Raw genomic sequence first — 72,089 nt, 5'->3', positions numbered from 1 at the left:
AATTCAAGGAAGACGTCAATTATTTCGACGGAGGAGAAGTCCAAAGCCAAGATCCGGCAAAAACAAGCTCAACCGCAACGTCACCCCTTATGGAAGGCGGAGAAGAGGCCCAGGGAGGAGGAATCAGTCACTCCACTCAGAGTCACTTTAGCAAGGCTATACCAGGAGAACAAAGATAAGTTTCGTCCTCCTCTGTCAATCAGGCAACCTCTTGAACAGAGGGATCAGACTAAACATTGTGCTTTCCATAGTGATTTTGGGCATCAGACTAACGAATGCAGGAACCTAAGAAGGCAGGTAGAGATGCTGATCACAAAGGGGGAGTTTGCAAGCTATGTTCAGGGTCCGGCGCAAGAGCATAACCGTCCGACTGAACAAATCAAGCGGAACCAGAGGCCGAACCAACACAACTCCCAACCCGTCCGGATTATAAACGCAATTCATGGCCGGCCTGAACAAATGACGGAGTCAGAGGAGTTACTCAGGACGAGGTTACGCCAGGCCCAGCTGAAAAGAAGAATTGGCAGTGTGCATGCTTTGCACCAGCAGAACGCGTCCACATCGATAAAGTTTGATAAAACGGACCTGCTACGCGTTCAGATTCCTCATGAAGATCCACTAGTCGTCAGTCTGACGATTGCAGAATGCCTGGTTCGGAGAGTCCTGATTGATCCAAGAAGTAGTGCGAATGTCATGCCCAGGGTGACGTTCGACCGACTGGAGATCGAACCCGAAAAACTCAAACCCATAGGGAATCCGTTGCTCGGATTTTACGGGAAGCGAGTGGAACCCATTGGAATAGTGGAATTGACAGTACAAGCCGCTGAGCGGGTTTTGAATAAAAGTTTCGTGGTAGTGGAAATTTATCTATCATACAACCTCCTGATGGGCAGAGGATGGATTCACAGAATTCAGGGCGTTCCGTCAACCTTACATCAAGTGATGCGATGTTTGGGTCCGGATGGGACCAAGGTGATAGATATACACGGGGACCAGGTTGCGGCTAAAGAATGTTATTTAGTAACTTTGAAATCTGCTGGAAAAGGAAAAAATCCCATCCGTTCAGCCAGTCCAAAATAGCAATTACAGAACCCTCCTCCCAGCAAGGATGGGGGGGAGGAGCTACCAGTTCTGACCACAGAACCCCTTCATGAAGTGAAGATTAATGATAAGAAACCAGACCGAACAATAAGGGTGGGAACCAGACTCACTGAAGAAGAGAGACTAGAGTTGACTAATTTCTTGATTCGGAATGCGGATGTATTCGCATGGAGCCATTCAGATATGCCAGGGATAAATCTTGCTGTATCCTGCCATTCCCTCAATGTGGATCCGAATGCAAAGCCAGTGAAGTAGAAGCAAAGAAGATTTGCTCCAGAACGAAATCAGATTATAGCTGAGGAGGTTGATCGGCTGCTTGAAGTCGGATTCATCAAAGAAGTTCAGTACCCGGCCTGGCTCTCTAACGTCGTTGTAGTGCAGAAGAAGAATGGGAAATGGAGAGTGTGCATCGACTTCACTAACCTAAATAAAGCCTGCCCAAAGGATAGTTTCCCATTACCCAGGATTGATCAAATGGTAGATGCCACCACAGGATATGAGCGGTTAACTTTCCTGGATGCTTATTCTGGTTATAATCAAATTCCTATGGACCCAGTTGATGAAGAGAAAACTTCATTTGTTACTGAACGAGGGACTTATTACTATAAAGTCATGCCATTCGGATTAAAAAACGCTGGAGCTACTTATTAGAGGCTGATCAGCAAGATTTTTAAGTGCCAAATGGGCAGCACTGTCAAGGCTTATATTGATGATATGGTGGTCAAGAGTAAGAAGAAGAGCGATCATTTAGCGCACCTGCAAGATGTGTTCGATGTGTTACGCCAGTATGGAATGAAGCTTAATCCGGCCAAATGCTCATTCGGTGTAAGCTCCGGTCAGTTCCTGGGACATGTGGTCAATCATAGAGGAATTGAAGTCAGCCCAGCACAGGCAGAAGCCTTGGTCAGGAATGCAGAGCCAAAGACAATTAAAGAGGTGCAGGCACTCACAGGACGGATAGCCGCACTGAGCCGATTTATTTCCAAGCTTTCAGACCGCTGTAAACCTTTCTTTGATACAATACGAGGGCATGGAAGACAAACCTGGGGGGATGAGCAACGGCAGGCGCTAACCAGCCTGAAGGAGTACATGCGTAATCCTCCGGTTCTGTCTGCTCCAGAACCGAATAAGAAACTCTTTCTATATCTCGGGATATCCAGTATAGTAACCAGTGCCGTTCTGATCCGTTGCAAAGAGGGCAAGCAGTTCCCGGTGTTTTATGTTAGCAAGACGATGTCTGAACCGGAGAGAAGGTACTCTAGGGCCGAACGAATGATCTTGTCGCTGGTCAACGCAAAAAGGAAGCTTAGACACTATTTTGAATCTCATCCAATCGTCGTTTTAACAACTTTCCCTTTGAGAATGATCCTGCACAAACCGGACCTGTCGGGGAGAATGACTAAGTGGGCCATTGAATTGAGTTCATTCAATATCACGTACGAGCCCAAGACGGCAATCAAAGGTCAAGCGGTGGCGGATTTCCTACTTGATTGTGATGCTGAAGGTGCGGTGGAGGATTGTAATTGTTCCTGGTGGAAGCTTTTCGTGGACGGCTCCTCGAATCAAATGGGGGCCGGAATTGGAATTCAATTACAAACACCAGAAGGAACTACGCTGAGCCAAGTGATAAGACTAGAGTTCAGCGCGACCAACAATGAGGCAGAATACGAGGCGTTGATAGCTGGACTGAAGTTGGCTAAAGAATTGAAGATCAAGAATCTGATGGCTTATAGTGATTCACAACTAGTCATTCGACAAGTCAATAGGGACTACGGGGCCAAGGATGAGACTATGGAAGCATACCGAACTGCGGTTCTGAGTGAGGCGAAAGCCTTTGATCAGATCAGGTTTATCCAATTGCCGAGAGAGTATAACGAAGATGCCGACCACTTGGCTTGTAGTGCATCCAGTTCTGGAGATACTTTAGCTAGGGTCATCCCGGTCGACATACTGATCCAGCCTTCCATTTTTGAAGAACTGCCTAATCCGAGCACTCAACATGTTAATGTTATACCATATGAGCCGAGCTGGATTGATCCAATCATGGCTTACATACGTAGTGGTACACTCCCCGAGCGTAAGGACGAAGCAAGAAGAATTAGGTCCAGCGCAGCAAAGTATGCCATTGTGCATGATCAGTTATATAGACGCTCCTTCTCGGGTCCATATTTGAAGTGTGCTACCCCTACAGAAGCAAGACAGATTATGCGAACCATTCATGAAGGAGTATGCGGAAATCACTCCGGAGGAAGATCTTTAGCACACAAAGCAATGACACAGGGGTACTTCTGGCCAAACATAGCACGAGATGCAGAAGAATTCTCTAGAAGATGCGATAAATGCCAGAGGTTCGGGTCATTGATACATCAACCACTTGAAGACCTGCACGTAATGGCCACCCCATGGCCTTTCGCGCAGTGGGGGATGGACGTGGTTGGCCCTTTGCCGACTGCAAGATCGCAGAATAAGTACGTTCTGCTAGCTACTGATTACTTCACCAAATGGGTAGAAACAGAGCCGTACCCTAGTGTCACCCAAACTTAAGTAAGATGCTTCATCTGGAATAATATTATCTGTCGATTTGGCATACCAAGGTCAATCGTGATGGACAATGGAACCAACCTCGATAGCAAGCAAGTGAGAGAGCTGCTGGAGGAATATGGAATCAATCAGAAGTTAGCAGCAGTCAGTCATCCTCAGGCTAATGGTCAAGCCGAAATCACAAACAGGACAATATTTGCTTGTATCAAGAAAAAGCTGGAGAATGAAAAAGGCAAATGGTTGGATGAGTTACCAAACGTCTTGTAGGCTTACAGAACAACCCCAAGACGGCCAACTGGAGAAAGCCCATTCGCTATGGCCTATGGCACCGAGGCGGTGATACCAGTCGAGCATTTTGTTCCAACTGTAAGGAGCTTAGCGTGGGATCAAGAGCAGAATGATAGAATGCTAAGGTTCAATCTTGATTTATTGGAAGAAAAAAGGGATGCGGCTGTAGTGAGGCTCGCCTCTTATCAACAGACGCTCGTGAATAGCCATAACAAGAAGGTGAGGCACAGGGGTTTCGCTCCTGGCGATCTGGTTCTGAAAAGGAAGGTGGGAATAGTCAAAAAGATGTTCTCCCCATGGGAAGGTCCGTACAGAATAGCAGAAGTCATAGGGAAGGGGGCATACATCCTAGAAACTATGACAGGAAGGGTAGTCAATAAGCCATGGAATGCTATGTCACTGAAAAGGTACTACCAGTAAAAAGTAGAGTTTAATTTCAAGCATATTGTACGTTTTAAATTGCATGCTTGCAAGTGTATGAAATTTCCATGCTTTATAAAAAGCCTCTTCTTTGTTAAAAATCTACGCTCTTCCCATTCAGCAAATTAATGGCAGCTGGCACTTCAAGCCGAACGCCAAACACTTGCTAAAAAATAAAAAAGCCAAGTGGCAAGAGGCGGTCAAGCCGAGCGCCAGGCATTCAGTAAATTAGTGGCAGCTGGCACTTCAAGCCGAACGCCAAACACTTGCTAAAAAATAAAAAATAAAAAGCCAAGTGGCAAGAGGCGTTCAAGCTGAGCGCCAGGCATTCAGCAAATTAGTGGCAGCTGGCACTTCAAGCCGAACGCCAAACACTTGCTAAAAAATAAAAAAGCCAAGTGGCAAGAGGCGTTCAAGCCGAGCGCCAGGCATTCAGCAAATTAGTGGCAGCTGGCACTTCAAGCCGAATGCCAAACACTTGCTAAAAAATAAAAAAGCTAAGTGGCAAGAGGCGTTCAAACCGAGCGCCAGGCATTCAGCAAATTAGTGGCAGCTGGCACTTCAAGCCGAATGCCAAACACTTGCTCACAAATGAGTAAGAAAAGGACAGAATGGTGACACGGCCGAACGATAAGCACTTGTGAAAATGCACTACAAAGCTGAAAATAGAAAACTCAAAGGAAGAAAGGGATGCTGAGTAAAAACATTATCATTCATAACCAAAAAGGTCTCAAGGTACGTAGTACCATACATAAAATAAAAAAAAATTTGCTGCTATTGGATATCAGTTCTAATCTTCTCCAGGCTGTGACTTGTCATTCTCGCCACCATCTTCCTCTGGACCATCGAGATCTCCATCTGCCCTATCATCCTTAGAAGGGGAGTCGAGATGAATCACCCCCTCAGCAGGCATAGGTCTTTCGGCAGCGACAGAGGAAGAGGGCACGATGGTAGAAAGGGGAAGAATGTTCAGAGGATGAAAGGGTGGGACAATTCCTGAAGATGTGACCTCTATGCATTCAATAAAAATGTTCTCGGCTGGGTCGCATAGTGGATTTTGATAGTTGTTTAGGGGGTGGATGTCCAGAGAAGCGTCTAGTTCATCAGGACCAGCACAAGAGCTTGATTCACCTTCAGGGGGAGAACGGTCAACAAAACCATCTCTGTACCCTTCAGCATACCGGATGGCATTGGTCCTGGTAAGGCAAGCAAGGAGAGCCCTCATCCCCCCTTCGACTCTGCTGATCATGTTCATCAGGGAAGACTGTTCGTTTAGAAGTTTTTCTTGGGAATTCGCATACGATAACCGTTCAGCAATGAATGAGCGCTGAAGGTCTCCCTTTTCGGCTTTGAGAGAGTCCCTTTTTGTCAGAGCTACACTCTTCTCAGTTTTTAAGACGTCAACCTTATCATGAAGAGAATCCCGTTCGGTCTTCAGGGAATCCCGTTCAGCTCTGAGGGAATCCCTCTCGTTTGCCAGACCGTTTTTCTCTGCCCTTAGGTCAGCAACTTCCTTTTTTGAGTCCCTAAGCTTTGACTCCAGCTCAGCAACTCTGGCCTCAAGAAGTGTCTCTGCTTTAACAGACCTTTTAAGGCCCACAGAGAGAGACTTAAGTTTTTTATTCAGAGTTTCAACTGTTTTCTGAAAGGTGAACATCCCGAACAGAGTCTGCATAAAGAAAAAGAAATTCAGGTCAGACTAAGTACAAAGGAATCATAACTGAAAAGGAACACAGTTCAGTGGAAGAAGGGTCACCTCCATAGCAGCGGCTGGGAACCGTTGGAACATCTCACCAAAGGATAGTTTGTTCTGGATTTCAAGGTCTTTGGGGGTCCAGAAGCCCTTATAGAAAGCAAACGAGGTGAGGGGGTCTTTATATATTGAGTCAGTGGGGCCAATGGTTGATCCATCTTCGCGGCTGAGCAAAGGTCGCCATGGAAGAACGGATGGAATTGGACCAGAGGTCCTGGCCGACTCGCCTTCAGGAATGAAGAACCGGGCAGGGGGCGATGGTTCAGTAACCCTGAAGGAAGCCATCCTTATCCTTCGGGTCGGTGGGATATCACTCTGATCGTGACCGCCCTCAGGCATTGGCCTTTTTCCCAAACTCTTTTCCAACAGAGCAGCATTAGCTGGCCCCCCATTGTCCTCAGAATTTCCAGCATCCTGAGTGCTTTCTGAAGAAGTGTCGGATGAAATTTTTGATGGCATAACTACGGGGACAGCAGGACGGACTTCAGCAGTATGGCCCACAACAGAGTTCTTAGCATGGGTGAGCCCTAAGGGCGCATCAGCAGAACGGGTTGAGACTTGAGTCGCAGCTGGGGCAACCGTAACTTGCTCTGGGGCAGAGATGGCAGGAAGAGATGATGTGGAAGCAGGTGTAGGTGATGGAGTAACGGCAGGAGCGTTAGAAGGGGTGGGAGCAAGATGCCTCCTCCTGCTGAATGATGGGATCTGGATGTTCTCCATTGTGGACCCTAAAAGAGAGATGTCAGAAAGATTATCAGATGTAAGCAAATCAGTAGCTAAAGGGACATCGTTCAGCACGTTTTCTTGTAAGGTATCTAGCCTAGCCCTGCAGACGCTATAAACTAGTTCATCATGGGGAATTTAAAGGCATCTATAAAGAAAAGTGCAAAAACGGGGAAGACAACTTTCACAGTGGGATTCAGAGGGATATGTTTTTAGCTTTTTGTAGCCAGAGACAGAACAGGCTCCAAAGGAAGAAGGGATAGGGAAGGAGTGGCCGAGCGGAGTTTGCCAATTCCCACCAACCACAATTAAATTCCATCTCCAACCCTTTTCAAATGAGCTTTTATCAGTGCAGATCGACCGTTTGTCAATAGGAAAGAAGTGATAGTACAAGTCGTTTTGTGAAATCTTGTTAATCCGATAGCAGAAGAGAAGGTCAATAATGTCAAGATTGAGACCCCTGTCACGATTCAAGAGCAGGAGGACTGAAATTACCCTAAGAAAGTTTGGGTTAACTTGCAGGGGGCAGAGCCCCAATTTGTTGAAAGCATAACAAAAGAATGGGTGTACGAGGAACCTAATGACGTTTAAGTGAACGGCAGAGAACAAAACTTCCCCAGGAAGAAGACCCTCACCAGATTTGGGTAGACTCTGAGAGAAACATCGCGAGGGATACAATTCTTGGACCGAATAGTGTTCAGGTTGGGGGAAGCCATGAAAAAGGGGAAGAGTTCTAGGCAGTAAAGGCGTCTTTTAAGGAGAGGTTTTTTTTTTTTAAAAAAGAAACTAACCTTGAAATTTTGTGATGAACTCAGCAACGGCACAGTAGCTAAAAGTCGAAAAGGAAGGACTTGTCGGAAGAACTTGCCGGAGAAACTAAAAAGGATCGCCGGAATGTGCATGAAAGCAACAGGGAGTAGAAGCAAGAGGTAAGAGAGAGGGTGAAGGAGAGAAAGATCAGAATTTATAACGAGGAGAAGTAAAAGTGACATGGAACTCCAAAGGTCAAGGCAAAAAGTGGCGCTGCAGATCTCGAAACCTGGGTTCTTGTGCCAGCCGTTCGATTCTTCGAGTTATTGCTCCAAGCCGTCAGACCAAGATCGTGTCCTTTCAATAATCTCACCCTCATTAATGAGGAAAGAGATTATTGGGGGCAGATGAGGATACCAAAACGACCCGGGTTTAGAGTGATCCACATTGCATAGGATGGGTAGGATGTGGACGAACAGGATGAAGCCAGTTCGCGCCGTATGGGCCCAGGTCCATAAAGCCATTTTAGAAGCCCATGATAAAATGAGAGAAATCGAGTCCAGTCAAAGGAGAACAAGATAAGATCAGCTCAGTGGAGGTTGTAACCGTCTATAAATAGAAGGGATTAAGAGGGAAAAGTGGTTGGAAAAATCATTGAGAGTGTAAAGTTTCTCTCTCTACAATTGGGGAAAAATTCTTTGTACTTTCAGTATCAGATTCCTGTTTGGATCATAGTAGAATAGGACTTGCATGTGGGCCTGACCCACTCTCTTATTTTTCAGGTACTCATCAGTTCCAGGGTTAGAGCTTGATCGTGCAGAGCAGATACGGACTTCTATTCCTCCGACTACGTAGGACTACTATTTTATTTAGCTTTGGATTTGGATTATAGTTATTTCCTTTCCAGTTTGAGTTTTATTTTAGGGGTCCATTTGAGGGATTCCCGAGTTGTTAACTTAATGAAGTTATTTTGGAGCTTGGATTTTAATAATTATATTTTGAGGATTTTTAATTAGAATTCGTTTCTGCCATTTATTATTTATTTCTTATTATTTTAATTTGTATTATGTGTTTTTTAAATATTAATTGTTTGATATTTCCCTCAGGTTTGGGCCTGGGCCTGATCAACCTGTGTCTCGGATCCGAGGGGTATCACAGTGAGCAAATGTATTATGATAAGTGTAAGCTATGTGAGCTATTTTCAAGAGAGTCCAGCCACGAATTTCTAGAATTTCCCCTCAAACCAAGAACTTCACAGTTACTGAAAATAGGCCTATTGTAATAGGTTATTTTGCTGGTTTAAGGGCTGCAGGGTTGATTCCAAGTTGATTTATCTTATCCCAGCTTTAAACCAAGTGTGATTCATCATTTTAAAGCTATGAGAACCTTTAGCTGCTCAGAATATGAACAACACTAATGTTATGTGTAGTATTTGCTGAGAATTAGTTTTATAACCTTAATATTGGTGCTGTTCACTTAAACTAAGCTATACCTTGCTATGTTGAATGAGTTCATTGTGTGAGCAAGTGTATATGGCATATTAAAGACTAGGGGAACAGTGTTTGGGTGGTTCTAAAGGCTGAATTACAAAGCTGCCCTTGAAAGCTTGAAGACTAAGGTTTGGTAAGACTAAGGTTGCTTGTGAAGTGAAAGTGCTATATCGTGCTATCTGAATTGAGCTCATCAATTAAGAAAGTATATTTTGTTGATACAAGACTATGGGAGGAATTTACAGGGCTGAACTAAAGCTACATTGTGAAGAGACCATTCTACCCTTGAATTTGTGAAATAAGCCTTTTGTGAAGTGACATTGTGATACCTTGCTCTACTTACTGTGAATCTTGTTGAGCAAAGTTATATAAAGATATCAAGGCTGTGGGTGTCAAGTTCAGGTCAGTTCTGAAGCTGCAAAGTGAAGTTACTTCATTACCCTTGACTTTAGGGTTTTTACATTGTGGGAGCTGTTCTTCTTATACCTTGCTTATCTACTTGTGTAATCCATACAAGCAAGTGTATTTGACTGATTCAAGGCTATGGGAACCTAGTTTGATCATCAAGTGAAGCTGCATTGTGTTTTGACATTCTATCCACCTTGTTACAGAGAAGTGAAGCTAGGGTTTCTTACATTTGATACTTAAAGCTGTGTATTTATTCTTATCTTGTGTTGTAGCTTAAGTATTCTGTATTTGGTGTGCTAAAACCTTTATTCATTGTTGATTAAGCTATTGAGAGCTTTGTGTGTCCAACCACAGGGGCTGTGGACTGGGGGAGTGCCTGTGTGCATTGTTTGATCTTGTGTGTGTGTAGAGGCTGTGAAGGTTAGTGTCCTAATGAGTACAAGGTGATTGGAAAGTGGGGCAGCTGAGTGAGTAACTACTTGCATGCAGCCAGTGAAGATGGTGAGCTAGTGTGTGTGGATTGGTTATGAAAGCTAGTATCTATTCTTGTACAAGGGTATGTGCAATAAGTGAGATAGCTAAGTGTGTAACAAGGTTCATATTACCAATGGAGGCATTTATTGGCTGAGGCCAAGAACCAAGGTTTTTCCCTATTGATAGGGTTTCCTTGTATATCTTGTGTCTATGTGATTTGATTGTTTGCATTAGTTTTATCTTCTTGGTTATGCATGTTTGTATTCAAGTGAAAAAAAGAAGAAACTACCTTGGAACAATTTAACCCCCCCTTCTTGGTCCAATAATTGGTATCAAAGCCTTGGTCTGCTCAACCAAGGAATTAACAAGCCTGCAGTAAAGATTCTTGGAACATAATGGAAGGTCTATGCATTGACCAAGCACCATGTCTTGATAGTACAAACTTTGAAGATTGGAAAGTTAGAATAGAGGTTTATCTAATGTCACAATCATATGATGTATGGTATGCTGCAACTAAAGGATTATCTGTGTTTAATGAAGATGGTATGTCAAGTGATTCGAGGGGAAAACAAATTATACTCAGTGGTCTAATTCATCAGGATCTTGTGAAGGTCAAGGGCTGTCAATCATCCAAAGAAGTGTGGGACTTACTTGGGAGGGAATACACTTCTCAAGAAGGCTATGAAGCATCAGAGACATTCAATGATATTATCACTCAGGATACTAACTCTCTTGTTCAAAAAGAAGAAGCTGAAAATGACATTTGTGTTAAAGACCTCAAGTGTAAACTCTCACTTTTAGTTTCTTTTTCACTTATTTTTTATAACTTAGTGAAGCTTAGATCAAAGGACATCATTCTTAAAGAAAGTTTCACAGCACTATTGACAGATGAAAACATGGTTGAACATGGTTCTAGTGTTAAGGTTAATTGTATTGCTAAGGATTTCTACAAGAGGTCAATGCAGCAGAGTTTTAAGAAGATGATCCCCTTTGTAAAAATTCAAGGAAACTCTAGTGTGAGTTATCCAAAGAAAGCTTTAATATGTGGATGTAGTTTTAAAACTGGTGGATCATTGAAGCAGCAAACTAAAATACAAAGTGAGGATGTTCCCAAAAGGGAAAATGTTACACTTGAAGATATTGGTGACAAATTGTACTTCAATTGGCAGCTTTCAAGAAGTGTACCTCTTGGTTCACCTAAAGCTAAATCATTTGTTATAAGCCCCCTCTCATTTGCAGCCCACTATCTAATTGGTTTCAGATCTAGAGATTCTTTGAGAAGACTTGGAAAATGCAGGAAATTGCATCTGTGGTGTCCTATCTCTTATACATCTGAAGTAGGGCTAATGATTTCTCAAGATAGTTTGAAGAAAGTTCCTAATCTGACACAAGAAACTGGTTGTGTGCACATGAGTGGGGTTGCAAGATGTTCAAAACAGGCTCAGTTATTAGCTTTTAAAGATAATATTTTTGTTCACAAAGAGGTTCACTTTGGAAAAAGGAGAAGATCGCCAGATATTAAATTCATAAGGGATCACTATCTCTCTCCCACTAATCCTTCTAGCAAACCAAAGAAGGTATACTCAGTAAGAAAGTTTAAGCACTCAAGTTTCAGGATCAACACATTTCTCTCAATGTCAAAAGCTGGTTATTACATCAAAGCAAGTGGATTTCAAGCCTCAGAGATGATTGCTATCACAACTACAAGAATTTCAAGGAAAGGAAGTCTTGCAGAATTCTCAAAAGCTCATGATCTCAAAGCCTCCTTAAGTCTATCAAAGATGAAATCTAGAAACAAGGTGAATCCAAGGTCCCTTGAAGAAGAAATGGATGAAGAAGACAATCACTCTACAATACAATTCTCAAATGAATCCAAAATTTAGTGGGAAACTAAGGGTGCTGCAAACTATTTTGAATTAAATCACTCCTTAGTTCCTTTTACAATCAAGATTTCTGGTTCTTTACAAGCTTGTTCTCAGCATTATTGGATGAAGTTGAAAATTTCAAAAATAGAGTCTCAATCTCAAAGCTTATCAAGTTCACTTCTCCCTTCAAGACCTTCTCTACTAAGAGAGAAGAACCTAAAAACTAATTCTGAAGGCGTGTTGATCAACTTGGCAACTTATTCAATCCTTTGTGCTCCTTCAAAAGCTATTTTACAGCATGGTTTGATCAAGAAGACAATGTCAGACATAAGATCTCCAATTCATAGATCACCAAGTTTAATTAACACTTCAAAGCCTCCTCCTCTCAGAGACAAAGACCTGCAAATTCATATTGCAGGTGTGATAATCAATGCAGCAGTTAAATCAATTCATTGTATACCTTTAAAGAGCTTATTTAGCTGGGGTTGTAGAAATTCAGCACCTGTGTCATTTAAAGCTCTTAGATATTACACTATGTATTCACCAATCTTAAGGGTGGACAATCTCAGGCCTCCTCCACTCAGAGACAAAGATCTAAAAATTAATACAGCAGGTATGGTGTTCAATTTGGCAGCTCCTTGTTCAGAAATCTTCTTTATCTTACTTCAAAGTTTGTACCCCATCTCCTTTGATACTCTCATATTAAAAGTTGTCAGCCTTCAATCCTTTATTGTTATTCTTATTCACCTTTTGACTTCCAATGTCAAAAAGGGGGAGAATTAGACTAATTGGTTTTTAACATTTGAAAGTGCAAAAGGGGGAGATTGTTGATTCATGGTTGATCAAGCGTTTTACACTTTCAATGTGAAATGCTAAGTGTTACAGTTGAAGTTAAAAGTTGAACTTGTGACAAAAATATAGTATGCTTTTATTTTAAGTATTCAAACCCTAAGGCTGAAGCTATTTTGTGCTAAAGTTGTTTTGTGCTGAAGCTGTTTTGTGCAAAAGCTATTTTATGCTGAAGCTGTTTTATGCTGAAGCTATTTTGTGCTGAAGCTGTTTTGTGATGAAGCTGTTTTATGCTGAAGCTGTTTGTGCTGAAGCAAGGACCATGACTGAACTTTGTGATATACTCATGCTATTTTTTATTATGCAAAGCTGTTATTTAACAAGCTGCAGCAAATGATTACTATTATACTCATTGAAGGGCATTTATGTAATTTTGTCAAGGGTCTCGAGGGTACTCTAGTCAATCCACAGTGTTGAGACAATGAGAGATCCTCTACAGATGGTGCATTGTATGAAAAGGTCTGCAATTGTTTAATAATGCTCAGCATTTTCTGGTTTACAACAAGTGTCAGCTGAAAGGGTATTTGAGTGAGAGTTTGTGTATAAATGAGGTAAGCACATCTTGCTGCCACGTGGCATTATGGTCCTACAAAGAGAAATGTGTGTGTATGTTCATTGGCTGTAATGAGAAGGCCTTATCTACAATAGGGTTTCAATAAGGTCTCTATATAAAGGCTGTTATAGCCTTCTTGAAAGACAACCTCTTCATAAAAAGTTAAAAAGCTAAAAATGAGCTGAAAATGAAGAACACTCGAGAACCAAAATGAAACCATTCCACTGAGTGTTTAATCTGTCAAGAGAGCTGTGTTTAATAAGAATATAGCACTAACTGGTGTATACAATTTGGAGATGAAAAAGAGGGTTGTTAGCTACTGTTTTTCTAGTGTAAAGAGAGGCTAAGTTGGTTCAAAATTGCTGTGGTCTTTTTTTATACTTGAACAAGGTCTGAGCATACTTAACTTGATGATTTACAACTGCTGAAGGTGCTGAGGACTTCATATAGCAACTGGTACAATTTTCCATACCTCAGACCTCAAGTTTTATTTGAATTTCTGGCTTAAGCTTCATAAACTGAGCTTTATATGTCATTATCATGCTATACCTTGAATGTCCATCATTTGAGCATAACTGAATAGATGATTTGACGCTAAAAAAATTCAGATTTGGTCAAGAAAATGACCATCTTAGATTTTGGTTTGGTTGACCTCATAAATCAGGTTTTACTAGTGTTTAAAGCCTGCCGTGTGAACTGAAATTGAAATACATTGCTATGATTAATGTTTTATTCATTTGAGCATATTTATATAGTTGAAATACACTTGAGAGAGCCAAAATCCAGAAGTTGGTAGTGTTGAAATACCATATTTGCCCTCATAACATTGCTGCAGCAAAAACTGTTTTTTGAAGCCTTATTTGGACTAAAATTTGCTATTTACTTACTATAACTTGAGAAGCAGTGATGTGAGCAAATGTATTATGATAAGTGTAAGCTGTGATAGCTATTTTCAAGAGAGTCCAACCACGAATTTCCAGAATTGCCCCTCAAACCAAGAACTTCACAGTTACTGAAAATAGGCCTGCTGCAATAGGTTATTTTGCTGGTTTAAGAGCTGCAGGGTTGAGTCCTAGTTGATTTATCTTGTCCCAGCTTCCAACCAAGTATGATTTATAATTTTAAAGCTATGAGAACCTTTGGCTGCTGAGAATATGAACAAATACTAATGTTGTGTGTAGCATTTGTTGAGAATCAGTTTTATAACCTTAATATTGCTATTGTTCACTTAAACTGAGCTATACCTTGTTGTGTTGAATGAGTTTATTGTGTGAGGAAGTGTATATGACATATTGAAGACTGGGGGAGTAATGTTTGGGTGGTTCTAAAGGCTGAATTACAAAGCTGCCCTTGAAAGCTTGAATACTAAGGTTTGGTGAGACTAAGGCTGCTTATGAAGTAAAAGTGCTATATCATGCTATCTGAATTGAGCTCATCAATTAAGCAAGTATATTTTGTTGATACAAGACTGTGGGAGGCATTTACATGGCTGATCTGAAGCTACATTGTGAAGAGACCATTCTACCCTTGAATTTGTGAATTAAGCCTTTTGTGAAGTGACATTGTGATACCTTGCTCCAATCACTGTGAATCTTGTTGAGCAAAGTTATATGAAGATATAAAGGCTGTGGGTGTCAAGTGTAGGTCAGTTCTGAAGCTACAAAGTGAAGTTACTTCATTACTCTTGACTTTAGGGTTTTTGCCTTGTGGGAGCTGTTCTTGTTATACCTTGCTTATCTTCTTGCGGAATCCATACAAGCAAGTGTATTTGACTGATTCAAGCCTGTGGGAACCTAATTTGATCATCAAGTGAAGCTGCATTGTGTTTTGACAGTTCTATCCACCTTATTACAGAGAAGTGAAGCTAAGGTTTCTTACATTTGATACTTAGAGCTGTGTATTCATTCTTATCTTATGTTACAACTTAAGTATTCTGTATTTGGTGTGTTGACACCTTTATTCATTTTTGATTAAGCTATTGAGAGCTTTGTTGTACAAGCATAGGGGCTGTGGACTGGGGGAGTGCTTATTTGCATTGTTTGATCTTGTGTGTGTGTAGAGGCTGTGAAAGTCAATGTCCTAGTGAGTACAAGGTGGTTGGAAAGTGGGGTAGCTGAGTGAGTAACTACTTGCATGCAACAAGTGAAGATGGTGAGCTAGTGTGTGTGGATTGGTTATGAAAGCTAGTATCTATTCTTTTACAAGGGTATGTGCAATGAGTAAGATAACTGAGTGTGTAACAAGGTTCATACTACTAGTGGAGGCATTTATTGGCTGAGGCCAAGAACTAAGGTTTTTCCCTATTGATATGCTTCCTTGTATATCTTGTGTCCATGTGATTTGACTGTTTGCATTGGTTTTATCTTCTTGGTTATGTATGTTTGTATTCAAGTGAAAAAGAGAAGAAACTACCTTGGACCAATTCAACCCCCCCTTCTTGGTCCAACAGTTTTAATTGTGCATGCATGGTCGTAGGTCATTAAATCATACTCTTGTCCCATTAAATTTTCATCTTGAATCTGTTATTCGTAATCCTAGGGGAAGGGGTAATTCAAGCAACTCTATTTCATTAATGGATGTCCAAAATGTTGAAGACCTTGGTCACATTGACCAACAAGGCATTCTTCACCCTAATGTGCATCATCAATAAGATAACATTTAAGTCCCATTAGGCATGCCTAGATTGTTCATTCCACAACAACAACAAGGCCAAATTCCAATAGGAATGCCTAGGCCATTCTTTGCCCCACCTCTACCTCCCGTTGTTCAACCAAATTATAGGGCTTATGTAGAACCACCGGTTGTGAATCCTCCCCTCGCTTTGAGAGATCATTATATGCCAAATGAGTATAATGCACCAACATGCATTCAACTTCCTCCATTTAGAGCACACCATTATGAGATTAAACCAAAACAATTCAAATGTTTCCTAATTATCATGGGCTACCCAATGAAGAACCTTACAAGCATTTGGATGAGTTTCTTGAAGTGTGTTCCACTGCGAAATACACGAATATGCCAGAAGAAGTTTTAAGGTTAAAACTCTTCCCTTTCACCCTAAAGGACAAAGCAAAATACTGGTTTAACAATTTGAGGCCTTTTTCTATAACTACTTGGGTAGAGATACACTACAACAGTTTTGGTTTTTACCAGCGCTCAAAAGCGCTGGTAAAAGCCTTAAAAAGCTCTAGTAATTCAATTACCAACGCTTTACCAATTACCAGCGCTTTACTAGCGCTTCTTCAAAAGTGCTGGTCGGTAGGCCTTTACCAGCGCTATTAGAAAAGCGCTGGTAAAGAGCTTTTACCAGCGCTTTTTGGAAAAGCGCTGGTAAAGGGTTATTTGAAATTTTTTTTATGAAATTTTTTTTATATATATATATTTTTTTCCCCTTATGCCAGCGCTTTTTGGAAAAGCGCTAGTAAAGGGTTATTTGAATTTTTTTTTTTTTTTTTTTTTTTTTTTTTTTTTTTTTCTGAAGCTTTTTGAAAAAGCGCTGGTAAAAGGTTATTTGAATTTTTTTTTTTTTTATATATATTTTTTTCTTCCTATGCCAGCGCTTTTTGGAAAAGCGCTGGTAAAGGGTTATTTGATTTTTTTTTTTTTTTTTATATTTTTTTTTCCCTATGCCAGCGCTTCTTAAAAGAGCGTTGGTAAAATTATTTACATTTTTTTTTTTCCCATTATTGTTTTTGGAAAAAAATTTCTTCACAACTATTAAATGCATCCTAACACAAGTCAATATAAAAATACCATCCAAATTGTTTTTACAAACAACCACAAGTTAACCCTGCCAATATGAAAAATACCATCGAAATTGACTACTAATACCACCACAAGTTAAGCTAGTAAAAAATGTATACTAATACAACCACAAGTTAACCTGCTAATATGAAAATACCATCCAAATTGTCTAGATATGGGTACTAAATGTTACACAAAAAGAATTAAGAATTTTTAACAAATGTAGTACAAGTTTTTCAAAAAGAACCCATCCAAGACGAAGGAAATTCAAAAAGCACAGCCACGACCCCATCTTCAACTTCAACTTCAACAAGTCTTCTTGCCCATTTGATTTGAATTACCCTACATTTTTTATAAATTCATTAAACGCATATTATAATAATGAAAATTTAACATATATAAGAGAAATTAAAAGTTCATAACCTTAACTGAATTGGCATCACGACTAGAAAATGGATTTGGGGATACTCTAGGAGGAGCATTTAAAGAATCAGAATCCTTCAAAATAACAAAACAAAATACATGAAATCTTGGCATAAGTAAACATATATTTAGTAAAGAGTAAAACTAATAATAAATATACCTGTCTATTACAATTTTGTTGTTGCATCTGCATTAGCATAGCCACCTGTTGTTGTAAATTTTCCAACTTGTTGTCGTAGTTGGCTCGTAAATTTTCCAACTTATTGTCATAGTCGGCTTGCATTTTTAAAATCGTCTCCTGCAACTCTACACGTGTAGCACGTGCTTCCTCCTGAGATTTTTTAGCATTATTAATCAATTCAGCTTTACTAGGAGAGGGACCCAAACATCGTTTGGTGTAGGCCCGAAGCCAAGCATCCGCACACAACCAGTTCTCTCTTCTCCCCTCACAATGGAGAACAAATCATTGGAGCTGCCAATAGGTGAGTCAGAGTAACTTTTTTGAAGTTCTCTTATGTTTTCCTGCCAAAAAAAAAAAAAAAAGTTTGAACTACCATAACATACTACCATGAAACATCTAGAACTGAAACCCTAGATTCTAAATAAAGCACAAAAGAACTAAAATCCCAACAAGCTATGAACATGTAATGCTTAAATATACTTGTGCATGTATAATATATATATATATATATATATATATATATATATATATATATATATATATATATAAGCTTTCATGACAAAAACAAAAGGATTTAAATGAAGTAAATAGAGAAAAAAAAAAAAAAATCAAATTTTTATCAAATTAATAGTTCTTTTAATACATTGTGCTAAAGTATACACTTTATAAAAAATGTAATGGAGTCGTTATAGAAGAGGAAAAATCAAATTAGTAGTCTTTTGAGGTACCAGACATTGTGCTAAAGTATACAATATGATTAAAGAAATTGCCAACTTATGAGTACTGTTGTTTATGTCTAAATTTGAATGTCCCATCTAATTGAAGAATCTTATATAGGTAATTGGACAAAAGACTTGGTGTGCAATTATTATTATAGGACACATAATTCTATGTCTTTTATTTAATTAGATTCACTAGGCAAAAGTTTTTGTACCTAATATTATAATTCTATGTCTTTTATTTAATTAGATTCACTTATACGGATGCTATATATCCTTGCATTATATATATATACACACACGTAGGTGGTATTTGAGTGGCACCCAAAATAAAACTGAGCTAGATTTGTAATATTTTAGGAACTGGAATGTTTTTCCAGATTCCTTGGGCACATGGCTGCCAAACACATGAATGTAGCTTGGCATTGTTCAACATTGCCCTATTTTAGCATTCATATCTCTCTCTCTCTCTCTCTCTATATATATATATATATATATATATATATCTGTCTCTCTCTCTCTCTCTTACACACACCCCATCTTTAATCTGAAGGTAAAAGTAGATAGTAACCTGTACATGCATTCTTCAACTACGGCCACTTCAATTATTGTATGATATTTGCTCACTCATGATCAAAGCCTAATAATTTAACAGGTACTTTTGCTCATATGTAAATATATTGATAGCTCTCATACTTGAAGACCTTTCACTGTTAACAATATTATGGATTCCTATCATTTTGTTGTCGTTAAAGTGATATTTATGATCACATTAATATTGATATGGATGTACATTTGCTTGAACACCTTTCTCTACCTTCGTCAAAATAGACATATAAACTAACCTTACATAACATGTATATATACTATATGTGTATTGTGTGTGTGTGTGTGTGTGTGTGTGTGTTGGGGGGGGGGGATACCGACACAACTAATATCACTATATCATAACTTGAAATGAAAATAAGAACGTGTATATGAATACATAAATATGAATGAATTGTATGTGTTCATTGAACGTGATACACACGTAGTGTAGGGTGGGACCCATCACAACATGATGGATTCCACCCACTTTGTGTCAATCGGCCTCGACCAAATTCGTTCGGGAAAGGATTTTTCTGAATGAAAATATACCCCTCAATGTATTGATGTGAAATTGTATATGCATGGATGTCACACACATGCATGAATTAAACAAGAACCAGTAGAAAAGGTAGTGATGATGAACTGTTGAGACAGAGAAAAGTTAAGGATTGAGCAAAGAAATTGTATCACCACCACATGCAATGCATAAAGTGAAGTTCGCTAACATGTGGTATGCTCCAACCCTAACCAACCTATCTCAAACAACAAACAACAAACAAAAAATAGCAAATACTTCTTCTCCACAACACAAATCAATCAACAAGAAGCCTTCACATACAATGATACCATACTCCCATGCTTTTCAACAAATACAAAAAAGTAAATTGCCTCCACACGGGCCGATGATTTAAAAATTGGTCACTTCAAGGCACGTGACCCCCTAATACAACGTAAAGAGTTTAAAAATTGGTCACTTCAAGGCACATGACCCCCTTTTTGCAAAATGGAAGCGTGAAAACTTACAATCATATCTGAAGCAGCATCATCAGTAGCTTTGCCATCCTTATTTACATGTGTGCGGATAAATAAATCTGCAGGAGAAAGCTGAATACCTTCGTCTTCCTCAATCTATAAAAGAATACATTGTGATATATATTATTTACCACTAACATTTATAATCATTCAACGACACAAGAATTGAAATAATTTATATTTTCCATAAAAACTTCAACTAACCTGGGCAGAAACACGTGCAAAGCTTTTTGTCCCTGTAGTATGCATCATTGTCTGCTTCCCACGACGTTCTTTATTTTTTTTGCTAACCTAATACAAAAAGTGAGAAAAAGTAAAAGTTCTTTGAGTAAAGAACATTCCACCTAAAATAATGACTGAAAGCAAGTAAACTATAAATTCAACTCATTGACTTTAAAAAACGTTGTGATAAATGGAGGATTACCTTCGTCATAGGCGTACCCCAATGCCTAACCAAAAATTTCCAATGCTCCTTTTCAACATTAAGTGGTGGGTTTGCCAATCTTTCTTCATCTGTATCCCTAACTGAGTAGTATTCATTTTTCAACTCACACTTGTACCCCCTCCATTTTTTTCCGATGGAGGATATTGTCCACTGTTTTGTCATGATTCCCACATCATATTTTCCTTGAAAATGTGATAATTGTGGTATGTTAGTCCACTTTTTCCATAAAAATTATTTTAATGTTATTGAAGGGTTTTACCTTTACAATGTTCCACATATCCTCGTTCAACCGTTTAGGCATCTCCCACCAAGTTTTGTAGCACAAAGGAGCTAATTCACCCTTCCGGGCAAGTGTTCCCAGATAATTAGTATATGTACCACTCTCAGGACCGATCGGCTGTCCAAACTTATTAACCCTAAACAAAAATTAACAATTATAGATGTTTAGTACAAAAATAAAGATAGAAATCATTTTTTCTCCTTCATATTGAATATAGTCTAATTATGTAAACTATATAAGATGATCTATATATATATATGTACCTTAAAGGTAATAAGGTTTTCGCGTCTATGACATTCTTGCATCGTGTCGGACCCCGTCTCTTCTTCGGCAATGGTTGAAGTTGAAGCTTCGGTATTTTGTTCACTCACTTTTTCCACTTCACTAATCGTTCGTTTCATTGTCAACTTATTATTTATCCTTCCTAGAAAAGCAAACAAAAAAGTGAGAATTTAGTTAAGAGAATGCAATCAAATTGTTAAAAAAAGACAATAAAATTGTAATTCAACACAACATCTAAACATCAGCACGGGCAATTTAATAACTATCAACAAGTATCACCATGGTCTAAATTAATGCAGGTCTAACACTGAATGGAAATTGAAACATCAATAATACTGTATCAATAATATAGTTTCATAATCAATACACCTTAACTTTCAGGGAAAAAAAAAATACTGTATATTAACTTAATTAATATTGTGGAAAAGATCTATAATGAATGACTCATTCATGATCGATTCATACATACATATGTACATATGCATACATATATATATAAATATATATATATACACACATACTTTATTCCACCATAAATCTCCTACTCAAAACGGACAGGGTTCCTGCACTTTTTTAATATATTCTGAATCTGTAGTCTTCTGCTGTAAACATTCATGACATTTTTTTGTTGAACCAGTCTTACAAACCTGTCAAAATTGAATGGAAATCACTTGATTTATCACTGTTACGTGGTCACATCTCAATCTAATAAAGATGAGATTTGAAATTGAAATCTGAAAGTATCATATTAATTGCCCTTTATTATAAGAAAAGCAAATTGTTAAAAGAGAATTAAAGAAATCTGATAGGATCATATTAACTGCCCACAATCGCGCTTTTTATTAATCACAATTTTTATAATTTTACATTCATTTATAAGATGTTTCATGTCTCTATAAGAATTAAAAATATAAAATTTTAACACAACATTATCTTTTAACCTTTTCTTATCTTGCCAAAAAAACATATGGAAATATATTATTTTCTTTCTTTTTAAATTTGTCAAAACGAGTAACATTATGAGAAGTGATTATTTTATTTCTTTTTTAAAAATTATATTTTAACTATATATTCTCGTATGTTTATATTTTATTTTTTTGACAATCTAGAATGTTATTGATATAATGGATAAAATTGAGAAGATGAAAATAAAAGGAAGAAATAAGAAAAGATTAAAAGATAATTTTGTTTTAAAAATTAATATTTTTAATTTTCATAAAAGCTGAAAAGTGGCGAGCTACAACTAGCACTCCTTTAAAAGAAAACTACAATCTACATTAATATTCTCCGACAACAATTGGTAGATGGTGACAATTAGGCCCCCCACCCCTAATTGGTAGATGGTGACAATTAATTTAAAACCAATAAACAATTAAAATAAATCAATTAATGTAAAACAAATAATTCACACTTAATCAATTAAACAAACCAATTCACTATATAACAATTAAGAAAACAAAACACATAAGTCACATAATTAAAATAAAAAAAAATGCAATAAAAATCAAAATTAAATCCCCATTTTATCCTTTTGAAAACTAGGGGTATTACATTCTCCCCCCCTAACAAAAGGAATTTCGTTCTCGGAATTCACGAAATTCTGAATTAATAACTTTGCAAAATTCATTTCTGTTTTCGTGTGGCACAGCCCTTTATATGGAATCTTCCCATTCCCTAAATAGTCAACCATTTCGTAGATAACTACGCATGTCTAGGTTCCTTAGATTGGCTAAAGTTATGTATACTTACCAAATCCTACGACCACATATCCAAAATCTTAGCATAATTAACGTTATTTTGCCAAAACAGTAGTTGGTTGGTCACATGCTTGTATCCCCAACTAAATCGTAATCCCGATCCTGACTAAATTAACCAAAATGAAACACATACAGCACACACGCTAAAACACAATAAAAAGCAATAGAATCTTACATAAAGCACCGTTCCTCCTAGCAAAGAAATCTCCTTTAGAAATTAACTTTACTTGATTTGTTCATAATCTCTTTTTCAATTCCAGAGGTAATCATCCAACCTCGACACATAAGCTCCAATCATAACTCATAACATATCCATTTGCTTCAGTAAATTCCAAAGGCTTAACCTTCATCCTCCTTATATACGAAATGCAAACCATCTAATGTAGCTTTAAGAAACAACTTAGACTGTCACAACCTAATTCCCACACTTCCCGGAACGTGATATAAAATCATTGCCTCGATCTAAGAAGAACTCCATCCGATTCCTGAACCCCTGAAGAGTTCCTTTATCTACCTCCTTTAAAGGTAACCCAAAAGGTTAACTATCCACACCAACCCTATAAGTATCGTTCACTATTTTATTAGTGAACAACATCACCCTCGCGCGATCATTTATTGACAAGATTCAATACCCTCTTTCTGGGGTATGCTACAATTTTCTCCACTAGAATCCTCTTGGGACTCCTATTCCCCGTTTGTCTCCTTTATAAGAACAACTGCAATCGTGTTGGTCCCTTCATGCGGTGACCTCAAACACACTCCTAAATTCTTCCTTGGCCTATAACTCTAAAAGTAATGCCAACCGGAACTAAACCTTTGATCCCGAGTTCTGCTTCTGATAAAGAACTTGATAACATACTCCTTTACTCCTTTGGGTCTGAATCGCTGTTGCTGCGGACCCCATCCTCCTTCTAATGTCAACCATTCTATACTTATAGAATATAATTGACATCAGCTGCTCCTCCTAACGAACCGTAAAAGAGTACAATGAATCCTAACATAGCTCTAAGTTTTAAGAGACGCAACGCGGAAGACTTCTAACGAAAGACACTCCTAAGGACACTAGAACCTGGAGTGCTCTGATACCAACTGTGATACCCCTCGATTCTAGAACCACGGGTGATCAAGTCCGGGCACAGATCCGAAAGATACCAGACAATCAATATATAAACAAACAGGAATAAAACTGAATTAAGAATAAAATAATGATATGCTGAAAAGAATTCTAATTGTAAAACCTCCAAAAATAAAAATTTTAATATAAATTAACTTTCCAATCCGTACAACTCGGGAATCCAACTAGTGGACCCCTAATAATCTCAACTGATAAAACTTTACAGAATAAAAACCAAAACTAAAACCAGAAAGAAAAATCCTATTTAGTCGGAAGAGTGAGTGACTGTATCTGCATCACCACGATCAAACCCTAAGCCTGGTACTCACGAACACCTGAAAAATAAAGGTGGGTCAGGCCCACATGCAAGTTCCATCCTACTACAATCCGTACATAAACCCGATACGCAGATACATCCTAGATAGCTCGGCAATATCTACAATAGTCCATAGATATATAAATACACACTATAGGATGCTCACTAGCCTATAACATAGTTCAGCCTGGGTAGAAGGTGACATATAAAATACGTTTTTCAGCGGCCAAGTACCTAGACCTACCAGGGAACATTAGCTATATCTAGTTACTCAACCTTTGCAATATACGCACCCTAACGGTGATCAGGAGACTCAAACTCGTATCACGGTACCATAAATATATATATAAATTATTTCCTAATGCAGAAAAATAAAACAAACATCCGTTATGTCGTTCAACTGTTTTAGTTGACAGGACATGCATCCATGTAGGATTTAACTATTTTAGTTAATCCATTCCGTATGTATGAAAGGGGTAGGACTTAGCTTTTTGATCTAATCCATCCCTGATATGTCACCGTCCCATACCGGTACATATAATGCATATGATCCACACATGATGCACACTCAAAATGAACATCAAGTATATCCAGAACCAACATAATAGAAATTAGATATAGATAAGCTCCTATCATGCATCCAGTATATGATTATATTCATAGAACCTCCTTTTAAATTGTTAAAATAAGAATAAACAATTTAAACCATCCATTTCCATGTAATTGACAGAACAGAAATTAAGACAGTTCAGCAATTATCCTTCTTAACATAATATAATGAATATCAGAATTTTAAACTGCACATTATACTAGAATTCCAAAACAACACATCCATACTAGTTCGTTTAAAATGTTAAAATGATGACTAGCATTTAAATCCTCCCATATCCTTTACGGCATGCAAATTTATAATTAAATCTCATGGCATCTATGTAATTCCCCATTATAAATTTTGTGTCGGATATAATGACACTCCAAAGTTTAAGTACATCATATGAAACTTCAAAAAGTATTTTATATGAGTTCCATTTAATTTGCTAACACAAAACTAGCAACTAATCTTCCACTACTCCCGACAATATGCAGCTTATTAGATAAGGGTACATGACGTCATAACCAATATTCCTAGAACTGAACTATGCTAAATATATGCTTGATATAAATTCTAACAATAATTACAATGTCAGTCCAAATTAAGTTGTCAAAACAACTTAGCAAAACAAGCATTCCTCATTCCTTGACAGTAGACCTATTATAAGCTTATGCTTTATGACATGCATTTAGGTTTAGCACCTTAGCATAAACCAACTATTTGAAGGCTTTAACAAGTTAATTTTAATCATTTAAAACCCCCCATCACTTTCCAGTAACTACCTTTAAGCCCCTGAACTTCAGAAAAATTACAAAAAACACCCGTAGGGGTTTTTTTCCCATGGGAGCCGGCTCCCCTTTATTGGAGCCGGCTCCTAGGTTTCTAGAGCCGGCTCTCCCTCATGGAGAGCCGGCTCTCTCTTCATGGGAGCCGGCTCCCACCATTTAGGAGCCAGCTCTCACCCCTGAGAGCCCCTCTCTGCTTTACTGCTTCGTCTTTGCTTCCGGCAGAAGTTCCAACTGTCTGTCTTAAGTTTCTTAAGGATTTTTAAAGGTTCAATTTAAGCCCTAATACTCCTATAAACTCCCTTGATTCTACTGCCAATTGTTCTATAAAAATCCAAACAATTACAGGGCAGTTTATACAGAAACACCCACCGTTCCAATTTCAAAAACGCAGAACTAATTACAGAAATACTCTAACCTGCATACAATCCATTTTAAAAGTTTAATTAACTTCTTAACCATCCTAGAAACTCTTTACATTCCATTCCAAATTAATTTACAGAGGTTTAACTCCAGCTCACAACAGTTTACACATACGAAGCAACTTCAGTTACAGAACGTGAAACAGTTATACACAGATTACAATTTAGTTTGTCATGCATACACATCTGTTTTAAAGTTTACTTAACTTCTTAACCATCCTAGCAACTCCTCACATTCCATTATGAATTAATTTACAAGAGTTTAACACATAATCCTCACCGTTTATGCAAAGAAACAAGCTTCAGTTATTTCAAAGGTTCCTCAATTACAGTCCAGCAAACATGCATCAATTATTAGTTTTAAAACTTTAATAATCCCTTGGAGACTATTTAGAATGCACAAAACACAAGTTTACAGGAAGGAGATAGAATGAAACTTGCCTATGAGATTTTGAATTAAAACCTCTACGCCGTCTCTACGTTTCAGAATTTCTCAGATTTTTTTCCTCCTTTGATAAACCTTCTATTCCTCTGTTGCTTCTTGACTTACCCACAAGCAACTCCTCTGCTCGTCCTCTATCCTTCCTCCATTAGCCTCACAGATTCTCTTAAGAACCCTCTCTGTTTTCCTCTCAAAATACTATTCCGTGAATAGGGTTTTGTTTTTGTTTCTCCAACCCTAGCAGACCATACAGTTATATATATATAGGCTATTATTTAACCTATGTTTAATTCAATTAAATTTACAAGTCGGCTACACCATGAATAAATGAAACCCTAACTTAAATTAAAATAATCCTAAAATATAAACCATATAAGCCATAAACAAGACACGTTAGTTAAAACCAATTAAATTAAAATAAATAAATAATTAATTTAAAACACCAATTCAATTAAACAATTAATTTAAAACCAATAAACAATTAAAATAAATCAATTAATCTAAAACAAATAATTCACACTTAATCAATTAAACAAACCAATTCACTATATAACAATTAAGAAAACAAAACACATAAGTCACATAATTAAAATAAAAAAAAAATGCAATAAAAATCAAAATTAAATCCCCATTTTATCCTTTTGAAAACTAGGGGTATTACAAGGACCCTTCGTGAGATCTTTCTAACTCAAGCTCTAGTTAAATCGTCGGCCCGCGTGGAGGCTTGTTTTTCATTTCTTAGATAAAACGTGAGCCTGCGTGGAGGCAATTTACTTTTCTTTGCATGTTGTTTAAACATGGGAGCATGGGATCATTGAATGTGGAGATTTGTTGATTGAATTGTTACGGGGGCGAAGTGATTGTTACTTGCTTGTTATTTGCTATGCTAGTGTATGCATGGTCGTAGTTTTGAATCATACTCTTGTCCCTTCTAATTTGTATCTTGAATCGGTTGTTCGTAATCCTAGGGGGAGAGGTAGTTTTCATCACTCCATTTCACCAATGGAGGATTTGAATGACGACCATGTGGAGGACCTTAGTCACATAGACCAACAAGGCAACCTCCACCCTAATGTGCATCATGTGTTTGTTCTTATTTGGCTAGGTGAAATTGAGCAAGGAAGTTGAGCAAAGGAGAATTCAAAGCAAGGAGCTAAGCTAAGCACAAAAGGGGCTAAAATAAAATCTAAAAAGTGCAAAGCATAGCAAAGCTTGGAAGTTGAAAATGAATTGAAGTTGCTTAAGGACCCTTTGTGAGATCTTTCTAACTCAAGCTCTAGTTAAATCGTCGGCCCGCATAGAGGCTTGTTTTTCATTTCTTAGATAAAATGTGAGCCTACGTGGAGGCAATGGAGGATTTGAATGACGACCATGTGGAGGACCTTGGTCACATAGACCAACAAGGCAACCTCCACCCTAATGTGCATCATGAAAATGTTCAAATACCATTAGGCATGCCTAGACCATTCATTCACTCACAACAACAAGGCTAAGTTCAATTGGGAATGCCTTGGCCAATATTTGCTCCACAACCCCCCATAGTTCAAGCTAATCAAGGTGTTCGTATAGCACCACCAATTGTGAATCCTCCCATTGCATTAAGAGACCATTATGTGCCTAATGAATACAATGCACCTACTTGCATTCAATTGCCCCCATTTAGAGCACATCACTATGAAATTAAACCACAAACTATTCAAATGCTTCAAAACTATCATGGACTTCCTAGTGAAGAACCTTATAAGCATTTAGATGATTTTCTTGAAGCGTGTTCCACCGTGAAATACACAGACATGCCGGAGGAAGTTTTTAGACTTAAAATTTTTCCTTTCACCCTTAAAGACAAGGCAAAATATTGGTTCAACAATCTTAGGCCTTTTTTGATAACTTCTTGGGCAGAAATGCAACAAGAGTTCTTAAAAAAGTACTATCCGATTTCTAAGACCAATGCTATGAGAACTTTAATTAGAGAATTTTCTCAAGGGGATGGGGAAATGTTTCATAAGGCATGGGAAAGATTTAATGATTTGCTTAGAAAGTGCCCTCATCATGACATACCTAAGTGGCAACTAGTCCAATATTTCTTTAAAAGTTTACCGGATAGTCACAAGGGTATGGTTGGTGCATCCATGGGTGGTTCTTATCTTGATAAGCATGAAAATGATGTGTGGCAATTGTATGAAAGTATGAGTGAAAATTCCTTCTAAAAATGGTAGAAACCTAGGTGGAAGGAAGAATGTCGGCTTGTATCAAGTTGACAACTCCAATGACATAGCCGCCGAGATGAAATCCTTATTTCAAAGGTTTGATCAATTTTTAATCAATCAAAATTCGGCGAATCAAGTATCTTCCTCCCCTACTCATATTCATCATCGTGCATCTAATGATTTTTGCATAACTTGTTCAAGTGTCTTGCATTCTACTTCCAATTGTCCACATGGACATGTGCAAAGTAAGCCCCATGAGCACGTTAATGCTATATTTGTTAATCAAGGGAATAATCCCTATGGCACTCATTACAATTCAAGTTGGAGGAACCATCCAAACTTTTCTTGGAAAAGCTAAGGGGAAGGCTAAAACCTTCCCCAAGGTGGTTTTCAAGGGAAGTATGTTCCGCCACCAATGCAAGGCCAAGGTTCCCAAGGTTTTAAATCATCATCATTTCAATCAAATGGCAATCAATTTTCTAATTCTCATTTTCTTAATCAACCATCATATTCTCAAGGAAATTCTAGGAGTCCCGCCTTTGAAGAGAAAGTTTTGACCGCTTTAGGCACTCTAGAGGCGAACACTCAATTGCTTCATCTCACTCTCAATCATTGCTAAACTAGAAACCCAAGTAGGGCAAATAGCTAGTACCTTAAATGCTAGAGAGAAGGGGAAGATACCTTTGAATGCCCCACCAAATCAACAATGTATTGTGGAAACTCATTCCTCATCGGAAGGGCACACTATTGAGCATGTCAATGCGGTGACAACCTTGAGAAGTGGGAAGATTGTAGACAACAAAGTAGGTGTGTCCAATGAAGAGAGTAAACCGGTGCAACCAAAAGTTGACACCCGTCCCGTTTCTCATCATATTCCTCCTTCATTGCATATGCATGATCATTCAAATGAGAAAGTGTTAGAAAGTGATTTGAAAAGTGAGTCCAAAATTGATTTGAAGGAAGAATTAAACAAAGCTTTGAAAAAGGATTTTAAAAATTCTTGTGTTGATGATGTTTCAAAGAAAAGTTTTGAAATTTTTTTTGAGCCAAGTGCTCCATTTCCGGATGCCTTGAAAGGATCCATTTATCTTGATAAACAAAAGATCAAGACCAATGAAATTATTGAAATATTTAGGCAAGTGAAGATTAATCTTCCACTTTTGGATGCAATTAAGCAAATTCTGGCTTATGGCAAGTTCTTAAAAGATCTTTGCACCCAAAAGAGGAAGAACAAGAGCCAAGCACCTAGAAAAATGGTCTTGACCGAGCAAGTGAGTTCAATCTTGCAACATAACACCCTTCCAAAGTTTAAGGACCCCGGTTCGCCTACTACTTCTTGTATCATTGGTGACCATGTCATTAATAGGGCTCTTCTAGACTTAGGAGCAAGTGTTAATCTTCTTCCATACTCGGTATATATTAAATTAAGCTTAGGAGACTTGAAACCGACGTCGGTGGTTTTACAACTTGCTAACCGATCCATCAAAAAGCGTAGGGGTATCATTGAGGATGTCTTAATTAACATTAATAAATTCTTCTTCCCGATTGATTTCGTTGTCATTGACACGGAACCGGTTCCAAATCCTAAGAGCCAAATTCCTGTTATCCTTGGCCGTCCTTTCTTGGCAACCGCAAATGCCAACATCAATTGTAAGACGGGGATAATGAAAATCTCATTTGGGCATATGAAAGTGAAGTTGAATATCTTCAATCCAACCCCAAATTCATTTGACAAGCATGAAGAAGTAAATGTTGTAGAAAAATGTCTAGACAATAATTGTGAAAGAATGGAGTCTTTGCTTGAAACCAAAACTTCCAAAAGTTCATCTTCAACCTTGAAATTAAAGAATGATGTTTCAAAATCTTGCTTTGAGAGGGTATGGAAGCCTAAAGCTCACATTGATAAAGGACCAACAAATTCCTTTGAACCTAATCCAACAAGTTCTTTAAAGAACCGTTGGTTAGGCGGAATTCAAAGTATTTATCACCCCATTAAGGAGGGGATGCATTACAAGATGTTTGATCCGGGCTAAAAGAGCCCAACGTCTTGCTAGAGACGTTAAAGACTAGCATTTCTTGCGTCGTCTAGATATGTTTTGGAATTCATACATATGGCTAGGAATTTTGATTGAGTACGCATGCAGTTTCATTATGAAAATAGGCATTTTGTTCCTATTCAATCGATCTCATATAAGGTTTAATCGATCGAACACCCACCCCTGCATCTAATCATTGCTCTGTTCCATCGATCTGAAATTTCCTGCATAAATCAGCCCTTTGTGTATCGTTCGAGAATTCCTTTGGATCGATCTGAAAGTTCCTAGACTGATCCAACTTTTTCTTGGATCGATCTTCACTCTACACTTAGAAAATTTTTGAGATCCATGAAAAAAAAGGCCTCTCTGTGCATCGTTCGAACTTTTCTGCAGGTTTTCACCTATTCGATCGATCGAAGTACCCTTCTCAATCGATCTCAGCTTGATCGATCTCTACTCTTTTGTTGACTTTGATTTTGACTGTACTTTTATTTTTATTTTAAGTTTATTTTATTTTATTTTCAAAAACCTCAAAAAGATTTTTATTTTATTTTACTTTCTACTTTTATTTTCATTTTAAAATTTTCAAAATCCAAAAATATATAGATTTTCTTTATTTAAAAATATTTTCAAATATATATATATATATATATATATATATATATAATATATTTTGTCGTTTAGTGATTAGAGATCGATCTAAAGCATTTTTCAGATCGATCTATTTTCGATCGATCGGAAATTGTCCCTGATTGATCGAATTGGTCGGAAAATATTTTTAAAAACAAAACCCTAGGGTCATTAGATTGATTTAAAGATCGATCTAAAGACCTTCTCAGCCCTCGCCGCTGCAAATCATTTATCTCCTATCTCCGGCAACCATCCCAAGCTTCCACATCATCTCCCTCATCTCAGATCTCATCCATCTCTCGATTTCCACCTCTCTCTCTCTTGGATTTGGTAAGTCCTGTAATACCCCTAATTTTAAAAAGGATATAATGGAAATTTAATTAATTATTTATGTGCATTTTAAATTGATAAATTGATTATTTGTTTTGTGTGCATTTAAATATGATTTATCTGGCTAAGTGGTTAATTGTTTTACTTGTTTAAAATTGGTATTGTGTATTTGTTTTATGTTGATTATTTATTTTAACTTAATTACGTGCAATTGGGATTTATTTTATTTATTTGATTAATTGGTATTTTTTTATTATTACGTGTTTTTAAATGGTTTGTGTGACTTATTTGATTTAAGTTATATGGTTGTAGTTATATTTACGTTTAGGGTTTTGGTGTTAAGTATTTTGGTTGGCCGACTTATACTTGGGCTGGAATTAGGATTAGGGTTTTTTTGCATGAGTCTATATATATAGAAAAATATTTGTCTGCAAGACACCCTTTTCACGTAATAATCTGGAGAGGTAAACAGAGGGAAACTAGAGAAGAGAGAAACAGAGAGGTTTGAGGGGAAAAACACAGAGGGACACAGAGAGAATCAATTAAGCTTTCATCTATGGACTAAAGGTGTACCATAGAGGAAGGAAGAGGTTGATGCTGAGATAGAACTGGAGCAGTAGGAGAGTTGCCGGTAGTCTACAGTTCGTCGGACTAGTTAGCAACGGCGTTGAAAGGTTTCAAACCGAAACCTAAAGGTAAGTTTCATTCTATCTCCTTCCTATAAACTTGTGTTCTGTACATTCTCTATAGTCTCCAGGAATCTAATTTAATTATTAAAACGGATGTTTATGCGTGATAGAGTCTCTGTACAATTTTAAACCGCTTTTGAAACTACGAACTGTTGTGTTTTTGTTTTAAATTTTTGTCATTAATTTCACAAGAGAATTTGAGGAGTTTCTAGGATTTAATGAACTTGAATTGAACCCTAGGAATGTAAGAAAAATTCTAGAACGGAGGGTTGAACTTCGCCGAACGCGAAGAAGATAAACGGAGAAAACATAAACTGTTGCGTTCATGGTTTAAGCTTTTGCTAGGTAATTCATGCTGGAATTAAAGAAGTTTCTAGGCTTGTTAGGACTTAATCTGAACCTTAGAAATCTTTAACAAAAGGTGGGACAGAGGGCGGAGGCTTTGCCGGACACGAAGAAGGCAACACAGAGGAAGCAGAGAAGGAAAAACGGAGGCTGGGGAAGTGGAGGCGGCTCCATTGAAGTGGAGCCGGCTCCACAAAGAGTTGAGGCGGCTCAACTTAAAATTGGAGCCGGCTCAACTTAAAATTGGAGGGGGCTCCAATTTTATAAAGTGCCCAGTACGTGAATTTTGTGATTTCAGGGCTCCAGGGTGTGTTTAAACTTGGTTTAATGGATTTGAATGATGTAATTAAATAGGATTATACCCAAGAATGATTAATTCTACCCATGAATAATTAATTCATGTTAGGAACTTGATCAACTTGGGATTTAAAATTAAATTCACATGCGGTTTACGGCTTGGAAGAAATTAAATTGCTTGTCGTGATGTTTAAACAAATTTAATGGAGAGGTTTTAAAATGATGTATTTAATTTATTAAAAGACCTAGAATTATTGGTTGAGGCTATGGGAGTGGATATCATGACTTTTAATTATTAATTAAGCATGCAGTTAAGGAGGGTGGAAGGGTTAATTTCTAGCGTGGTACTAGTAAATTAAACGGACTAAAATAAAAGTTGTTTTTGTAAGGTTATATAAATGAAATATATAATGTATGGGTCCCAGGAATGTTGGTTTCTACTACAGTTATAGACATCATGAAATTTAGATACTAAATTATATGCTGTCAGGAGCTGTGGAAGTTGTAATTGCTAGTCTTGCTTTAGAAAACTAAATGGACTAGCATGGAGGTGGTTTTGGCATTCAAATAAAATGTGTTCAGTTTTTATATCTGAGTATCATTAGATCATGCTTGGGATTTATAGTTGGGGATTAAATAGTCGCCATGAGAATTAAATATTAATTTACATGCCGACAAGGATTGAGGAGGATTTATATGCTAGTCTTCGTTTTAATAATGTAAATGAACTAGTATGGATGTATTGGTTGGGAATTCTAGTATAATGTGCAGTTATAATTCTGTTATTCATTATATTATGTTATGGATGATAATTGTCGAACTGTCATAATTTCTGTTTTGTCAATTATATGGAAATTGATGGCTTAAATTGTTTATCGGTACTTTAACAATTTAAAAGGAGGATCTATGATTATAATCATATACTGGATGCATAATAGGATCTTAATAATACCTGTTTTCTATTATGCTGGTTTCTGGATTTATTTGATGTTCTAATGAATGTGCATCATTTGTGGATCATTTGCATGATATGTACCGGTATGGGACGGTGACATATCAGGGATGGATTAGATCAAAAAGCTAAGTCCTACCCCTTTCATACATACGGAATGGATTAACTAAAATAGTTAAATCCTACATGGATGCATGTCCTGTCAACTAAAACAGTTGAACGACATAACGGATGGTTGTTTTATCTTTCTGCGTCAGGAAGGAATTTATATATATATTTATGGTACTGTGATACGAGCTTGAGTCTCCTGATCATGGTTAGGGTGCGTATATCGCAAAGGTTGAGTAGCTAGATATAGCAAATGTTCCCTGGTAGGTCTAGGTACTTGGCCGCTGAAAAGCGTATTTTATAGGTCACCTTCTACCCAGGCTGAACTATGTTATAGGCTAGTGAGTATCCTATAGTGTGTATTTATATATCTATGGGCTATTGTAGATATTGCCGAGCTATCTAGGATGTATCTGCGTATCGGGTTTATGTACGGATTGTAGTAGGATGTAACTTGCATGTGGGCCTGACCCACCTTTATTTTTCAGGTGCTCGTGAGTACCAGGCTTAGGGTTTGATCGTGGTGATGCAGATACAGTCACTCACTCTTCCGACTACATAGGATTTTCTTTCTTATTTTGGTTTTGGTTTTTAAATCTGTAAATGTTTTACCAGTTGGAATTATTAGGGGTCCACTAGATGGATTCCCGAGTTATACGGATTTGAAGGATTTAAATGTTATTAATTTATTATTTTTAAGTTGAGGTTTTTTTTATTTTAGAATTCTTTCAGCGTTTTGTTATTTTATTCTTAATTCAAATTTTATTCCTGCTTGTTTATATATTGATTGTCTGGTATCCTTCGAATCTGTGTCCGAACTTGATCACCCGTGGTTCTAGAATCGAGGGGTATCACAAGTCCCGAGTTTTCCTCTTGATTTTGAGTTTCAATCTACATATTTGTGATGTTTACATGCTATATCTAGGGTTACCCTGTTTGATTCCTTCCATTTTTGAAGTTTTGAAGCTTGTGTATATATATGTATATATATACATATATATATATATATATATATATATATATAGTTTTGTATATATTTCATTTTTGAATCGATTTTTGACGGTTATGGGCCAAACAAGTGACCCATATTGTGTTGTTGATGTGTGAGAGGGCCCTACAAGCTTACTTGGGTCACTACAACAGATCTGGCTTTTACCAGCGCTCAAAAGCGTAAAACCTGCATTGGTAGGGCTTTACCAGTGCTTTTTTAAAAGCGTTGGTAAATACCCTATGCTAGCACTTCTTCAAAAGCGTTGATAAATACCCTGTACTAGCGCTTATGAAGAAGCACTGGCATAGGATATTTACTAGCACTTTTTGAAAAAGCGCTGATACATGGGTCATTTTAATTTTTTTCAACTCTTCTCCAAAAAGCTCTGGTACTGGGGTCATTTTATTTTTTTTTTTAAAGTACTGGGGTCATTTTAATTATTTTTCTTTTCCCCGTGCTAGCGCTTTTTCAAAAAACGCTGATAGAGGGGTCATTTTAATTTTTGTTTTATTATTTTATTTTCCCTTATGCCAGCACTTTTCCAAAAAGCGCTGGTACTAGGGTCATTTTATTTTATTTATTTTATTTTTTTCCCCCTATGCCAGCGCTTTTTGAACAAGCGCTGGTAGGGCAACCATTTTTTTTTTTTTTTTTAACAGCTACTAAATGTCATCCAATATAACACAAATCAATATAAAAATACCATCCAAATTGTTTTTACATAATACAACCACAAGTTAACCTGCTGTCAATATGAAAAGTACAATCTAAATTGGCTACTAATAGATAAAGCTGGTAAATGTCAACCAAAAAGCCAAAATGTATACTAATACAACCACAAGTTAACCTGCCATTATGAAAACACCATCCAAATTGTCTAGATAAAGCTACTAAATGTCACACAAAAAGAATTAAGAATTTTTGACAAATGTAGTACAAGTTTTTCAAAAAGGACCCATCCAATGAGAAGGAAATTCAGAAAGCACAGCCACGACCCCATCTTCATCTTCTGCTTCAACTTCAACATCAACATCAACAAGCCTTCTTGCCCATTTAATTTGAATTACCCTACATTTTTTATAAATTCATTAAGCGCACATTATAATAAATGAAAATTTAACATATATATAAGAGAAATTAAAAGTTCATAACCTTAATTGAATTGGCATCACGACTAGAAAATGAATTTGGGGACACTCTAGGAGGAACATTTAAAGAATCAGAACCCTTCAAAATAACAAAACAAAATACATGAAATCTTGGCATAAGTAAATATATATTTAGTAAAGAGTAATATTAATAATAAATATACATATTCACTACAATTTTTTTGTTGCATCTGCATTAACATAGCCACCTGTTGTTGTAAATTTTCCAACTTATTGTCATAGTCGGCTTGAATTTTTGAAATCGTCTCCTGCAACTCTACACGTGCAGCACGTGCCTCCTCCTGAGATTTTTTGACATTATTAATCAGTTCAACTTTACTAAGAGAGGGCCCCCAAACATCGCTTGGTGTAGGCCCGAAGCCAAGCATCCGCACATGGCCAGTTCTCTCTTCTCCTCTCACAACGGAGAACAAATCATTGGAATTGCCAATAGGCGAGTCAGAGTAACTCTTTTTAAAGTTCTCTTATGTTTTCTTGCCAAAAAAAAAAAAAAAGTTTGAACTACCATGACATACTGCTATGAAACATCCAGAATAGAACAGGAAACAGGAATGCAGAAACAGTTGAACAGAAAAGTAATTAGATAACAACTTGGTAATGACGAAAGCCAAGTGTTCTGAAACAACAGTGCATCACACAATGTGAAAATATAGTTGTGACATCCTTTTGAACTTTCATACAATCTCTAAAGCTTCAAAATATGCTGAGATAGGATCCGTGTAACAACCCCTAAGAGATTTGTTTTTTTGTTTTTTCCTTTTTTTTTGGGTGGGGGTTGGGGTTTTATTAGGTGACATTTTTAATCCTCAGTTACTTAAACATTCATCTTTTCCGATGAAAATCAGGTGATAAAATGGCTTCCTTTAAAAGAAGGTTTTGTTTGGAAATTGGGATACCATGTTTGTAAAACTGCAGCAATATTAGAGTAATGTACTGTATTTTTAGCTTTTCCATTAGATGTAAATTTAGCTTTCAAAAAGTTTTTATTATCTACATTCTACCTAACTTTTGTTAATTACTCAATCTTGGACGTGTTTTAAAGGCTGCTTTCAATTAGATTGAGTACAGATCTAGCATTTGTCATAATTTGAACAAAATTGCTTCTTAAACTCAAATCCACATTTGAGTAATTTGAACTCTACCATTAAGGCTCCTCTAAAGTCACCAAATCTGTTTTTTATTTTTTTATTTCCTTTTCTCCTTATAAATTATATAATTACAAATGTTCTCATCTATGTTTAAACAAATCACAGATCTTGTTTTTATATCGTATTAAGAAAAAGAAAAATGTGGCATCAAGTTTTGGATTATGCAGAAAACAAAGATACAATTGTCAAGTTGGGTTACTGCTGACAAATTGTTCAGTGATCCAGAAAATGACTGTATTTCTTAGTCAGTTGTCTCAACAAAATTTTCAATGTAAAGCCAAAACTAATCCACCATATCCTCAAATTTTATGACTGGAAATAGGTATTTTATTGAGAGACTACATAAGCACCAATTATTTGAGCATGTAGTAGAATAATCTGAACATTCAGTTCTAGCTAAAATCTGAACTCTACCACTTTCTTTTATTTTCCCTATTTTAAAAATTCAGCTGCTAATTTTTCAGTTATGTTGCTCTATTGTTGCAATGATATTGTTCTGGTTGTACCGTTTATAGCATATCATGCTATGCTCTATAAATTTGAACACAGGTTGGAAAGTATTATTTAAAACCCTAGATTCTAAATAAAGCACAAAAGAACTGAAATCCCAACAAGCTATGAACATGTAATGCTTAAATGAAGTAAATAGAGAAAAGATGAATGTAGCTTCACAAACATCAATCCTTGCCCTTGGAGAGAGGGAGTCAGAGAGTCAGAGGAAAAGCAACTGCTAACTTGTATGTATGGGTTTTGTTTTAAATTTTTTTCTAAATCAATTAATCAGGCTCTGTAATTCTTGTTTTGCAGACTAAATCCTATTTGGTGAAATTTTTTATGATCTTTTTTATATAATTTTTTTTTTTACAATATAAAGCAACAAAATTTGCATTGCATTTTGAGGTAATCACCGCAATCTACTTTTTATTTCAGCAAAAAAATAAAATAAAAAAAAAAAATAATTTCTATAACTTCTATTCCTGTTTTATTATTATTATTATTATTATTATTATTTTTTGTTGTCCATTATATATGTCTACAAGAAAATTTGAATCTGGGCATGACAAAAAAAAAAAAAAAAAGAAATCTGAATTGGATTAGAAATCTACAGAGATTGAATCTGAAACAATTTTTATCAACATGCCAAGCTTTTTGAAGATGGAAATCTTTTCAGAACTGAAAAAAAAAATCACAAGAAGAACTTTGACAAGCAAAAGTAGTTAGTTGGTCAAAAGAAGAGATAGTCCTTAATCAATCAATTGTCTAAAGAAACATTGTTAATTAACTAAAATTGAATTAAACGAAAGTTGATTTTGGTTGATATATTTTGATTTAGCCCACCCCATTGAGAAATCCTAAATCCGCCCTTAGCTCTAGCTTTTACATGCTTCCATTTGTAAGTCTCTCTCTTGTTGATTACTCATTGCAGATTTGAGTTTCAAAGGAAGATGAACAGGGTGGAAATGGGTTTAGGGGAAAATCAGTGGGCACTTGGTGGAGGCAGTTCATCGACTTCACTCCAAAAAGAGTGTCATTATAATGTTTTGTTAATGTTTCTTCCTTATCCTACATCGACATTTGGTCCATTTGGACCACCATAGGGTACTTTATAGATCATGAACAAGTGTTTAGTGGCCTTTACATAGCTTTTATATAATATTTGAAGTTGTCTACATTCAAAAGACCATTGCCACAATATATGAGTAAAAAATTAACACAAACAACAAATAGCAAATACTTCTCCTCCACAACACAAATAAATCAACAAGAAGCCTCCACATACAATGATCCCATACTCCCATGCTTTTCAACAAATACAAGAAAGTAAATTGTATCCACACGGGCCGATGATTTAAAAATTGGTCACTTCAAGGCACGTGACCCCCTAATACAGCGTAAAGAGTTTAAAAATTGGTCACTTCAAGGCACGTAACCCCCCTTTTGCAAAATGGAAGCGTGAAAACTTACAATCATCTCCGAAGCAGCAGCATCAGTAGCTTTGCCATCCTTATTTACATGTGTGCTGATGAATAAATCTGCACGAGAAAGCTGAATACCTTCGTCTTCCTCAATCTATAAAAGAAACATAGACATTGTGATATATATTATTTACCACTAACATTTATAATCATTCAACGACAAAAGAATTGAAATAATTTATATTTTCCATAAAAACTTCAACTAACCTCGGCAGAAACACGTGCAAAGCTTTTTGTCCCTATAGTATGCATCATTGTCTGCTTCCCACGACATTCTTTATTTTTTTTTGCTGACCTCCTACGAAAAGTGAGAAAAAGTAAACACTCTTTGAGTAAAGAACATTCCACCTAAAATAATGACTGAAAGCAGGTAAACTATAAATTCAACTCATTGACTTCAAAAAACATTATGATAGATGGAGGATTACCTTCGCCATAGGCGTACCCCAATGCCTAACCAAAAATTTCCAATGCTCCTTTTCAACATCAGGTGGTGGGTTTGCCAATCTTTCTTCATCTGTATCCCTTACCGAGTAGTATTCATTTTTTAATTCACACTTGTACCCCCTCCATTTTTTTCCGATAGAGGATAATGTCCACTGTTTTGACATAATTCCCACATCATATTTTCCCTGAAAATGTGATAATTGCTGCATGTTAGTCCACTTTTTCCATAAAAATTATTTTAATGTTATTGAAGGGTTTTACCTTTACAATGTTCCACATATCCTCCTTCAACCGTTTAGGCATCTCCCACCAAGTTTTGTAGCAAAAAGGAGCTAATTTACCCTTCTGGGCAAGTGTTCCCAAATAATTAGTATATGTACCACTTCCAGGACCGATCGGTTATTCAAACTTATTAACCCTAAACAAAAATTAACAATTGTAGATGTTTCGTACAAAAATAAAGATAGAAATCCTTTTTTATCCTTCATATTGAATATAGTCTAATTATGTAAACTATATAAGATGATCTATATATACATGTACCTTAAAGGTAATAAGGTTGTCGCGTCTATTACATTCTTGCATCGTGTTGGGCCCCGTCTCTTCTTCGGCGGTGGTTGGGATGATTTTGAAGTTGAAGCTTCGGTATTTTGTTCACTCACTTTTTCCACTTCTCTAACCGTTCGTTTCATTGTCAGCTTATTATTTATCCTTCCTGGAAAAGCCTCCAAAAAAAGTGAGAATTCAGTTAAGAGAATGGAATCAAATTGTTAAAAAAAGTGGTCCAGGAAAAACCAATAAAGAGAAATAAAAGTATTTTCATATTAAAAAACAATTATCTAGCAAGTGCTGACCACATTTACAAGAAGAACTGAAAGCTACTAAGATTTACAACAGTAAAATGAAAAAAGCAAGAGACTATGAGCAAGGAATAAAGGAGGATAGTATACCTAAAAGAATTAATCTAAATAGCAGGGCCTAGGGAAGAAATCTATACGATCAGTCTTATTTTTCAGGTCATCATCAAGAGCCAAGTAGTTGCTTTTCTATTTCATTCAAAGACTTGTTGAAGGAAGGTTTGGCCGAGTAATATTTGCCATCACTTGTGATGCATTAAATTAAAACAAATAAATAGAGCCAATCCTGTTCTTAGTTTCATGCAATTCATGTTGATATATTTAATGGATTTATAAGGCTCTTTTACTCCTTGATAACGAACTCCTAGAATTTACAAATCCAAACACAGTCCAAATTCATGTAAATATTTTATCAGTTTATATTACCACATATGATCTACTACAAGAATAATATACAATTATGATATTTTATGCTTTTGCTTGCACAACCAACAGGCATTTCAGGAATGACACCATTTATGTCAATTTGGATGACATGTGTAATATGAAGTACGGTACCTTTATGGATTTCATCAATATATAGGATGGTTGAGGCTGTTGAGCACTTGTATAGAAAATATGATAAGCAACAAAAATCTATTTATCACAGCTTTTTAAAGTAGCATCATTATTCGTTACCTGATCTATAAAGGCTCTCAACCAAATGCTGAACAGAATAATTTTGATCAAGACAACACCCATCCTGGCCTTGCTTTTGGTGTCAAAAGCTGAGACAATATATGAACAAAAAAAATTCAGTAACAAAAGTACCGTGGGTAGGATCGCTGAAAGATGCAGAGAAAACTAATAATAATAGCATAGTTGTCTTAATATAGCATCCAAAAACTTTTCTTCTTTTAATGTTATTATGCTTTTAACTTTTAAACGGGTGGTGCATGAGTGTGTATGAAAGCAAATAAAGTACAACTCACGGGCCACAAGCAATATCTAATAGCAAACATAACACTAAACAGAGATCGAGACTAAACCTTTTTTTCCTAAGATCACAGAAAAAAATTTAAAATAAAAAATCATTAAAGCCTGGACGTTTGAAAGATTAGGCACACAACACTACATAATGAACCTGGGTTTCATAGCTTTAAATTATAAGGACTCAACATCAGCAACGAATGAAGACCTCATCGGCTTAAATTAAATATCCTTCTTTTTATAAGTACCATTGTATTAGAAAGCATTCAAAAGTTTGAACGCATCCCCCAAAAGCAACAAGGACTAACTAGGACCCTCAGCCTCACAAAATGTCTCGGCTTAAATTCAATATCAACAGCACAGTCTGCACAGCATAAATCCAAGTATAGAGTATCAACTTTACCACTTAGCACTCAATTAATTTATTATTTCAGAAATAAAAAATTGTGGTAATTTTAATAGGATAAATCAGGCATCTTGATCGCATTAAAAAAGATGAAGCTTTCCACTCCACTTCTTGAATTACAAGATTGTTTAAACACCTCAAAACTAGAATTCAAGATCATTATTAGATCCACATACAAAAATAAAGAATGCACATGCCAAAATCGTAACCATCACAGAATACAATCAAGAAGCATAAGCAGCACTCTCTCCAGGAAACACCAACAATAATAGAGATGGGGGGGGGGGGGGGGGCCAGAAAGAGTAGGATAATTAAAAGTGATATCCTCTGCTTGTCCACTATCGCATTGCCCATTTCTCAATAAATTTAAAAACAAAAATGGTAAAAGAAAAGAAACAAAAAAAACTTAGGGAACAAAACATTGTCACTGACACCCAAATATATGCATGCTCTTGAACACTTGAAACTGTTATGTAATACAATAGAAGTGTTGCAGACCCACAACTAGATGGTTCTTTAAATGGATATTGTCTGGTTGAAAATCAATGGAATAAGATGACTCTAAAACATTAGGTCATCAGAACTTGCCAGCAACTATTTTCAAAACTCCCTCTTTTTCACTTAGGAACTTGAAAATTTATCATAACCAATCAAATAATCTAGCATCAGCCAATCATCCTACCATTTTATCATGGTCTAACATCATTGCAAAAAAGGAACAAAGAAGAAGAAAGCCAGCAGAATTTTTAAGTTAAAGTGGCATGGAAAACACATGCTGTGGAGAATCATATCTCAATTGACTCTTGGAGTAAAGTACTCCGAAAAATTTGAAGTATATTTTAAAATTTCCCTTTTCCAAAAAATTACATGTCACAAGCGTGTCTAAACATGTTACTTCAGGCATGGTATTTGCATTTCTTATTCTTAATGGAAACCAAACACTTGTTTTATCCAACATTCACATCTTGTTCTGGTTCTTAAGTACAGTTTCTGCATTTAAAAAAATATAATTAAATTTAAAATTTTTGCTATTTTTTATAAGTAATTATTTTGCTAAAATTAAAAAATAATAATAATATGGCAAAAACCTAAAATAATCGTCTTCAGCCTAAACTACCATTAAAACAAAAACATCAATGAAGTAGATTAAAGTTAAATAACTTACTTTACTAATTGATTCTTGGACACATAATTTACTCAGACATGGAGACATTGCATTACAGAATTTCAAAATAGCATAGAGCTTGTTGGTAAAATTCTCTTAAAACCTGGAGATTTCCAGGAACTCTTAAAACATAAAACAGTTTCAAAATACTACAAAAGATTATTCTCTTACAATGTGCATTTTTTTATTAAGTTTTCAGACATAATACATCACTATGCTATCAAAACTATAATTCATACTTATTATTGAAGGTACAATAAACAGAGCATGATAATTGTAATTGTTAGTCTGAGAAGCCTGGAGTTTGGAGTAGCGATAGCTCATGCGAAAAACAACTGCCCATGAGAGAACTACAATTTTCACTCAGCCATCCTTACATGGGCAATAAGATAAAAAACATCAATATGAACTATATAAAACAGGGTTATTCACGTTTTTACTTTGATATTTTAGCTCCAAAAACACAAACACACGTAAAGTCACGGCCCATTTTTGAAGGCCCAAAATTAAAACATCAATCAAGGGCTTCAGCTGAGAAATGGAGATCGAACAGTGAGAGATCGAGACAGGGTAGAGGAGTCTTACAGCTGAGATGGAGATCAAGCTGTGAGAGATTGAGATAAAGTAGTGAGAGATCGACATAGAGCGGGTTAGCAAACATCAATCAAGGGCTTCAGCTGAGAAATGGAGATCGAGCAGTAGAGATTGAGACATAGTTATGACAAGAACAATGAAACTTTTGAAGTACCCACTGTAAGGTTGGGCCAAAACCTTAAACCTTCCACAAAGTTGCTTTAAATCAAGAAAAAGAAATAGAGAATATTGATGCTTCATTCATATTTTACACACACTTAAACCTTAGTGCTAAAAATGCAAATGCAATTAATCACGTATATGACATGAACTTTTTTTTCTTTCAAATTCAGCGAGAGAAGATCCTTTTGCTTTCATTTACCCAAAAAAAAAAAAATGGTACACATAAGATAGAAGATAGACCAAACAGAAAGGGGAAAACCTAATCAATTGATTTTTAGGTGAAGTTTAGACCCATTTGTAAACTAAAATCAGAAAAAATAATTGAAAATAAATAAATCAATAAAGTAATCTGAATCCAAGTACAGACAGAAATCTCATAACCCAGAAAAGGAAAATCAAGAAAATGAAATCACAGACAATAGAAGACAGTCACAGAGTTACCTCAACGCACATATAAGCGCAGTGGCGGCAAAGAAACGTAATAAGGGTTGGAACTCCAGAGAGAGATGGTTATGAAATCAAAAGGCAAAATATTTTTCAGAGAGGGGAGTCTTGCAGGTGAGCGATTGAGATAGAGCAGAGCGATTGAGATAGAGCAGAGAGGAGAGACGGATGAAGTCGCTAGGGCAAAATGAAATTGAAATAGGGAAAGTGGAATGTTGTAGTGTTAATGGACCCAAAAAAACAAAAAAAAAAAAATGACGCAGTTTATTCTATATATATAAATAAGCGGAGGAAAAAAAGAAACTGCACTAAATATTCTATATATATAAATAAGCGGGGGAAAAAAAGTGGAGGGAAGGGAAAAAAGTGGAGGGAATGGAAGAGCCCTGTACCAACGTTATTATTTAAGCCGGTACAATTACACTTATACCAGCGCTTTTTTTTAAGCGTTGGTACTGTAACACCTATACCAGCGCTTTTGTAAGAGCGTTGGTATTAAAGCAACTTTGTTTAATGTACCAGGTTTTAGTGTGTGTAAAATAAAGTAACTTTGAAGTGTGGGATACAAATCTGTGAAGCTCGATCAATCACAAAAATGTGAGTGGGTGCCCTTGTGCCTTCCACGCCACAAATCTGTGACTTTTCTAAAGAGCGCTGGTAAAAGTTTAATATGTTGTAGTGGGTGCCCTTGTGCCTTCCACGTCACAGATCTGTGACTTTTCGAATTGCCCCTAGCAGTTCGATCGATCGAAGTTTTATCAGATCGATCATTCAAAGATCGATCGAACTTATCTCACAGAGATCGATCTCACATTTTTGTGATCGATCGAGCTTCACAGATTTGCATCCCACACTTCACACACTCTCTTTTGTGATTCTATTCTATCTCATACATGCCCAATGCCTGTGTTTCCCACATTGGATGCATTCTATACTTATATTGTTTAGCATGCTTCACTTACTGTCACTGTTTATTTAGCCCTATCATCACTTGCGTAGATTTATGTCTTGTGTTGTCTATCTTATTTGACATACATGTTTTTATATACTGTGTTTCAATTCTTAATGCCAATACTAACTTATATTGCAAGTGATTTTGTTTCTGTTTTGCAGGCCATGGCTAGGGTCAAAACTGTTGCCCATGGACATTATCATCGCTGAGTCAGGCCCAGGTGAGCCCTCTCATGTTCGAGAGTAGCCCGAGAATCAGGCAGGACCATCTCAGGTCCCGGATCCTGAGCAGCCTGAGCAGCTGGAGGATTATACAGAGGCCGATCCATCTCAGTCCCCATCGGCCGATTCTAGACTATAGTCTTCTGCTTCTGCATCTTCATCATCTCATGATGAGGCTGAGCATACACCATCACCTTTTTCATCTCTGCCACATGCACAGCCAGACCAAGCCTCAGACAGACCTCTGCCGAGATACTCACGCCTTGCAGTGGCGCATGAGTCAGTTTTCGACATTTCCTTCTTCTCCCAGTATATCCTGACCCAGGCAGCCTACGAAGACATTGACCGCAAGGGCATTTAAGCCATTCTAGCCCCTGTCGCATACACAGTTTACCCGAGGCTTGTTTGGATGTTCTTCCAGAACCTCTGACCTGCCCCGAGTAATCTGGCGGAGCTGCGCACTATCGTGGTTGGCTATCCTATCCGCATCATAGTGGAGACTCTGGCCAGATCTTGCCGATGCCCGCATACCTGCCCTCCTGAGCTTGAGCTCGATTATCCCATCTTGGAAATGAGGCCTTCTTATGCATTTATGGCTGAGACATTTACAGGCCACTATAGTGAGGGTGACACATTTGCTACTCGGACCTATCTGCCCGATAACCTGTGGTTCTTTGATTCGGTCCTGTACCGAAACGTGTTCATGGCCGACCACAAGATCCAGAGGCGCGACGATTATTTGACTGCCTTGTATGCTTTCTACACAGGGTGCTGGGTTTCTATTCCAGCCTTATACTGGACCGTGATGATGAAGCTCTACACAGACTACATCAGCAAGGCCAAGCCCAAGCGGGCTAAGTATCTTCCATTTGGCCATCTTATCACTCAGATCCTCCGAGATCAGTGCTACCCATTCGGTCCCGATGAGTGCTCAGAGACAGGAGCTTGCCATTTTGGTAAGAAGGACTGGAATAAGAGCTACTATGCTCTTATCAAGAGTCTTCTGGAGGACACAATGATAGCAGTAGAGAAGGCTGAGGAGGAGGAGATAGCAGCAGCAGCAGCAGAAGCAGCGGACGACCAGCAATTGATCTGGCTGCCATACATATGGACATAGACTTGGAGCAGGAGCCTCCAGCAGAGGAGATCTCACATCACTCTCCAGCGGGGTCACCATTACATTTCCCGGAGCAGGCTCAAGACGCACATCATTTTCCTAATCCAGTCATACCTGAGGCTCCAGCACAGACACCCGGCTTTGGAGAGTGTATCCAGGCCTTGGAGGACGCAGTTGTCTCTCTTCGGTCAGATGTGGCATCTCTCCGCTCTGATATCTTAGCTGTGCTACAGGGCATATCCAGAGATATCAGGGGATCACGCCCCACTCGCCCTACTTCATCTGCTTGATCTATATTCCTCTCTTTTATCATGTTATATATCTCCGATACATTCTTGCTATTTTGATACTATTATATTATTTTTACGGCCAGTCTGTTGGCCCAGACATTGTGATGTACATTATTTTTATTTTTCTATACATGCTATAGTTTGGATGTCATATCCTTGTAGTGATATATCTATATTTGATTGACTCCATCAGGTGCATCCCAGTGACTTCAGTGAGAGAGAATGCTGCCCAAATTTTTAGGACCATTTTTTTACTCTCTCTTTACTTCAATTCTTGTCCCATTTACACTTACATGTCCACTATGCACTGATATTATTCCCCTTTGTTATCTAATGAGCTTTTATCCAATGCCATCTTTTCAGGATTACAGTGAATCCCAAGTTTGGGAAGGTTATACCACCCACTTTGGATACTTGTGTCTTGGCCATGCTTTGCTATAGCTACACTGGTATACTCTTTCCTTTGTTCTCTTTGCACATTGAGGACATTGTGCCATTTAAGTTTGGGGGGATAATGGTGTTAATTGCAGTATTTGCTTCCAATTTAAAATTTTAAGCATGACTTGTGTATTTGAGGGATTGTCTATAATTGGTCCATAACTAGCTATGACTTTGATCTTCTGAGGACTATATTGCTTAAAATTTAAAAATTACTCGACTTGATAGTCCAATACTCCTTATATGCCTTGTGGATGCCATTTAGGAGTAAATTTTTCGAAAGATTGATATCTTGCTTGCACTTGTGGTTCATATCATCTTTATTTTGTGATTGTTTTGAGATTCATTTTAGGATTCTACACTAGCACAGGTGCACACAAGCATTCATTTGTGGGGTACATGCTTTGTTGATTATTGAATTGGTTATATCCCAATTGGGCTAGTAGTAAGCTTTCATCTTGATAAAAGTGGATAACAAACCATTTTCATTGAGTAGCCGAGATTCTAGTCTCATCAAGCACTGAATTTCTCGCGCCAAAAGGTGGAGGGCCCAAACTCTAGGTTAATAATTGAATGCTAAAAAAAAATAAAAAAGAAAAAAAAAAAAGAAAAAAAAAAAAGAATAAGTTGCAAAAGTAATAAAAAAGTGAGGACTTCTCCCAAAAGGTGAGAAGTGGGAAATGATTAGATGGAGGTTGTTTTGATTTGTAGCCTAGTTGATTTGAGCTTGTAAGTCCTTAGGGGTATTTCAACACCTAGTGCCCTAAAACCGTCCGATTTGGGAGTCATTGACCTAACGCTCGACCTCATGGATCGCTAGAAAACTTAATAGATCATTACTTTGCACCATGCTTCCATCTTTGATCCTTAAGATAAAAAAAAAAAAAAAAAAAATTGAGTGAAAAGAATAAGCGTACCTAGAAAAATAAAACTTTAATAAAAGGTCCACTCTTTGTCTTGATAATCGAGACTAGATTTGTATGTTAGTTTGAGGGTAAGAATGTAATCATTTCTTTAGTTGGCTTAGATAGCAACATATTTGATACCGGTCCATTTAAAAAGGATTTTAGAGTTGTTTTAATTTGCATGATCATTTTCTTGATGTGTGAAGGACCATACTTGCTTGCTTGATGTTGAAATTTTGGGAGATTGCTTAGAAAGGGTTGAAAAATAGCATACTTGAGGTAGTTTTCTCCCAATGCTTGTTTGCAATATTGGTGCCTCTTTAGTGAGAATTAGCTTAATGTTTGTAGGTATCATTTCTGGAAACCCTCACGAGACTTCACTCGTCCACTAGAGGTAACCTAGGGGTTTAAAAGGCTGGTTGCATATGCTAAATGCAATCGTGTTCCCTACGAAAGTGGCGTTATCCATTTATTGCTTTCTTATTCATAATTATATAGTTGTTCATTTCATTCATTTACTTTATAGTTCATTGCTAGGGACTAGCAATATTTAAGTTTGGGGGTGTGATGAGCGCTGAAAAGTACGCATTTAAACCCCTTAAGCTTAGGTATTTTAGGACTTTTATGTATCTTACTTTCCCATTTTAGACTAATTTCGTGTTATTACCATTTTTAGGTGCTTATCCCCAAAATAAGCTAATTCAACCAAATAAGAGCTTAAAAGAAGCTAACTCAAGCTGGATGGAAGAAAGGAGCGAAGTGGAAGCAGATTGAAGCAAAGTGTGGAAATCAGCATGTTTGATCGATCGAAAGTTCATCGGTCTAGACTCTCCAAGATGGATCCAAGCCCTGTTGTCCTTATCCGAAGATTCCATAAAGTTCGATCGATACAACAATTCTCAGATCGATCGAAAAGATTCCATCTTATCCTGTTGTACCACCCTATCTACCACTTTTGTCTCTTTCCCTAAAATATCTCAGATTTGTCCTTATCTAAAAAGGCGCCGCCATGGGAGGATCGATCCAGCCAAAGTTTGATAGATCTCAGCCATGTTCGATCGATCTCAACACAGTTCGATCGATTGAACTTCCTCAAGTCCGAAAAAAATATATTTCCAGCTCAATAAAAGTTTTCTCATTGTGCAATCATTGGAGGAGCCCTTGTGTACGAGCCTAGATCATTGGGTGTGACATTTGAGCTACTTATATAAGGAATATGAGCCACTTTTACATATAGTCTTGGATAGTCTTTGATATATTTTTTGGAGTAGAGATATACAATTCTTAGAGGGGAAGAAAAGAAAATAGGAGTTTAGAGACACATTCTTGAGACGTTTTCCATCTTCCTCAAGAAGAAGAGCACTTTTACCATGGAGATAGCTCTTGAGGGTTGGAGGACACCATTCATGAGTGGCTAGAGATCCTCTTGGGGTTAGAGTTAGCCCTAAGCATGCTTTCTTTACCTTGATATATGTATTTTTGAGGGGATTTGTGTTGTAATACATGTTTTGACATATGTATATACATAGATCGTATTTATTCAATGATTTATGTGATTTAATTCTTCCAATTGATCATTTCATTCTATTCATATGTCTATGTATATTAGAATAGATGTTCATGTGTTTATCTATATCTCTTGTGTTGTTGATGCATGTTTATGTGTGTTGATGCTATAAATCTAGAGATTGTCAAGACATAGTGCTTAATAGAATGCTCTTGTGGTTTATTTGATGGTTCACACTCATTTCTTGATGGATTGTGCATTTCCATTAGTTTAATTAGTTTAATTTCCATGTCATTAGTTTAGATGTAGTGTAGTTACCTTAGTTGTTAAATGGGAGGACAATCCATGCTTGTTGTTTGATGTTCCATACTTATGAATGCAAGTAGTATATTTCTCTAATTATGTGATGTGTTTGGATTGTGAGCTTAAAGAAGGATTAATGACTTAGTTTGATGTATTGTGTTATTCATTGTGTTGTTTAGACAATATATACTTAATTGGTCATCTATACTTGTTAAAACAACCACACATACTCACTATCGTTGCAACATATGTTTTCCCCCTCATTAATTGAGAATTGAGTGTGTAGAAAAGTGATGCTTAGTGGTGATCTAAGTCCCAAGACCTCTCTCTCTTGTTTTCTCTATCCTTTCATTACTTGTTTTACATTGAGTTTGCTTAATCTTAATTGTAGTTTAATCAACCAAGCAACCTACCTTTGATCACTCGACCTACTAACCCTAAGCATTGATTCCATTACTAGTAGCTATCTAATCCCTTGGGACAATCCCTACTCACTCTTGCTACGTTAGTAGTAGTGGTAGTAGTGGTTTTTATAAATTTAAACTTGACCCAAAAGGCTTTTCTTGAACCTACATTCACTACATTAGTTTGGCGTATAGGAACGGCCGAGAACCGTCACCCCCAAAGCAAGGCTAAGGATCCCAAGGTTATCGTTCATCTTTCTAAGCATCGCATGGTAACCAATTTTCAAACTCTCATTTTCCAAACCAGTCTTCATATTCTCAAGGAAATTCAAGAAGTCCCGCATTTGAAGAAAAAGTCTTATCCGCTTTGGGTACTTTGGAGGCAAATACTCAATTGCTTCATTCTCATTCCCAATCGATTGCAAAGCTAGAAATCTAAGTCGGGTAAATAGTTAGTACATTGAATACTAGGGAAAAAGAGAAAATGCCTTTGAATCCCCCACCGAAGCAACAATTTGTAATAGAGACCAATTCCTCTTTGGAAGGTCATACATTTGAACATGTGAATGCGGTGACCACTTTGAGAAGTGGAAGAGTTATTGATAACCAAGTTGGTAAATCCAATGAAGAGAGTGAACTGGTGCAATCTAAAGTTGATACCTATCCCATCTCATATTCCATTCCTCTGTCATTGATTGTGAAAGACCCCATAGTTGAAATTTTTTCAAAAAAGGTTTCAAAGAATGATTTTAAAAAAGCTTTAGAGCCTAAAGCTCCATTTCCGGATGCTTTAAAAGCATCAACCTCTCTTGAAAAGCAACAAAGTAAGGCAAATGAAATCATTGATGTGTTTAGGCAAGTTAAAATCAATCTTCCTCTCTTGGATGCAATTCGACAAATTCTGGCTTATACCAAATTTTTAAAAGATCTTTGCACCTTTAAGAGGAAAAACAAAAACCAAGCACTGAGAAAAGTTGTTTTAACCGAACAAGTAAGCTCTATTTTACAACACAACACTCTCCCAAAATTTAAAGACCCAATTCACCAACTACTTCATGCACTATTGGTGATCATATTGTTAACCGGGCTTTTATTGATTTAGGAGCGAGTGTGAATCTTCTCCCTTACTCAGTTTATGTTCAATTGGGCTTAGGTGATTTAAAACTGACATCGGTAGTTTTGCAACTAGCTGACCGATCAATTAAGAAGCCCTGGGGTATCATTGAAGATGTTTTGATTAAAATTGATAAATTCTTCTTCTTGGTCGATTTCGTTGTCATTGACATAGAGCCAGTCCCAAATCCTAAGAGTCAAATTCCCGTTATCCTTGGCCGTCCTTTCTTGGTTATCACTAATGCCAACATTAATTATAGGACGAGGATAATGAAGATTTCATTTGGTCACATAAAAGTGAAGTTGTACATTTTTAATCCAACCCCAAATTCTATGGACAAACATGAAGATATATGTGTTGTTGAAAAATGTTTTGCAAATGAATTTGACAAAAATGAGTCTTTGCTTGGTGTTGAACAATCAAATGGTTTGCATTCAAAAAAGATTTCAAAAGAAAGTGTTTTCAAATCTAGTGTTGAATGGGCATGGAAACCCAAAGATTTTGTTGACCAAAGGCCATTAATTTCACTTGAATAAAATCCAACAAGTTCTTTAGGGAATAGTTTGTTGGGTGGGGTTCGAAGTTCTATTTACCCCGCCAAGAAGGGGATGTCTACTAATATCATTGATCCAGGCTAAAAGAGCCCAATGTCTTGTTAGAGACGTTAAAGACTAGTGCTTCGTAGGGTTTGCAAACCCTATTCCTACCTCATTTCTTGTTTTGATATTTTCTGTGTCGTCTAGATATGAGTTGAATTGAAAAATCCAGTTTCCAGGCAGTTTCTTGCATTTTTTGCACTTCTAGTGAAGTTTCGATCGATCGAACCTCAGTTCGATGGATCAAAATTCCACATTGATTGATCGAACCCTCTGTATTTATGGCTTTTCACCTCCCATTTTGATTGATCAAAGCTCATCTCAATTGATCAAAATCCATTTGGATCGATCAAAGTAAGTGTTCAATCAATCGAAGACCTCTTCGATCGATCAAAATTGCATCTTTTGAACTTCCGAAAAATGCTTTGGCTGTTGGCTTCCTAACCTTAATTTCATTTTTTTTTTATTTTTCTTTTCTTTTCATTTTCTTTTTCTTTTTCTCTTTCTTCCCCTCTTCTCTTTCTCTCTCTATCTTTTCGTTTTTTCTCTCTCCCCGACCTCCCTCTCATTCTCTATCTTTCTCAAGCTCCCTCATATATACCTCCTCACACCGGTGAACCGAAACCCAACCCAACCTCCAACTTCTTTCCTCGTCACTGGCGGAACCCACCAAACCGTTGCCATTTTTCATTTTTTCCGGTGAGGGTTTTTGGCCAAAAAGGGCCAAAACCGATCCATCTTTCTCTTTTCTCTCTCGAATTACCTCTTAATTGTTGTCTTCGGCCGCTTTAGGCTAAGGAGAGGCCAATCCAAGCTTCAGCGACTCTCTGCATTTTTCGACGAGGTTCCGGCCATCTCCTCTGGCCATATTGAGGCCGAAAATCCTCTATTTCGCACAAAATCTCTTCGTTTCATCTTTCCTTTCCTCTTTTGGTTCGGGTATGTAGGAATTTATTTTTATTTTATTTTAGTTTTACTTTATTGCATTTTCTTTTCCATTTTAGTTTTATTTTTTGTTAGAATTTATAGTTGTACATACTTGTTGCAGAAATAGAAAATGGAATTTAAAAAGTTGCAAAATTGAAAAAAAAAATCATAAAAAAATAATTAATGAAAAATTTACAAAAACAATGATCCTTGGATTGTGACTGTTGCTTACTTGAATTTTAACTATGAGGAGGACGAACCAACCTGGAAGAGAATGGAGTTTGATTTGTAGTATTTTAGAAGGAGAAAGGACATTAATTGAATTGTGGATTTGTGATTATGGGCGGTGTCCCTTCTTGCGTTGTTGAATGATGTTGATTTAAATTTCATATGCTTCTTGATTGTATTTGTTGTGTGTTTGCAAATTTTGGAAATAATCATTTTTAAGGGGACACCATGCCCGATTTTTGAAAAAAATTAAATTTGAACTTTGATGTTACATTCCAAAGGCATGTGGTTTATTTTTAAACTTTAATTGAGTTTGGGAATTGAAATGAAAAACAAAAATTCTTGACAAGTTGTTTTGAAGTTTGAATTTATCAATGGAATTTGGAAATGTGATTAAATGGATTGGTTGTTTGTTAATTTGAAATGGAAATTTTCTTGAACTTGAAAAAAAAAATTCTTGCAAATTATGAACTTGAAATGGCATTAAATTTGAAATGTTGTGAGCATAATCCCGACTTGTTTCATGTGATACCCTCGAATTTCCGAATGCGGGTTGGCCAGGCCCACGCCTGAATACCCCAGGATATCAAAACAAATTGATAATAAATGAACACAGAGTACAAAAGAATAAAGAAGAATAAATAAAATGCTGACAATAAACTAAAATGATAATCTAATAATAAACCTTCTAATATATTTCCATTAATTAATAAACTCTTTTGATACAATTGATCCTCCAAAATACAACTCGGGAATCCATATTGTGTGGACCCCTAGAAAATTCAAACTAAACAAATGACAGCAATAACTGTCTAAATCGGGAAACTGAATCATAAAGGAACTCTTATGTAACATCGGAAGAATGAAGTAGATTGATCCCCGCTCATCACGAACAACCTTTACTCCTGACGAACACCTGAAAAATAATGGTGGGTCAGGCCCACAAACAAGTTCTACTCTACTACAGTCCAAGTAGAGATTCGATACACGTATACATCCTAGTCAATCCAACAGTAACTAATAGTCCGTATATATATATACACACACTAAGGAACCTCACTAGACTATAAGGTTGTCTCAACCTGAATAGTAGGCAACATGCAAAACGCACATATAGTGGGCATAAGTACCTAGACCTACCAGGGTACACAACTACACTATATCTAGCTACACATCCCTGGTGATATACGCACCCTAACCACTGATCCTGAGACTCAAGCTCATATCATGGCACCATACTTATATATATATAATCTAGTAACCATCCTATTCAGTATAAATTAATCCTCCATAAGTCATTCAACTTGTTCAGCTGACCTGACTTGAATATAAGTAGGACTTAACATTTTAGTTAATCCATTCCCTTATATAATAAATTAATCCTCCATAAGTCATTCAACTTGTTCAGCTGACCTGACTTGAATATAAGTAGGACTTAACATTTTAGTTAATCCATTCCCTTATATAAAATAGGTAGGACTTAACTGATAAGTTAATCCGTCCCTTGAATGCCACCGTCCCATACCGGTGCATGAAACCACACAATCCAACAATTAATGTAACAATTAAGGAAATACATCAAACAATCCAGAAATAACTATAATAATATGATATCAAATTATCACAAAATAGGAATGACTTATTATTTATTTAAGCTTCCTATATCATATGTCCTACATAAACTGATTCTTATACATATGATGATATTTTATTATACTATCAAATAAGCATTCTCCATATCCAATTCATCCTACACATTTAATCTCAATTATTAAAACATATTAAAAGATTAAATTCATTCGTTTGTTTAAAACATTCAAATAGCAAGCATCATTATGATTGAGTCTATTTAAATTTATTTAAACCCAAACCTAGTTCCTATTTAATGTTCAGGAATCCTAGGCATGTCTCTACGTTCCATCATTCCACAGATATGAAATATATATAATTTAAACATGTAAAAATTCACACCGAAAATCAAATCAAAATCATGCATTTATCAATTCATAACACAAGAACATATATGAACCAAATTCATAAAACCTATGTTCTAATCCAATTAAACATGCATAATTATTTAATTTTATGTGTTTAATAAATCCTGAAATTTCCTACGCATGTATAGAAACACGAATCAAAGGGAAAGAGATAGAAGAAGAACTTGCCTTAAACTTTCGGATTGAAAGTTAAACTTCTTATTCCTTGATCTTCTCTCTAAAGGGTTTTTTTCCTCATTCCTTCCTCTTTCTCCTTCTCTCTCTAACTCTCTCTCTCTAGAATATATTACGTGATATATTTTCACTCCTTTTTCAACCTATAATTGTGTATTTATAGGCTAAATAATAACTCTATTCCTTTTCCTAATCCAAGTCAACTTAATAAAGAAAAATAAAAAATGAAAATATTAAAAAGGTAACTTAAAATATATTACGTATATAATCTATGTATATCCTTATTAATTAAATAAAATATATACATTAGATTATTTATTAATACTAAAGTTACCATAATATTAAAAGGTAATTTAAAACATGTTACGTATATAATCTATCTGTATCCTCATTAAATAAATAAAATATATACATCAGATTATTTATTTATACTAAAGTTACCATAATATTAAAAAGGTAACTTAAAACATGTTACGTATAAAATATATGTATATCCTTATTATATAAATATATACATCAGATTATTTATTAATACTAAAGTTACTATAATATTAATAAATTACTTTCCTTTTTATATATATGTATATACATATATATCTATATATATACATATACAACTATCTATGGGTAATTATTCATATCCATCCAACTTCCTATCCAAGTAATTCATGGGACCCAATTAGTTAGCTCATTATCACTAACCATAACCATAAAATAAAATAAAATAAAACATTTAATCATTTAATTTACAATTAATTACAATTAATCAAATATATCATTTAAGCACACAATCTAATTAAACAAATAATACAAATAACACCTAGACAAAATACAAATAATACATAGATAAGTAGCCAATTAATCAAGTAACACTTAATTCAATTAAACACATAAACAATTAGTCAAATAATCAATTAAACAATTAAAAAAATATAATAAAAATAAATAAATAAATACCGAGACTATCCTTTTAAAATTAGGGGTATTACATTCAAATGATCATCCATATTGATAATTGGTGAGGCATTGTCTTTCAAAGACTCATTTGGATTAATAAGAAACACCCTCTCTTCATCCCTCTTCTCTTCCTCATAAATTACCATTTCCTCACCTTCTAAGTAAGCTAAGGAGTCCATTAGAGAGTTTATTTCATTTTTAGAGCTTTTAAAGTTAAAACCACAATTTTTATACATTTCCAAAAGACACTCCTCAAGAGGGTTATTAGAGATAATAGAAGGAAGGCCCTCTTCAACAAGTTCCTCCTCCTTCTCTCCTACCTCAAGTGTGGTCAACATCTCCTCACTCTCTAGAGTAGCCATCTCTGAGATAAAATCATAATCAAAACAAGGAAAGTCCTCATTAATCATGTTATGTTCTATTGGATTAGCCACTAACTCACTTGCCACTTCCTCCTCTATACAAGATAGAGTGCTAGTCATTAGCTCACTTGTTTCATTCTCCTCACTCTCATCATCCTCATCTATATACATTGAAGTTCTTGCCACTTTTTCATTTGCCTCTTCCTCCTCCTCTTGATGAGAAAGAGTATTTGTAATTTGCTCAACTTGAGCTTCTAAGTTGGCTAAAGTTTGAGAATGAGAATTAATAAGTGAAGTGTGTGAAATATGCACATCAAGTAAAGCTAACACTTTTTCTTCAAATCCGGGTGAGTACTTAGAAGGTGGTGGAATTGATTCATCATAAAATGGTGGTGGAGGGTAATAGTCATAAGAAGGATTAAATGAGTGATCAAGTCCATAATAAGATAATGCATGAAATGAATTGGACTCAATCTCATAAGGATTAAAATGTGATGGAGGAGCATAAGGTGAAAGGATGTAATTCCCCCCCAAACTTGGATCAAACAATTCCTCCATTCACAATTAAAACCCAAATGCAAGAAAAAATTGGCCTCAACAAGGGCCTATGCTTGGACAAAAATTTAGCAATAAAATGAGCCTCAACAAGGGCTATCACAGGCATACAAAGAAGTGAAACAATTAAAATACAAGAGTTCCAAGAATTGCTCACAACGGTCCTTTAGCACTTCAACTCCAAATTTAGCTTTTAAGCTCCAATGATTGCTTTAAGTTCCAAAGTTCGCCTTCCTTGTAGTCAAGTACCTAATTGAACAAATAATAATGAGAATCAAGAGAAAAGAATATACAATGGAAAATAAAATAAAAATAAAAGCAATCTAATGAACACTATTGTCTAGTTTAATTCCAACAAAACCGTTAATCCCCGGCAACGGCGCCAAAAACTTGTTAACCAACCAAGTCAAGCTTGAAGAGTTATGTGAGAATTTAGGAGGTGGCCAAGTTTTACATTTATAGAAAGCCACTACTACCTTTCTCTATATAAAATATAGATAGGGTGAGTAGGGATCGTCCCAAGGGATTATACGTGTTGGAATTTCAACTTCGACTCTAGCGTACCAAATGATTGCAAAAGAGAATTGGGTTGGTTGGTTATACTAAATGAGCTAAACTATAATAAAGCAATGCAATAAGATAAAGAGTAAGTAAGAAGGAAAGGTCTTGGGGTGTAGAGATCACCACCAAACAATACTATTCCAAACCATAATTAAGTGACTAATGAGGGAAATGAATGTGTTGCAACAATGTTGTGTGTGTAAAAGACATTCAATTGGTAAGGGTGACTCAACAAGTGCAAATTGTCTCAATCAACATGTGTGAGGCCACAATACATCTATTGGTAGAGGAATATATTGTCTAAACATCATGTGAAGATAACAAAATAACAATTCAAGTCATTGAACCTTTCATTAAGCTCATAGTCCGAGCAATCCATAAGGATGATTTAGTTAAACATGCATTATCTAAACATCATGTGAGAGGTACAAAATATCTATTGGGAGAGGAATAAATTGTCTAAACACATGTGAAAGATATAACATATCATAACTAGTCATTAATCCTTCATTAAGCTCAAAATTCCATTACACCACAATATTAGAGCATATGCTTCTTGCTTTCAAAAGCATGGAACATCAAAGAACAAGCATGAATTGTTTCCCCAACTAACACTACATTACTTAAAAGAGAAGCACAATCCATCAAGGAATAAGTATGAACCATCTAGAGACATAACAAGAGCATTACATTAAGAACTTCATATTTTGACAATCTCAAGATTAAAGGTATTAATACACATAGACATGCATCAATAACATTAAATCTAGAGGTGAGCATCTACTCTAGCATACATAGACATATAGATAGAGAAAATGATCAATTAGAAGCATTAATCCATAGAACTCAATGAATAATCAAGATCTTCATAAGTTCAAGAGTCAAAATATGCATTACAACACAAATCCCTCAAAATTACACAAGATTAGGTAAAGAAAGCATGTTTGGGGCTAACTCTAGCCCCAAAAGGATGTCTAGCCACTCATGATGATGAAGCTCCAACCTTCAAGGGCTAAATCCATGGTGAAAATCTGCTCCTTGATGATGAAGGTCTCCTCCAAAGGTTGCTTTAGCTTCTTCCCTTCTTCCTCTCCAAGAATAGCCTCCAAGATGATTTTCAATGTGTGACAAGAAACTTCCTCAAAAAGTGTATCATATTCCTTATATAGGTAGGTCAAATACACCCCATGATGAGCTGTGGTCGTGCAAGGCATATTCTCCAATGATTGGATGAAGGACGGAATAAATGAGCTGGATTTTAACTTTTTCTCGCTGGAGGAAGTTCGATCGATCAAACCTTAACTAGGATCGATCGAAAATGGGTTTGATCGATCGAACTGCATCTTGGATCGATCAAAGTGGTTTGACTCCTCCGGATAATGACAAGGCTGGGATATTTTTAAGATATTTATGGGGAAAAAGACAAAAGTGGTTGGTAAGCGTACAGCTGTGGATAAGATTAATCATTTGAATAGGACAAAATAGGGTTCGATCGATCGAAGGTGATGTTCGATCGATCGAACTTGGAATTTTAGCAAAGGCCAAGGTTGGATCTATCGAGAAGTACTGTGATCGATCATAGATGTTCGATCGATCGAACTCTAAGTTGTATCGATCGAACTTTACACCTGCAAAACTTGATTCCTTTTTGCTCATTTCTTTCTCTACTTTGCTCCCTCCTTTGGTTTATCTCAGGATTGCTTCAATTAAGCTCTTATTTGGCTGAGTTAGCTAAATTTTGGGATTAGTGCCTGAAAATATAAATAACACGTAATAAGTCTAAAACGGCAAAGTAAAATAGATAAAGGTACTACAATGTTTAAGCTTAACGGGTTTAAATGCGCACTTTTCAGTGCTCATCAGAGGTGGAAGATTAGGAGCTTGAGTGGGTTGATTCCTAAATTGAGGTAGATGGTAAATACCAGATTAGTTGAAAGAATTATTCTGTGGCATAGGATTAGATGAATTTTGATATTGCCCCTGAGATTGGGAAATAATGTTTCCTTGATTCTGATTACGCCATTACAGATTGGGATGATCTCTCCAGCCATGATTATATGTAGAAGAATATGGATTATAAGCTGGCTTAGAGGATGCAACATTCACTTGTTCCTGTAGGATCTCAGATGATTGTCCCATCATAAGACAAGCGTCAGCAAAATGGTTAGGATTAACACAGATGGAATAAACTTCCTTTGGCAAGGCAGTTTGTGGATTAGCAATAGGAGCAAAGCTAGATGATAAGATTTGATCGAACCTATGGTTCAAGGCTTCTATTTGAGCAACTAACTCACTAGATTTATCTACCTCATAAAGTTTTTCAACCTTATGCATTCCAGGTGAAGACCTAGACCTAGAAAAAGAAGCATGTTGCACTGAGTTTTCACTTAGGGCCTCAAACAGTTCCTAAGCGTCAGTTGGACTCTTACGCAGAAAAGCTCCATTACTGGAAGCATCAACCATATTTCTATAAGAATCTGTAAGACTATCATAGAAGATTTATATTAAGTGTCATTGAGCAATATCATGGTGTAGACACTTTTTTAGAAGCTCGTTATACCTCTCCCATGCATCATGAAGCTGTTCTCTCGGGATTTAGGAAAATGCCATGATTTTTCTTCTCATTTGTGTGGTTTTACCTATAGTGTAATATTTCTTCAAGAACTCCTGTTGCAACATGTCCCATGTAGATATAGAATTTGTTGGAAGGGACTGCAACCAAGTTCTTGCTTTGTCCTTGAGAGAGAATTGGAAAAGACGCATTCTGAATGAATCATTGGTTAGAGTAGTCAACTTGGTAGTTGAACACAATTCCAAAAACACATCAAAGTGCTTATAAGGATCCTCAGTTGCATACATATAAAAGGCAGGAAGCATTTGGATCATAGTAGGCTTGATCTCAAAATGGGTTGCATTAGCATCCGGGAAAACAAAGCACGAAGGGGAAGTATATGTGGTAGGAATGAAATGATCCCTTAATTGTGGTTGTGGAGGGGGAACAGGTGGATCCTGTTCTCCATTACCATTACCACCATTACCCGGTGCATTACATTGCTCAGCCATGTTATCAGAGGAACTATTTATATTATTCAAATGTTTTTTAAGTTTTCTCAACTAACTCAAAGTTCTCTCTATTTCAGGATCATGCACTAAAGGTTTTGACCTATTTTGGCTAGTTAACATGCACTGGTTTCACTAATCCTAATAGTAGCAAAAATAAAATATTCCAAGTAACAGAAAAACAGTAAAAACTCACAAAAGGTTTAATAAACCGAAGCTTTTCTCCCTTAAGCGTCTTTGACCTATTTTGGCTAGTTAACATGCACTGGTTCCACTAATCCTAACAGTAGCAAAAACAAAATATTCCAAGTAACAAAAAAACAGTAAAAACTCACAAAAGGTTTAATAAACCGAAGCTTTTCTCCCTTAAGCGTCTTTGTCCCCACTACTAATTTGTACCTGAAAAGAAAAAGAAGTAAGGCGAGATATCAGAAAGTTTGAATACTGGTAAACCAAAATAACTAATTAAAAACTAAACAAAAACTAATCTCCCTGGCAACGGTGCCAAAAATTGTTCGTGTATCTCGCAATAATAAATTAACCACTCGCAATAGAACGATATCATATAGGATAGCTCTATGTAAAGAGGATGTCGAACGCACAGGGAGATGAGATTTGCATTAGTCTTTAATTTCATCTTATGGTTTACAGGTAACATGGTTGGAAAGTTTATTGGTTGTCACGATTTAACAAACTAGAATTATAACAAAATATTTAACTAAAGCGAATTAAACCAATTTAAATGATCAAAGAGAGAGAGAGTCTTAGGGCCTTGACTTCACCACAACCATCATAGTATGATTAATTATCCTAACTCTGGGAATTTAACAATGATATTTTTCAAAAGAATTGAACTCAATAACATTCATTCAATTCGGGTTTTAAAGACAAATGTTTTATAAGATTAGCTAACTATAACCTTTTTGCGGTTAGCGTGGACTATCCGCCTACCTACTCTACCTACTTTAACTACTTTGCAAATGAACCACCTTTCCTAAGCATAGATTATGAAAACATTCTTTTGTAAAAAACATGAAAGTACCATTATATGACCTCTAGTCTTGTGTCTAGCAGGGCTTCGCTAGATACCGCACAATAAGATAGGTTAGGGATAGAGAATAAACTATTACATCTAAGACAAGGGAATAACAGTTTATAATCTATTAAAGCATGAAAACCACTTGAGTTGTCTCAAGTGCTCATAGTCATATAATCAAGAAAATAATCATATATCAAAATAAACCTAGAGTTAAAATAATCAAACCATTATATTAGGTTGGGTTACATCAGTGCCCTAAGAGAGAAATTAGCTACTCATAACGAGGATGGGTATCATCTATGTTGAGTTCATCTCCATCGTCACGGACAACACTTCACTTCTAAGCTTGTAGGAACCCTAAGAGCCACCACACCTTTAGCCTTCTGAATAACATCGTCAAAAAGGATTAAAATTTTGGACCTCTTCTATCAAGGATTACACCTTCTTTTATAGAAGAAAATAAGTATTTGGTGGGCTTTTAGGTCTTCTAGCCCAACTGGGATGAGATACGGCTAATAAAGAGAACAATCTCGCAATATTAATCTAACATGTCATGGAAGGCTCGAGCTTCAGGAACAATGCTCGAGCTTCTCTGGATTGATGCTCGAGCAGCACGAATTGGTGTTCGATCCTTTCTCTGACACTTAGCCAATTTTCTTTAACTATTTTCCGAAGTGTCTTTTTCTTCAACACTTAGAATATTTTTGGGGTTGAACTCTTTTAATATTGCTTGATCCAAGGTTCATGGGCTCGAGTATTAGGTACCATGCTCGAGTATCTGGGGCTTATGGCTCGAGCATTAAGGGATGGTGCTCGATCCTTAGTGGATGGTGCTCTATCCTAGAGGTGAGGTACGAAACCTGGGAGCATTGCCTTCAATTAAAATCAACTCTTTAATTTTCTGATGCTTTATGCTTGAGCTTGAGGGTTAAGGCTCGAGCACCCTTGGTTAAAGCTTGGGCACCCTATGGTAAGGCTCAAGCATCAAGGTACAAGGCTCGAGCATTTGGGCCTTGTTGACTTTTATTCTCTTCGTTGTTGTGATGCTCGAGCCTCACTACTTGGGCTCAATCTCTTAGGCTTGAATTTTTTCAAACTTTACCATTTAAGCTCTTGGCTTGCTCTAAATGACCGGCAACGACTCTGCAAGCTTTGATATCATCATAAAGTCCTAGTTTTAACCATTTTTCTAGGAAAATACCTACAAACACACATTAAACATAAATTAGTCTAATTATGGATAGAAGTATCATTTTAAGCCTTAACATATACGTATTTAGGGGCTAGAATATGCATATATTCAGCGCTCATCAGCTATCATGACACTGGTCGACACGGTAGTCTATCCCCGGGTGGTTACATTATTTTACCAGCACCTTCGGATAGATGAAGATGACAGACTACTATTGTATACCACTATAGACGGCTAGGAGATTGACATTTCTCTCCCGGCCATAGTTGCTGCCTGTCGATGCCCCCATTCATCTCCATTGATTGATAATTCTCAGGATCCATTATATCATAGTGCTCCACCTTATCCCTCCGAGATGACCATGGTAGTGACTCTATCTCCACATGCTGCCTATGAGGGCAACACATTTATAGACCAGGTTGACATTGATCCCCGATATTGGTTTATTGATTCTGTGCTGCACCTCAATGCCTTTCCATCAGGCTATGGCACACAGCGAAGAGAGGGGATTTTTCAGGCTCTATACTGTTTGAGCTAGGGTTATTGGATTTCTGTTCTTGCACTTATTTTAGAGCTCATGCATAAGTTTTGGAAGAATCTGGTTCATACACATAATTCTAGAGTAGCGATTTGGCATTTACCTTTTGGCCACCTGATTACTCAGCTGCTATTTGACTAGGGTTATCTGTTTGACCTTAATGAGATTCCAGAGGAGGATGCACAGAGAGATAGGAGGCCCTATGATCAGGCCAAGTGGACAAAGAGCTACAATTTTTGCCTCAAGAACAGAAAAAACAAGGATATGAAAAGAAAGTATGATCAGGAGAGAGCAGAGGAGGATACAGCTATGGAGGATACAACCGATAGATCACCTCCTAGACAGAGGCGTCGCACTACCACTTCAGCTTCTACCTTACAGCCAGATGTACCTACTACATCTCAGCAGGCTGACCCCTCTCATGTCCCTCCCATAGAGCCTTTAGCACAGAGCGACACTCAATCCTGATATGCCAGTACTGATTCTAGCTACAGATTTGATGTCACTTAGCTACACATAGACTTCATTTCCTTCATAGTTGATATAACTGGGCGGCACGAGGATATCATGAGGTGGTATGATGATCTGGTGAGGAGACATGATGACCTACTAAGGAGCCACGATAACTTGAGGGTAGATGTAGCCGAGGTGAGGCGTGAGCTTGGAGCATTGCGGAATGACCTTATAGCTTCTCTCACTCGACACAGCCATGAGATGTTTGACATGCTACAGCACATTGCTGACATGATGACTCCAGATCCTACTCCCTGATTCCACCATTTTTTTTCTCTCTACTACTCTTTATCTGTTATGATACAATGCTATTACTAAGATATTTTTGCCCTATCTTGATATTTGCATGGTTTTGGATACATTAGATATTATTTTTGCACTGCACTTGCTATACATTGATTTTTGGATTTATGGTTATGGATTCATTTGCTATATATGGATTTTTGGGATTTTGATATCAGTTTTGGATATTCTGAGCTTTACATTGCTAGATGCCATTATTTTTGCCCATTTCTCAGTTTTAACTCTCATTTATATCATTGATGCATATGCTTTGGCAATTGCTAGTGTGACCATTTTTAGACAGGTTTTCAGAATCTAAGTTTGGGGGTATGCCTTCCAAAGCTAAGCTTCTAATGCCGGGTCCCTTTTGCTACACCTATTTGGTATACTCTTTTCATTATCTGTTGCTTCTTTGCACATTGAGGATAATGCAAAGATTAAGTTTGGGGGTGTGTTAGCATATTTTACATGTCGCACTTAGTTTCTTTGCATGTGGTATAATTTAAGAGTCTTGAGCCATGATTTTGATCTTTTGAGGACAATGATACTTAGAATTTAAAAATTGCTTAACTTGAGAGTCCAATACTCCTTGTATGCTTTGTGGATGCCATTTAGGAGTAAATTTTTTAAAAAATTGATATCTTGCTTGCATTTGTGGTCCACATCAGCTTGATTTTGTGATTGTTTTGAGATTCACTCTAGGATTCTACACTAGCACAGGTGCACACTAGCTTTCATTTGTGGGTACATGCTTTGTTGATTATTGATTTGGTTATATCCCAATTAAGCTGGTAGTGCATTGAAAACTTTTATTCTTGACAAAGGTGGATAACAAACCCTTTTCACTAAGTAGCTGGAATTTTAGCCTCATCAAGCACTGAAATTTTCGTGCCGAATGGTGGAGGGCCCAAACTCTAGGTTAATTACTTGATATGAATTAAAAAAAAAAAAGTTGCGAAAGCAAATAAAAAAGTGAGGACTTCTCTTAAAAGGTGAGAAGTGGGAAATGATTAGATGGAGGTTGTTTTGATTTGTAGCCTAGTTGATTTGAGCTTGTAAGTCTTTAGGGGTGTTTAAATACCTAATGCCCTATAGCTGTTCGGTTTGGGAGTCATTGACCTAACGCTCGACCTCATGGATCACTAGAAAGCTTAATAGATCAACACATTGCACCATGCTTCCATCTTTGATCCTCAAGGTTAGTAAAAAAAAAAAAAAAAATCGAGTGAAAAGAATAAGCGCACCTAGTTGAATAAAGCTTTAAGAAAAGGTCCATTCTTTGTCTTGATGATCGGTACTAGATTTGTGTGCTAGTTTTAGGTCGGATGTGATCATTTCTTTAGTTAGCTTAGATAGCAACATATTGGATGCCAGTTCACTTAAAAAGGATTATAGAGTTGTTCTGATTTGCATGATCATTGTCTTGATGTGTGGAGGACCATACTTGCTTACTTGATGTTGAGATTTTGGGAGATTGCTTGGAAATGGTTGAAAAATTGCATACTTGAGGTAGTTATCTCCTAATGCTTGTTTTGTATGTTGGTGCCTCTTTGGTGAGAAAGAGCTCAATGTTTGTGGGTATTATTTCTGGAAACCCTCATGAGACGTCACTCGTCCACTAGAGGTTTAAAAGACTTGTTGCATATGCTAAATGCAATCGTGTTCCCTACGAAAGTGGTGCTATCATTTCATTGCTTTCTAGTTCATAGTTGTATAGATGTTCATTTCTTTCTTTTCTTTGTAGTTTATTGCTAGGGACTAACAATATCTAAGTTTGGGGGTGTAATAAGTGCTCAAATGTGATGCATTTTAGCACCTAAGCTAGGGTATTTCAGTCTATTCATCTATTTTACTTTCATTTTTTTAGTACTTATTTGTGTTTTTGCCTATTTTAGGTCAATAAAGTTCAAATAGGTTAAGAAGAGCCATTTAGCTCAATTTTGGAGCTAAGGAGTAAATCTGGAAAGAAGTTAAGAAAATTGCATCAGTGGATCTTCGATCGATCGAAGAAAGTCCCAATCGATCGAAGAAGGCTACAATCGATCGAAATCAAGACGGTGCTAGCTCAGCAATCCGGATAAGGCCAAGAAGATATTTTTATGACACGTCATCTTCGATCGATCGAAGTAAGTGTTGGATCGATTGAAAATCCTTCGATCGATTGAAATGGTTACTGGCAGTGAGCTGTCTAATTCCCGAGCGCGCCCAGACTCTACCTACTTTTTATGGCTGTGAATTTCCACCAATCAGAGGCAATATTTCTGACTTGTTGCCTACTCAAAGAGGCTTGTAATAGATTAATTAAACAAACTTTTGTAGAGGTTAGACAAAAATAGATTTTTTACTAATTATAAAAATAGTTTTTCTCTCTAGAACTAGGGTTTTGTGAAGAAAGCAACGATGAAGATGATGATGCCAACCTCTACATTAATCCTTGAAGGTTCCATGGCCACTACAATGAGTGACTACATCATTCTCTCGGGGCTAGAGATAGCCCCTAGGCTTGCTTTCTAAACCTAGCTTTTGTATATTTTTGGGGATTTTAGTTGAAATTGATGTTTTGACCATGAATAAATATAGATCTTGTGATTTTTACATTATTTGTATGGATTAATGCTTTTAATTGATCATTTAATTCTATCTATATGTCTATGTATGCTAGAATGAATGTTCATGTGTTTTTCTCTAGATCTAATAAAATTGATGCATGTTTATGTGTGTTGATGTTGTTAATCTAGTGATGGTCAAGGCATGGTGCTTAATTGATTACTCTTGTGATTTATTTGATGGTTTATACTTATTTTTTGATGGATTGTGCCACATCCTTAGTTTAATTATCTTAATTTTCATGTCATTAGCATAGTTGTAGTATAATTACTTTAATTTCATAGATAAGTGGATAATTCATTTTTATTGTTTGATGTTCCATACTTATGAATGCAAGAAGTACATTTCTCTAGATTTTTGTGCGTGTACTAATTGTGGTTTAATTGAATGGTTAATGGTCACATTTGATAGTTTGTGCTACTCAATAGATTGATTAGACAATCTAAGCTTATTTGCCATCCATGCTTAGTTTTCAATTGGTGACACACACACACATTTTACAACTTGAATTTCCTCATTAATTTACAATTGCTAGTGTTCGGTGAAGTGAAGCTTAGTGGTGAACTCTAAGCCCCAAGACCTTTATCTCATATTACTTTCTCTAGTTTCTAGATTGTCACTTAATTGTATTGTTTAAATTGAACCATTAGTTTAATTAATCAAATCAAACCAATCTTTTGATCGTTCAACCTACTAATCCAACATTGATTCCAAGAATACCTTGCCTTTCCCTTGGGACGATCCCTACTCACTCTTGCTACATTAGTAGTTAGTAGTGGTAGTGGCATTCTATAAATTTAAACTTGGCCATATTTTATCACATCTTTAAGCATTGGTTTGACGACACACCATGTACTACTTGCACTCATAAGCATGGACCATCAAACAACAAGAATGGGATGTCTACCTATCTAGGAAATTAAAGCAACTATTCTATAACTACACTAATTTCAAGGAAATTAAACTAATTAAACTAATGAAGTAGTACAACCCATCAAGAAATAAGTATAGCCCATCAATAAAATACAAGAGTAATCAATTAAGCATTATGCATTGACCAACACTAGACTCATCATTTTAATACATATAGACATGCACCAAATGTAGAGAATCAAGTGTGAGCACATAATCATCCAGTCCATCACATATAGACATATGAATAGAATTAAAAGATTAATTGGAAACATTAAACCATACAAATTATATAAAAAAAAGACTTATATAAACATAAGGTCAATAAAATATTTACAATACAAATTCCCACTAATTACAAAGTATTAAAGTTTAGGATGCAAGCCTAGGGGCATCTCTAGCCCTAAGGGAATGATCTAGCCACTCATGGTTGTTGTCATCCAACACTCAAGGGCTATCTTCATGATTAGATTCATCTTCCTCCTCTTGGTGTTCTTGGTAGAAACCCTAACAATTAGAAGAATCCTCCTCAAAATATGTATATTCTCTCTCTCTAATCTCTAGCCAATATCTAACTAACCAACCCTTTTACTAAAAATAGCCAATTTCCTTATATAGGTAGCTCAAATGTCACACTAATGGTTAGACCTCGTGCACTAGGACCACGAGCACACCTTCAATTGGGCTTGAAATCTAGTCTGCACGAATTTTAAGGTAATTCATTCGATCACAATGTTGTTTCGATTGATCGAAGTATGGCAGTACAATTATTTGGATAAGGACTAAGGTTGAGATATTTATAAGAAAAAGGACAAAAGTGGTTATAAGGATAAGATCAAATGGTTCAATCGGTCAAAGAAAAGGTTGGATCGATCAAATAGGAAATTTTCCTACGGATAAGGACAAGGGCTTAATCCATCAAGGTAGGGTTGGAACGATCACAGTGTGATCAATCATATTATGGTTTGATCGATCGAACAGGGGATTTTCACCACTTTGCTTCCACTTTGCTCCTTCTTTCCACTAGACTTTGGATTGCTTCTTACAATGCTCTAATTCAACTGATTTGACTTATTTTGGGGATAAGCACCTAAAATGGAGAAAAACATTAAATTAGACTAAAACGGGGAAATAAGATAGAATAAGGTCCTAGAATACTCAAGATTAAGGGTTTAAATGCACACTTTTTAACGCTTATCACACCCCCAAACTTAAATATTGCTAGTCCCTAGCAATGAATTACGAAGTAAAGCAAGAAACTAAGAACTATACAAGAATGAACTAGAAAGCAATAAAAATATAACGCCATTTTCGTAGGGAACACGGTTGCATTTAGCATATGCAATAAGCCTTTTAAACCCTTAGGTTACCCCTAGTGGATGAGTGAAGTCTCGTGAGGGTTTCCAGAAATGATACCCACAGACATTAAGCTGTTTCTCACTAAAGAGGCAACAATATTCCAAATAAGCATTGGGAGAAAACTACCTCAAATATATAATTTTTCAACCATCTCAAAACAATTCTTCAAAATTTCAACAACAAGCAATCAAATGATCATGCAAATCAAAACAACTCTAAAATCCTTTTTAAGTGAATCGGCATCAAATATGTTGCTATCTAAGCCAACTAATGAAATGGTCATAATCGGCCTCAACCTAGCACACAAATCTAGTACCAATCATCAAGACAAAGAATGAACCTTTTATTGAAGTTTTATTCAACTAAGTGCACTTATTCTTTTCACTCGATTTTTTTTTTTTTTAGGATCAAAGATGGAAGCATAGTGTAATGTAGTGATCTCTTAAGCTTTCTAGAAGATTTATGAGGCGAGCGTTAAGTCAATGACTCCCAAACTGGATAGCTTTAGGGCATTAGGTGTAGAGACACCCCTAAGGACTTACAAGCTCAAATCAACTAGGCTACAAATCAAAACAACCTCCATCTAATCATTTCTTACTTCTCACCTTTGGTAAGAAGTCCCCACTTTATTTGCTTTTGCAAATTTCTTCTTCTTCTTCTTTCTATTTATTTTATTTAATAAACCCAAATTTTAACCTAGAGTTTGGGCCCTCCACTTTTCAGTGCGAGAAATTCAATGCTTGATGAGACTAAAATCCCGGCTACTTAGTGAAAAGGGTTTGTTATCCACCTTTGTCAAGAATGGAAGCTTTCAAAGCACTACTAGCTCAATTGGGATATAACCACATCAATAATTAACAAAGTATGTACCCCACAAATGAATGCTAGTGTGCACCTATACTACTATAGAATCTTAGAGTGAATCTCAAAGCACTCATAAGATTAAGATGATGTGGATCACATAATCAAGCATGATATCAATCTTTCAAAAAATTTGCTCCTAGAAGGCATCCATAAGGCATACAAGGAGTATTGAACTCTCAAGTCAAACAATTTTTAAATTCTAAAGAACATATGCCTCAAATGATCAAAATTATTGCTAACATCGATCTTAAATCTTAACCATGCATTTAAAAATCAAAACTTTAAATAAAATGGAACAAAGTCACCTTACCCCCAAACTTAAACCGCACATTATCCTTAATGTGCAATGAAAACAATGAAAAAGATAGGAGGAGTATACTGTGGTGGCAAGGACGATGAAGACCGGTAATGATCCATTGGGAAATAGTGCACTCCCAAACTTGGAATCAACAACCTACTTGAATAACCAGACTAGCAAACTCAAATCAAATATAAAATGGGATAAGAATAAACAAATCAAATATTTTAAGGCAATATGGCACAAAATGAAAGAGAGATACGAGATTAAGCCCAATAGAAAATATGAAAGTAGTATGACTACACATAAGGGCACAATGGTAAAATTTTATTTTTATTTTTTTATGGTGGGTCTCCGATCGATCAGGGTTGGATCGATCGAACTTCTGATTGATCCAATGGTTCAAACAATGGACTAAAGACTGAAAATCTACAGATAAATTTGAACGATGGGATAGAGGCCTGAAATTTACTGACTTCAAAAGTTTTCTAAGTGTGGAAGTGTGATCGATCATAAGGTTCTTCGATCAATCAAAAATCACTTTGAATAATCGGACAGAATAGTTTGAACGGTGGACAGAGGACTGAATATCTGCAGAGAAATTCGAACGATGGGATAGAGGCCTGAAATTTGATCATGGGGGGTTTGCAGAAAGGTTCGATCGATCGAAGGTATACTTGTGATCGATCGAACTTGTGATCGATCGAACGACATAAAATGCTTCTTTTTGAGATGAGAGTTCAATTATTTCTATGCAAAGCCTCAATTGATGGTATAAGAAGAATAAATGATGAGGAAGTGGGAGAGAAAGTGGGGAAAAATACACAAACTTTTAGAGTTTAGAACTTTAAAATGACTAGGTTTAACTTCTTTAGTCAACGCCGATTTCATCTTTAGACCTCTTCATAGATGGGATCCACCAAAAGGGCAGCCTCCACATTTCTTTGAAAAGTTTACCCTTTAATGTAGGGCTTCAATCTTTGGCCATTCACCTTGAAGATTTTCCCATCTTTTAGACTTTTGATTTCAATTGCCCCATAAGGGGAGATGGAAATGATCTCATAAGGGCCTTCCCATTTAGTTCGCAATTTTCTGGGAAAGAGTTTGAGTCTAGAGTTGAAAAGCCATGTTTTTTGCCCAGGCTCAAAGGATTTCTTCACAATATGTTTATCATGGAAGGCTTTGGTTCTTTCTTTATAAAGTTTGGCATTGTAATAGGCATTATATCTTAACTCCTCTAACTCATTCAATTGGAGCAAATGATTCTCACCGGCTTTATCAAGGTCAAGGTTGAGCTTTTTAATTGCCCACATAGCTTTATGTTCTAACTCAATCGGAAGATGGCAAGGCTTCCCATAAACAAGTCTATAAGAAGACATGCCAATGGGAGTCTTATAAGCCGTTCGGTAAGCCCACAAAGCATCATTCAATTTTCTTGACCAATCTTTCCGGGTTATGTTTACTGTCTTTTCAAGAATTTGCTTTATTTCTCAGTTTGAGACTTCAACTTGCCCACTTGTTTGAGGATGGTAGGGGGTAGCAACCTTATGAGTGACGG

At 36.5% G+C, this 72,089-nt stretch overlaps 3 protein-coding genes, 1 long non-coding RNA gene and 1 pseudogene across 12 annotated transcripts; 2 read left to right on the top strand and 3 right to left on the bottom strand.

Annotated features, from left to right (window-relative positions):
• The first annotated feature begins 1,782 nt into the window (after positions 1–1,782).
• LOC132270533 (uncharacterized) lies at positions 1,783–3,909 on the top strand. Its single transcript, XM_059771709.1, has 2 exons — positions 1,783–3,383; positions 3,696–3,909. Exons 1-2 carry the CDS (start codon positions 1,783–1,785, stop codon positions 3,907–3,909), a joined length of 1,815 nt encoding a protein of 604 aa, XP_059627692.1.
• A 9,442-nt stretch (positions 3,910–13,351) lies between these two features.
• Positions 13,352–15,506, top strand: LOC132268217 (uncharacterized). Its single transcript, XR_009469254.1, has 2 exons — positions 13,352–13,671; positions 14,478–15,506. It is a non-coding gene; the product is annotated as an uncharacterized LOC132268217 (long non-coding RNA).
• A 1,934-nt stretch (positions 15,507–17,440) lies between these two features.
• LOC132268215 (uncharacterized) lies at positions 17,441–44,502 on the bottom strand. 9 transcript variants are annotated; one of them, XM_059769012.1, is made up of 10 exons: positions 44,257–44,498; positions 41,198–41,286; positions 40,206–40,377; positions 39,924–40,080; positions 39,644–39,847; positions 39,423–39,513; positions 39,205–39,309; positions 36,280–36,372; positions 36,075–36,149; positions 35,592–35,990 (listed from the first exon to the last, which is right to left on the bottom strand). In XM_059769012.1, the coding sequence occupies exons 5-10, from the start codon at positions 39,730–39,732 to the stop codon at positions 35,976–35,978; spliced, it is 468 nt and encodes a 155-aa protein (XP_059624995.1). In that variant the 5' UTR covers positions 39,733–39,847; positions 39,924–40,080; positions 40,206–40,377; positions 41,198–41,286; positions 44,257–44,498; the 3' UTR covers positions 35,592–35,975. The 9 variants fall into 9 exon arrangements, with proteins under 9 accessions (XP_059625002.1, XP_059624995.1, XP_059624998.1 ...); XM_059769015.1 differs by having other exon boundaries at positions 39,924–40,007; XM_059769017.1 differs by having other exon boundaries at positions 39,924–40,004.
• Positions 20,370–23,591, bottom strand: LOC132268458 (uncharacterized). The gene is made up of 4 exons (XM_059769303.1): positions 23,481–23,591; positions 20,891–20,976; positions 20,607–20,763; positions 20,370–20,529 (listed from the first exon to the last, which is right to left on the bottom strand). Exons 1-4 carry the CDS (start codon positions 23,589–23,591, stop codon positions 20,506–20,508), a joined length of 378 nt encoding a protein of 125 aa, XP_059625286.1. The 3' UTR covers positions 20,370–20,505.
• LOC132272156 (small nucleolar RNA R71) lies at positions 28,295–28,393 on the bottom strand (annotated as a pseudogene).
• Positions 44,503–72,089: the final 27,587 nt, after the last annotated feature.

This window comes from Cornus florida, unplaced genomic scaffold (assembly GCF_030987335.1).
Source record: "Cornus florida cultivar Cherokee Brave unplaced genomic scaffold, ASM3098733v1 CherokeeBrave_3.0.0_Hap2_Chr08, whole genome shotgun sequence".
Lineage (NCBI taxonomy): Eukaryota > Viridiplantae > Streptophyta > Magnoliopsida > Cornales > Cornaceae > Cornus > Cornus florida.
This window is presented reverse-complemented; position numbering and strand designations above follow the sequence as displayed.

Coding starts and splice junctions, on each gene's coding strand:
- LOC132268458 (XM_059769303.1), bottom strand. CDS start 23,591: ATGGTTGACATTAGAAGGAGGATGGGGTCCGCAGCAACAGCGATTCAG. Junction 20,977..23,480: donor AGCAGAACTCGGGATCAAAG/GTTTAGTTCCGG, acceptor AAAATACCGAAG/CTTCAACTTCAACCATTGCC. Junction 20,530..20,606: donor ATATGTGGAACATTGTAAAG/GTAAAACCCTTC, acceptor CACATTTTCAAG/GAAAATATGATGTGGGAATC.
- LOC132270533 (XM_059771709.1), top strand. CDS start 1,783: ATGGGCAGCACTGTCAAGGCTTATATTGATGATATGGTGGTCAAGAGT. Junction 3,384..3,695: donor CACAAAGCAATGACACAGGG/GTACTTCTGGCC, acceptor TGGCATACCAAG/GTCAATCGTGATGGACAATG.
- LOC132268215 (XM_059769012.1), bottom strand. CDS start 39,732: ATGAAGAAAGATTGGCAAACCCACCACCTGATGTTGAAAAGGAGCATT. Junction 39,310..39,422: donor TTGCACGTGTTTCTGCCGAG/GTTAGTTGAAGT, acceptor TTTCTTTTATAG/ATTGAGGAAGACGAAGGTAT. Junction 36,150..36,279: donor TGGAAAATTTACAACAACAG/GTGGCTATGTTA, acceptor GTTATTTTGAAG/GGTTCTGATTCTTTAAATGT.